Source organism: Quercus suber, unplaced genomic scaffold (assembly GCF_002906115.3).
Source record: "Quercus suber isolate HL8 unplaced genomic scaffold, Cork oak 2.0 scaffold_20, whole genome shotgun sequence".
NCBI classification, from domain to species: Eukaryota; Viridiplantae; Streptophyta; class Magnoliopsida; order Fagales; family Fagaceae; genus Quercus; species Quercus suber.
The window spans coordinates 392467-464555 of NW_027069485.1; the positions used below are offsets into that span (position 1 = coordinate 392467).

Sequence of the window (72089 nt, forward strand, 5' to 3'; positions counted from 1 at the left end):
TATATCTTTTATTTTTACTTTATTTTTTCTCATCTTATGTTATTCAACATTTAAATTCAATCACATCTCCCACATCATTAAATTATTTATATTTTCTCTCCTTTTTATTTTAAAAAATTAAACATGGAATATTTTATTTAATTCAAATAAATAAATTTATCCTTAAAAAATTGCACTCATTTTTTTTTTACATTTACACTTTGTCCAACCTTTCTTCTTCCCTTTATCTTTTCATCTCCCCACTACGTTCTACCTTAATATCACTCTTCATATCCCCATATCTTCCATATCATTAAATTATTTATATTTTCTCTCATTTTTATTTTAAAAAAATTAATATTTTAATATTTTGCCTAAATTTAATAAATAAAAGTGCCCACATAAGGTGGAGTAATACTAGGGACACACTTATTCTCAAACCCAATATATCAAAGGAAAAGTGTAATACAAAACAAATGCCAATTGGGAAACACTAAATTAAAAAATAATAATAATGAGGATATCAAACCAAATATAACACAAAGAAACTAATAGTTATGGATATACTAACTTAAAGGTAGCAAGGTTCTCCAAAAAAAAAAAAAAAAAACTACAATGCATATTTAATGCAATAAAATAAACATCAAATTTTGGAAAACAATAGCTTGCCAATTGGGTTGGGGGGGGGGGGGGGGAGAGATGGTAAAGAAAAAAAAACAATACAAAGTAATAAAGATAGATAATGAAAAAAAAATCAAATGTCAATTAGTAACTATTAATTGGAAAACAAAGAGGTTGTAAGGAGAAGTAAAAAAATAAAATAAATATGACCATACGAAGAACATTAAAAACTTTATAATGCAATAAAATCAAATGTTACATTCGCTTAAAAAATTAAATCAATAATCAATAATTAAACATAATCATAGTAATACATTTAAAATTAACACTAATCAAACTCTAATCTTGGAAAACATATTTCCATTCATAACTAAAAGGAGATGTTCTCTTGTAATAATAGAAATTACATAAAAAATAAAATTAGAGAATTTTAAAATTCTTTTTTTAAAATTTCATTTAACCTTATATATATATATATATATATAGACACACACACGGGAAATTATTGTGTACTTGGTGGGACTCACCATTCATGTAAAAATGGGTAGTACACATTTATGGTACTCCGGGAGTACCTAATAATTTTCCCATACACACACACACACACAATTACTTTTAAAAATCTAATAAAAGATGCTACATCTCATTTAACACCTCTATTATGCAATTCATCAACTAGTAAATATATGATAATAGTAAGAAACATTAAAAATGAGATTATGAAAAAAAAAAAAAAAAAAAAGTGATAAAACTAATTAGCTACTATCATAATGAAGTAGTAGTCTATGATTTTACACATCTAAAGAAGTGAAACATATAGAGTTTACTTAAAGTTATGTAAAGATTCACATTAAAAAAAAAAAGTATATGTAAATGTTTAAAAAAAATGTATATTCTATAAATAAACAAAAAGGTATATGTAAGATTTTTATTAACTTAAAAGAAAATGAAAAACCAATTAGTAATAATATTAATAATAATAATAATAATATAGGGGTAATTACATTCCTCTTCCTTAAGGTTTGAAAAAATGACACTCCACCCCAAACTTGAAAGGAAAAAAATATTTTCACCATTTACATTTGTTTGACCAAACTTTGTTAAATTAATATTAAAATAGTATGTACTAACCTGGCTGTGCTTAAGGGTAAGTTTTCAAAATTATCCTCAATCTTAGAATTAAAATCTCTTGTTTTAAAATTTTAAATTAGAGTGTATTTCAAAATATTAAGTAGTGACTTTTGCTTCTTCTTTTTTTCCCTTTTCTTTTCCCAATGAGTTAAGGAAAGATTTGTCGTTTCAAATATTGTGGTACTTTATAAATTTTGTATTTTAATCATAAATTTATGAGTAATGTTTTTACTAACCATGTTAAACATTTATAAACAGATTCTTAAAGAAATTTAAAATATTTTGTTATTAATATAAACAGAAGAGGAGAGTGTTATTACTTATTACGCCAAATATATTTAATGAGATCACCCTAAAAAAATTATCCCGCTCAACGCACGGGTCTGTGACTGGTCTTTGAATAATACCAGATAATAGATATTGATAGACGAAGTTGGAATATTCATGCGTGAAATGAAGTCTATTTCTGATCTGAACTTGATTGATGGCATTTTGTTCTTCCATACATTTTCCCCTTGGTGTGTCTTTTGCTTAAGGCTATGCTGTTATTTGAGAAGAAATTATTATATGCATGCCATAGCTTGCACCTTTGAACTCTGTCTAAAGGAAGTAAATAATCAGAATAGATTTTAGATTCCAATCTTACCAGACAAATAAACATTATATTCTAATAGCAAATGGTAAACTTGTATTAGGTAATTTTGTCAAATATTCATATACCAATACCACTTCCTGAAGGGAAAATGCATCATATAGTGAAGTGAACATTCAACTCCAGGTGCTCAGTGTTAATGTTTACTATTATACCTCTACATGTAAGAGCTAGAATTCAATGTAAAAGTTTTTGTACAGCCAGACATCAATTCAAGAGCTAGTTGAAATAAATAAACAACACTCAAAAGAATTTCCCAATCCCTTCTCCAATGGAAGTTTGTAATCTACCCCCACAAAGTTTAGTCACAAAACTGATTGTAGCTTAAGACTAAAATCTTACTCTATCTTTTTATTGGAGGTGAATTTTGAAAAATCCACCATTAGGTTACATTTTCTTCTTATATACTCCATACTTGCAAAATTTCTAGAAAATTGAAAAATAATAACTATGTCATCAATAATGTGTTTAAATTTCAAGATTTTGTAGTATAAAATTATGCATAAAATATAAACTTATAGATCATATAATAAATAATATCCAGTTGACATAATATTTGATATGTATATTAAGAGTGTAAAGAACATGCAATCTAACGGTTAGATTTTCAAAATATATAGTAATGTTTATTTTATTGAGTAATGTTCTACCCTTAGGCTACAACCAATTTTGTAGTTAAACTTTGTCATTCTCATAATAGATAACTAAACTGAGTATAAGGCAGGACCAAATGGAATATATATGCATAATTGGCCCCCTTGCATGCCAATGACTCTATCAAAGGACCTCTCTGGATCAAAGTTCTCAGGTTCCCTCCAATTTCAGGATATCATTCTAGGAACCCACATTCCCCAACTATGCATACTTGTAGACATAGACACAAGAAGATTGCCCAACAAGTGACCTTATGGGTGATTGCTAGTTTACTACCATTTGGACCTAATCAATTAACATCTACCAAGTGACCTTGTAAAATTTCTTCTTTCTTTTTCTTGTTACTAAATTTCAACAGTTACATCATCCACCAATTTTCAACATTCTCTCTTATTTTTAATTCTTTTTTTATTTCTTATTAATTTCTCAACTTATTGTTATACTTTCTCTAACTTTTCTCTTCCCTTTTATCTTTTCATCTCCCTACTACTATCTACCTTAATATCATTTTTTCTCTATCCATTTATCTACCTTTATTTTTTGTTTTTCTTATTCCCCTCCTCTTTTACAATTTTCTTTTCCATTCTATTCATCGTTGTTTCACACACAAAACGTTATTTTTTTTCTCTCTCATTTTTTTTTTTTTTCATATTTGGTGGATTTTATTATATTTTTCTTCCATTTCTACTTTAGGTTGATGAATTTTTGTATTATTTGGAACTCTACTTTGAATTAATGTGATTAAGTTTTGTATTGTTAAGTTGTTTTTTTTTTTTTTTTTTTCCTCTCTGATTTCATAGATATTATTTTGTAAACCAATAGGCCCATTCCTACGTGAACCAATTCTGGGTGCGGGTTCATAGCTTCTCTATCTTTTTTTTTTTTTCCTTATTCTTTAATTTTCTTGTCACAATATGCTATTTTGTCCAACATCATTATAACCTTGTGCTCCTGAGATAGTACAAAAGCAAAATTGACGTAGCACCAAAAATTTCAAAGAAATCAACCCCCCCCCCCCTCAAGCGCGAGAAATCAATATCTAAGGTTGGTTGAAATTAGCACAAGAATTTTTTGTTAGCTAAGCAAATAGTAAAGAATACTAAACTCTTTAGTTCTTTAAATAGAATTCCTAACTTATCTTCCAATTAAGGAAACTAGTTGTAGACCCACGCAATTTGTGTAAATAAATAATTATTTTGTATTGTAATATAATGTATAATTTTTTTGAAGATAATTTGTTCTCCCTAAAAATTAAACAATTTCTATTCAGTCCAATTAGATTAGATCTACTTCTGTCCAATTTGGTCCACTCAATCAATTTTAGTTCCCCTTTAGTCCATTTTAGACGAATTGGGCTTTAAATTGATTCTTTTTGTAGGTTTTTGTTTTAAGTTTAGCTAAAAAAATCATTTTTTCTTAATTTTTGGGTTGAAAAGTAAGAAATTTTATTATATTTGGGCTGAACTCTTTAGTTTTGAGATAAAAATACAAAGAAAATACTAAAATAGACATTAGAAATTAGAAATATGAGCCTTAAAAATGTAATAAAAATGATAATATTCAAAAGTCTTATTCGATCCACATTGGTTCTATTCGGTCAATTCTATCCTCTTTGGTCCTAGTCGGTTTTATTTAGTCCATTCTGTCCACTAAAGTTCTATTCGGTCCATTTAGTATTACTCAGTCCACTTCGGTCCAATTAGGTCCATTCAGGCCACATTGGCTCAATTCGGTCCACATTGATCCTATTCAATCCACTTTGGTTCTATTCAGTCTATTCAATCTACTTTGATTCTATTTGGTCCATTATGTCCACTTTGATCCACTTCAGTCCTATTCAGGCCATTCAGTCTACTTTGGTTCTATTAGGTCCATTTTATCCACTTTGGTCCTATTCAATCCACATTGGTCCAATTTGGTCCACTTTGTTTTTGTTGGGTCTGATTTGGTCCCATTCGGTCCATTTTGTCCACATCGGTCCTATTTGGTTCATTTGTTCTTATTAGGTCCACTTTGTTCCTATTTGGTCCTATTCTGTTCATTTGGCTCGCCTTGTTCCTATTTGGTCCATTTGGTCCTATTTTGTCCATTTGGTCCACTTTGTTTTATTTGGTCCAATTCAGTCCATTTGGACCACTTCGGTTCATTTTGGTCCACTCTGATCTATTTTTGTGCACTTATATAATAGGAAAAGACATGTTTGGGTTGAAAGCACCTAATCTAAATCCAATTTTATTAAAAAAAAAAATAAAATCTCAAACTCGTAATATCTAAAATCTTAAGCATAGCATTTATTATTGTTACACTTTTGTTGAGCCATATTAATATAGCATTTCAGTCTACTTCAGTACGACTAAATTTAAGTGAAAGTATTTCTAAACACAAAAGCTATAAATATACAAATGTAATCTTTAGGCAGTTATTCATTTGTTTTAACGTTGTTACTTTTAAATGAATTGCATGAGGTTAATTATATATTTAAGCAAAATAAATAAATAAATAAATATATGTATGTATGTATGTATGTATGTATAATTTCATTTTAATAAATTATTCAAATTATTCATTCTCTTAAAAGAAATTATCATGATAATTAAAACCCATATCAAACTTATACTAAATATGTATAATTTATTATCTAAATTTTATTGGAGAGAGAGAGAGAGAGAGAGAGAGAGAGAGAGAGAGAGAGAGAGAGAACTTGTGATGAGGAACTACAAAATACAACACCAAAGCATATGAATCCCAAAATAGAGNTAATCTCAAACTCGTAATATCTAAAATCTTAAGCATAGCATTTATTATTGTTACACTTTTGTTGAGCCATATTAATATAGCATTTCAGTCTACTTCAGTACGACTAAATTTAAGTGAAAGTATTTCTAAACACAAAAGCTATAAATATACAAATGTAATCTTTAGGCAGTTATTCATTTGTTTTAACGTTGTTACTTTTAAATGAATTGCATGAGGTTAATTATATATTTAAGCAAAATAAATAAATAAATAAATATATGTATGTATGTATGTATGTATGTATAATTTCATTTTAATAAATTATTCAAATTATTCATTCTCTTAAAAGAAATTATCATGATAATTAAAACCCATATCAAACTTATACTAAATATGTATAATTTATTATCTAAATTTTATTGGAGAGAGAGAGAGAGAGAGAGAGAGAGAGAGAGAGAGAGAGAGAGAGAACTTGTGATGAGGAACTACAAAATACAACACCAAAGCATATGAATCCCAAAATAGAGTTTTAAAAATCACGATAATTTATCAATATAAAGTAGAGTTGCAAGAAAGAATAAAAAATCAAGAGAAAGACAATAACCATTTTTTCAAGAGAGAATGTGAGAGAGAATAATAAGAAATTTATAGAAAATAATATGACAAGAAAAAAAGTAAAAATAAAAAATATAGTAATAAACACCAATTATCCAAGTCATGTTATACGTAATGTAAGAGTGCTCGTAGAATACCAAAAGGGGTTAGGTTAGCACATATGCTTGCTTAGAGTAAGCACAAAGAAAAATAAAATCTCTAGGAGCCAGCACCTCGAGTTGGTTGGAGTTGGCACCAATACACTACAACAAACTGAGGCTATAGCAGCGTTTTTAAACCGCGGCTATAGCCCCAAAAACCGCAGGCAAATGGTCTATCTCAACGCTTTTTTTTCCAGCGCTTTGTAACGCTACCTAAAGAGTGACAATAGGTCTAGTAAACCTACACCGACGATTTTAAAACCGCCAGTATAGGTCCCAGTGGTTCTAAAACCCTATCCTGGCACTTTTTTAGAAGTGTTGGGATGTCTTTCATCAACAATTTGAAACCCTATATGGACGACTGTCGTAGTAGGTGCACCTATAACAGTGGTTTTAAAACTGTCGCTATAGGACTTTTTATATTTTTCTCATTTAACATTTAATGGTGGTTTTCAATACCCTATACTAGTGGTTTTTTGCTTCTTAAAACTGCTATAATAGGCCAGGCCTATACCTATAGTCTAAAAAAACAGCCACTATAGGAAATTCAAGGAAATAGAAATACATCCTATACTAGCAGTTTTAAAACCGCTATAATAGGCCAGGCCTACGCCTGGGGTTTCAAAATCATCGCTATAGGGAATTTAAGGAAATAGAAATATATCCTATACCAACAGTTTTAAAACCGCCGTTATAGGTTTTTTTTTTTCAAGCACCTATATGTGACTATAGTGTTTTCCTGCATTTTGCTTTGACATCCTGTTTATAGGTAATCAAAATACATTACCAAATACCCAAAAAAAAAAAAAAAAAAGGATCCTCTTTAAACCAACCAACTATTTATGTTCACCATATAAGTTTATATATGCCAAAATAATACATTCTGCAAGTGTAGAATGTTATGCCCAAAATAATACATTCCAAATGTTTAGAATGTTATAATAAAGTTTCCAACCATCACACACACACACACACACACACATATATATATATATATATCATGGTTTGAATACTTTATTATGCATATCAAAGTTTCCAACTAGCTAGTACAAAATAAAACCCACAATTTGCATATTTCCTAATGCCTCTCCCCAGATGATAAATCCACATCACATGATAAACCCACAATCTACATCAAACATATTTTTATGCCTACAGTTCCTACAAGGACATGAGATCCTCCTATGGCATGTTGTACGAGCTGAAAAATTCACGAATTCGTTAATTCCATCAATATATTACTGGGAATTCCTTTTCGTGTCCATCCAACTCTTATCCATTGATATATAATGAATTATGAATTTCACCTACAACACCATTTTAGTATCGCACATACTAAGGGTTAAATATACCAACATCTCACATATAGTTTCAAATATAAAAGTCACAAAACAATCAACACTCCCAATATAAAATACACCACCATATATCACCATGCAAGCCACCCACTTGCTCCAAATCGACAACCCACCACAGCTGAAGTTTTGAATTTACTCAGAGGAAATAATAAAAATTGACAACGAATTGAACAATAATATCACAATATTCACAAAACAATCAATACTCCCAATATACAAAATACATCATCTTATATCACCATGCAAGCCACCGTTTGCTCCAAATCAACAGCCCACCACAGTAGAATATTCGACATATAATTATAGACTATTACGGTATTATAAAGTAGAATTTACTCACCGTTCAGCAATTCATAGGCCGCCTCTGTACAAGAAACCCAAACTTACCACAAGCTGATGCTTCTTGTGAAGAGCATAAGCTAATAATAATTTATGTTGACAATGCATTGAACAATAAAATTTTGCAACTCATTCTCGAATAAGCTCAATCTCATACTCACTAATAATCAGGGACCATTCATGTCATAATGTAGCTCAAAGCATAGCCAACTATCAATATTTGGAACTAGGATTGGCTATAATTCTTACTGTTAAGTATTAACTCCATAATGGAGTTTCAATATTTGGAATTAGGATCGGCTATAATTCTTACTGTTAAGTATTAACTCCATAATGGAGTTCTGAAATGTTGACTATCTCCCATTTACATTTACTTTGTATCTATGTAAATTATTAATAGCATGACAAAATTTAATATATTCATTTTAAAATAAAAAATCAGAAATTTATAAATTTTAGAACACAATTTCAGTTGATGTGGTACACATATTATGTACACAATGTGTCTAATATATCCGTACACAATATTTACTTGTTACGGCGGCTTACAAACCGCTACAATAGGTGTTAACATAACGCAATCGTATTGCGGCGGTCTAGAAACCACTATAATAGGGGATAAATTTTATTTTATTTTTTTCCTACATTTTAGCTGGAAAAAAAAAAAAAAGGTGTACTTTTTTTTTTCCAAGGTTAAAGGCTATAGCAGCGGTTTTAAAACCACCGTAATAGGTCTTCAATATGAAGAAGCCTATAGCAGCATTTTTAAAACCACCGTAATTGGAATTCAATATGAAGAAGCCTATTGCAACAATTTTAAAACTGCTGTAATAGGTGTTTGGTATGAAAAAGCCTAGAGCGATGGTTTTAAAACCACTATAATTAGTAATTTGAAATTTTAAAAAAAAAAATACAAAATAGAAATTTTAATTTCAACCCTATAGTAGCAATTGTAAATTGTCACAATAGCTGTACCTGTTGTAGCAATTTTTGAAAGCGCCGCCATAGGGTATCTATAGTAGTAGTTTAAAAAGCACTGAATCTAAATTGTCGTTATAGGTCCACCTATTGTGGCAATTTCTGAAGCCGCTGTAGTAGGTCTCCTGTAGTGGCGGTTTTGAAAATCACTGGGGGAAAAAACGCGACTGAAGAACCCTTTTTTTGTAGTGAATGGTTGGAGTTGGCACCAAGTCATTGGAGACAATTAAATAGAAATTTTGTTGATCAAAATAATCCCTCCTAAATAGGAGTACAATACTTTGCTTATAAAGACTACTAAATCGTAGTCTTATATGATACTAGTCGCTAACCAGTGTGATACATGGGAAAACTATTGAATGTAAAATACAAAAAAGATTGTCATGCACTTGAGAAGTTGTCAAATTAAACAATGTTAAAGACACTATATTTTAGACTTTGCTATGGTAGAAAATTGTGATTGGAAAAAGATGAATTTCATGTAAAAGCCCAAAACAAAGTACCGAAATACTACTTTCTCAAAAAAAAGTACCAAAATGCTTTATCTTAAAAAAATAAAAATTTTCTATATACTGCTAAATTCTCAGAGCAACAACAAACACATCATCACTTTTGAGGAATTATAACATCAAGAATATGGAATTAAACCACAACAAACTATTTCTACCATTTAGTCAAATCAATCATTAGTTATGCAACGTCAAGTGTGAAAACATGATATAATAACTCACCTATGAACATGTCCCTTGAAAAATAAATGGATGAGTCCGGAATTTGTTCCTTGAAATTAATAGTTATAAAATAAATAATTATATCTTTAGTTTTATGTTGACTTTCAGGTTGAAAAAAATGTTATGGGAAAATGTGTTATGAAGTTTGGGAGAGAAATGCAGAGATATTTAGTAGCCAATTGCCAATTATTTTGGACTATGGGATATTAGTTTTTTTGGATTTCTTTGTGATACGTTCACCTTCAAAAAATGGGCAATATTTATAAGATTTTAAGGCTTTGACGATCCCAGTTTATGAACTTTATCACAAATTAACCAAGCAAATAGCATAACATCCTAACTTTGTAGTAGCATTAATTACTGAAACCTGTAATGTATAAATATTGCAAAATATTCTATTTCATGTCTCTTGCAACCCTGAAGAGAAAAAGTCGGGGTTTTTCCTTCCAAGGGTGTCAGCCAAAAAATTTTAAATCAAATTAAAAGCTGCTAGGGTATAAACAAACTTCCCCCAAACTCAAAATACCTGGGTGTGCCTCTGTTCTTCTCGGCAAGTAGATCCAGGGATCTAAACCCAATCAAAGAGAAGTTAGAAAATAAACTCTCGGGTTGGAAGAGTAAAAACTTATCCTGGCAAGGTAGAGCAACCCTCATCATATTAGTTGCACAGGCCATTCCAGCCTATTGTATGACAGCCATTCAATTTCCTAGAGAGCTTTGCAAGTGCCTGGATGTTGTTGTTAGACGGTTCTGGTGGAACCCAAAATCTAATTCTGGCTCGTTCATGACACCCATTGCATGGTCGTCTTTATGTTGGCCTCTAAAGGAAGGAGGTTTGGGTTTTAGAAAATTCTTGGACTTTAATCAAGCTCTACTTTCCAAGTTACCCTGGTGGATTCTTTCAGAGAAAGATTGTCTATGTGTTAAAGTGCTCAGAGCAAAATACAAAGTTATGGGCAACTAGCTCAACCATAAGACCGTGGGGTCTCCCTCCAAGATATGGAGAAGTGTAGAAGATACGAAATCTCTGCTTGTTCGCAGTGCCTACTTGCTAATAGGAAATTGAAACACAGTCAGAATATGGGAGGACCCTTGGATTCCAGATCTTCCTAATTTCATTCCGAGTCCAAGGGAGGGGACCAGTCCAGAAATGGAACTTATTGTTTCACAACTAATCAACCAAGAAGGTTGGGATCTTACCAAAATAAGAAATAATTTTGATGAGACTACATCCCAGCTCATCCAAAAAATCCCCCTCTCACGGCTTGCTCCAAAAGATTGTTGGATTTGGATCTCCAATATCTCAGGGGAGTTTTCGGTCAAGTCTGCTTATTGGTTAAGTAGAAACATTAGCCCTAACATAAACCAAGACACGATTCTCGGCCTCATTTAGAAGTCAAAAATCCATGAAAGGCTCAAAATGCACCTGTGGCGTATTGCGGCAAATTGCTTACCTACTAAAGATTGTTTAGCCAGATTCTGTGATGTTGATGATATCCTTTGCCCTCTCTGCAAGGATGATGATGAGTCTAGCCTCCATCTATTTATCTGTTGCCCCTTTACGAAAGCTATGTGGTTTAATTCCCAGTGGGGACTAAGGTTAGAAAATCTGAACTTAAACTCTCCTTCTCATCTTATTGGGGTCCTCCTTAATCCTCCCGCTGAAGCTAACATTGTGGGAGTTAAAAGGGGTGAATTCTTATTGTTTGGGGCTGTTATGTGTGAAGCTATTTGGAGGGCTAGAAACCTAGCTATCTTTGAAGGCAAAGAAACTAATCCAATTGAGCTATGCTAGAAAGTTGATAAGTCTTTTGTTGAGCACAAAATGTCCTTAGCAACCCATTCGAGCTTCCACTTGCCAAAACCAGTTCAAAGATGGAAGAAACCACCTAGAGATTCAATCAAGATAAATGTTGATGCTGCTTTCAAAGATGATAAATCCTCCATTGCAGCGGTTGCTAGAGATTGGAGAGGTGAAGTGGTTTTTGCTTGTGCTAAGAGAGTATATTCCAACCTCCCTCTTCAGGCTGAAGCAGAAGCCATTAAATGGGCTTTAAGTTTAGCTAAAAGTATTAATTAGCTACTATGATGGTGGAGAGTGACTCCAAAGCATGTGTAGACACTCTAGCTCCATCTGGTAAACAAGTTCCCTGGAGAATTAGAGATATGTGCAATAAAATTCTCAACTTGTTGCCTCTTATTCCTGGCTGTTAGGTTGCTTGGATCCCTAGGGGGGCAAATAAAGCAGCTCATTCTCTAGCTAAGTGGTCATTTGTAAATAAAGTTTTTGGTTCTTTCAATGTAGGTTTCGGCCCTTCCTGTTTTGAGCTTATCATTAAGGAAGAGGCTCTTGCTCCCTCTTTGTAGTTCTGCCCTATTATATGACCACAAACAAATATCCAATATGATTCCTTAATCTCCTTCTCTTGGCTTATTCTAGAGAGGCAGCACTATGAAAGTCGAACACAGAAAAGCATTATAGAGAAAACAAAATTTAGTTGATGTAGAATATTAAAACCAGATATAAATTAAACTCTTAATTTTCTAATAAATCCTGAGGGGTGAAGGTACTACGTGAAGGAGAGAAAGGTGGGAGGTGAAGGTTGTGAAAGAGGGAGGGAGGCAGACTAGCAGAGGCAGATCATTGAAATGTGAAAGGGGAAGAGTCTTTTTTCTCTTTCTTTTTTTTTTTTTAGAAACTAGACTATCAGTGCCTGGACTTTATTCATAATAAAGAAATGAAAACTTCAATGGACATCAAAACAAGCTAGAGAGGTTATGTCCTCAGGTAATTCTTCTAACCAAACCTGAGTGCCCCTACAAGTTTTTGCTTTTTTGGCTAATGCATTAGCAACTACATTACAAATTCGTGGAACATGAGTGAACACAAATAGCTGAAAATCCAAAGCTTGAAAGCAAATATCTTCAACAACATGCCCATATAGTAAGACATCCAGAGGCCCCTCTCGTATTACTTGGATGACTGATAATGAGTCTAATTCAAAAATGACCTGTGTAAGGCCTATCTCCTTGGCAAACTGCACTGCTCTACAACACGCCAGAGCTTCCAATTCAAGCACTGTCTGAGCTAGATCAGGAACTGAAATGGTTAATGCACTGATAGCCTCCCCACGCCAGTCCCTAATCACGACGCCTAAGCCATCCAAATTTTCTAACTTAAACAGCACCGCGTCAAAGTTGGCCTTGAATATGTGAGCATCAGGTGGGCACCACTGCTGAAGAAGGTGGATCGGAGGTGACACGGGAGTAGCTGTGGTGGGATCTTAAGCTACTAGGAACTCCTGAACTAGGCTTCCTGCCATTTAGGTGATCTTATGCAAGGGCTGGGTGGGCTGCCCCACTCTTGAGGCATTGCAACTATTCCACAGTAGCCATGTGATGGTGATGAAAATTTCCTCCATGTAGTCATCGTTAGTCTGCATGAACTGCTCCAACAAATCCTGAAAGCTAGAGACCTATGCATCAGTAGCTTGCTGGGTCCAAATCAGAGAGCTCCACACCTCTACAAGCTTCGAACATGACCAAAATGTGTGGAGTTCGTCTTCCGGCTGGGTCTTGCACTCTTCGCACGTGTCTAGGGCAGTGATATGCCTGCATTGGAGGTTGACCATAGTTGGGAGAGACCTGTTATAGGCCCGCCAGGCGAAGTGTTTTATTTTATTGGGAACTCTTAACTGCTAGAGGTCTTTCCAAAACTTATTTTGTTGCGCTAGCGAGGAGGTACCTGCAAGGTTAGTTGAAGCATGGAAAACTAAAAGCTTATAAGCACTCTTAGTTGTGAAAGTACCAGAGGGTGTAAGGCCCCAAATGATCCAATCTTGTGGGAGTCTAATGCTCAGTGGGATACCACAAATAGTGGCCGATTCACACGGCAAAAACAAGCACTGGATTTCAGAGCATTTCCATTCTCCTGTCTCGGCATTGATGAGTGTATTCACTCTTGTATCCGGGTCAATAGTGGGCATAGGTGATACAACAGATCTGTGTGATTGAACCGGCAGCCATTTGTCTTCTCTGATTCCGACAGAGCTCCCATTCCTTATCCTCCATACCATCCCTTTTCGAATAACATCCCTAGCACTTAAAATGCTCTTCCATGCATAAGAACCCGTGGTAGACTCCTTAGCTTCCATGATCGAACAATTGGGAAAAAATCTAGCTTTGAAGACTCTATGGCACAGGAATCCAGATTATTTATCATACGCCAAACTTGCTTTGTCAACAAAGAATCATTGAATTTCTCAATGTCCTTAAAACTCATTCCTCCTTTCCCTTGTCTTCACAAAGCCTTTCCCATTTCACCCAATGCACCTTTTTATTGCTATCATTATACCCCCGCCAAAACTTTCTAATGAGCACTTCCAATTCCTTAATCAACCCCTTAGGGAGTTTGAAACAACTCATAGTGTATGTAGGGATGGCCTGAATGACAGATTTAATCAAAATTTCCCTACCCGCTTGAGAGAGGAGCTTCTCCTTCCACCCTTGTAACTTTCTCTACACCCTTTCTTTAATATAGGCAAAGCTATGTTTCTTTGCTCTACCCACCAATGCTGGTAATCCCAAATATTTCTCATATTGGCGAATAGCAGGCACGCCTAGAATATTTTGAATCCGGGTTTGCATATCTGGTTGTGTGTTGGTACTGAAAAAAATATTAGTCTTATCCTTGTTTATTTTTTGCCCTGAACCTTTTTCATAGACCGAGAGTAAGTCAAGAATTTTTTGGCACTCCTCTTCCTTTGCTCGACAAAACAGAACACTGTCATCAGCAAAAAATAAATGGGAAACTCAAGGGCCATTCCTGCATATAGAAACACCGCTAATATCCCCATTAGCTTTAGCCTTTTTTAACAGCCCCTATAATCCCATGGCACATAGTAAAAATAAATAGGGTGACCCTCTAGTTGGCTTGATGTTTCCCACTGGTTGGCCATTGAGCAAGACAGCATAAGAGACTGAATTCAAGCAAGACATAATAAGAGTCACTAATTTTTCAGAAAAACCAAATTTCTTCATTATTTTCTCCAAAAAGACCCATTCTACCCGGTTATGACTTACTCATATCAAGTTTTAGTGCCATAAACCCCAATTTACCTTGAGTTTTCCTCTTAAGATAGTGTAAAGTTTCAAATGCAACCAACACATTATCTGAAATTAATCTACTAGAGAGGAAATCACTTTGGGATTCAAAGACCAAGTTTGACAAAAAAAAATTCAACTGATTTACCAACACCTTAGGAATCAACTTGTAAACCACATTGCAAAGACTAATCGGTCGAAAGTCGGAGACTCTTTTTGGGTTATTTAATTTTGGAATAAGAGATATGAAAGTTGGATTTAGGGACTCATGAACCACACCAGAATTTAGCATTTAGAACCATAGTAGTTACATCCTTACCAAATATGTGCCAATAAGTCTTATAGAAAATAGGAGACATACTGTCGGGCCTCAGGGCGATAAGAGGTGCCATTTGTCTAAGAGCTTGATCCACCTCCTCTGCCTAAAAGTCACGATCAAGAGCTGCACACATCTCAGCTGTTACCGCCGGCTCAATCCCATTCAAAATAGCATCAAACCCATTCAGTTGGGAAGTAGTAAACATGTCCTGGAAATATCTTTCAATGATCTTACCCATCTCAACTTCATCCTCTATCCATAACCCAGCTTCATTTTCTAAACCTGTAATATAATTCCTCTTATTCCTTTGGCTAGCTCAGCAATGAAAATACCAAGTGTTCAGATCACCCTCCTTCAGCCATGCTGTTCTTGACCATTGCTTCCACATGCGTTCCTCCCTCTTTTTCAACTTATCAATGTCGCTTCTCAATTGGAAAACACGGTTTGGGTTTGTAATGTATCCACCCGATACCTCCACAGATTGCAACTCCTTTAGTTTCTTTGTTAGAGTGTTTCAGACATGGCCAAAAGTGGACCGATTCCACTCCTTCAATTTTTCTTGGCACATAAGTATTTTCTTGTTGAAACTCATGACCAAGGAAACCTCACTGCTATCACCCCATGAATCCCGAACCACACTTTCACATGACTCCTCTTTTATCCACATCACTTCAAATCTAAACGAACAACCTTTATGGTAGAAATGTTTGAACTCTGAATCCGTGCATAATAGTAAAGGCTTGTAATCGAAATGGTAGGCATCAAGGTGATGGACTCAGGTAGATGGAAAACGCAACATCCAGTTCACAGTGGCTACACCCCTATCCAACCGAATCCACACATTATGAGCTCCAAGCCTCTTGTTGCACCAAGTGAAAGGAAAACCACTGAAACCCAAGTCTTTTAACCGACAAAAATCTAAAGCATCTCTAAAGGATTGCATTTGTCTTTCCGGTCTGTCAAGCCAACCCTGCTTCTCTTTAGCCAACAAGATCTCATTAAAATCACCTAAACAAATCCAAGGGAGAGAGGATCGACTGCTAAGATCCTGAAGTAAAGACCAAGAGTTTTCCCGGCTGGCGGTATCAGGGTCACCATAGAAACCTGTAAACTGCCAGGCGTCATCAACTCCATGATCAATAAAAGCATCAATATGACACTCAAAATAATACTGAACATCCACCTGAAAATCTGTTTTCCACAAAAGTGCTAAGCCCCCTCCATTGTTAACCCGTGGGACTACAAAGGTATTTGTAAGTTGTGTCTTTCTGCCAATTCTCTCAATAGTACACTTCTCACTCTTTGTCTCCATCAAGAAAACCATTTTGGGATCTTTGTTGCCAACCATAGCAGCTAGTTCATCTTCTGTCTGTGGGTTCCCAAGCCCATGACAATTCTAACTAAAGCAACTCATTGGGCTGGGTGGGATTGGGAACCAGTCTCCACCTGTAAATTTTCCTTGTCTTGCTTTCCTTCTTCCAGCACTCTCTGTCTTTTAACCCTATGTACTTCTGCTGAACCCGATACAGAGTGTTTTACCAATAAGCTTACATTTGACAACTTCTCGTTATTAGGGATAGTATTACGTGCAAGCTTCTTAAAAGTTTTGAGGGGAGTGGGTTGAGGTAAAGGCCTTAACTTGTTTGTGCAATCTCCCAAAGGAGGCTTTACGTGAGCCACTTCTGCATGGCTAATATTAGTGTCCACCAACCCACTATAAATGGGTGGGGTCAAATGTCCCAAGGTAGGTTCCCTAGCATCATGTTTATCCACACATAGCCCCTGGAAGCTTTTAGCCAACAATTTTGTGCTTCCACTATTTGAAATACTGTTCACGGCCCTACCATTGTTTGAAAACACCTCACCCTTTTGGACCGGCTTGAATGGGACTGCATCCTCCATGATAACTTCCTGAAAAGATCTAAACTCTTCACTGATCACCGTCTCATGCCCTAAACCCAGTTCTTGTCTGTTCACTGTGTCTATGGATGGAGTTTTTTCCTTACTACCAGGTTTCCTCCACCACAATGCATTGCTACGAGCCCTCCCAGAAATAACCGCAACTAATTTTCTCGAAGATCGAATCGTTTCCGCCCTCATCCAGTCCCCAAATTGTTGCTCCTCCTTCTTCAGACTGCCCTTACCCCCGAGCCACAATTCGCACTCTCATTCGCCATGCGTTAAACGCCCACACCAATAGCAGAAGTTGGGAAGGCGTTCATACTTGAGTCCTACCCAACCCAACTGCTTCCCTTCAGACCAAAGCTTACGACATCTCAGTAGTGGCTTGGTGGTGTCAATGGATATACGGACCCTCAGAAACTCTCCTCCCTCCCCATCATCCTCTGGATCAGCTACATCAATAATCTTTCCAATGGAATTACCAATAGCTTCACCTGTAGCCTGGTTAAGACTTGTTGGTGGGAGATTATGCAACTGAACCCAAAAGTTAACCCTAGAAAACTCCAACGAAGGGACTTCCTCCACGTCAGTCGCTTGAACACTACTATATTTTTATCAAAGGTTCACGGCTCAAACTCAAGGATTCGAGCAAGATCCAGTGCATCTGAAAATTCGAACAGAAGAGTGTTGTCACCAAGATCTCGAAGTTTGAGTTCGCCAGTGGGCTTCCACAATGGTTTGAAAGTGGGGGCAACGGACTCTACATTCGGCGTCCATTTTGTGAAAAACCGACCTGCCAACCGGTGCACCACCTCCTCCACCGGTTTTGGCACCTCTGCCCCATATTCCTCCTCATCGTCCAATGTAAAACGGGACCATAGATTCTCTAAGCCAGCCATCCTTAAGAGACCTCGACTTCCAAAAACCTATAGCCCCAACATCTAAAGAAACCACACCAAACAAAGGAAACCACGAACAACGATCCGTCCTACCAGATTTTGGATACTGAGGGTACAAAAACCTAAACCTAGGAAAGGAACAATATACTACAGGCGGTGTGGGAAAACCCTAGCAGCCAAACAAAAAGTTAGGTTCTTCTTTTCTTAAAAATTGAACGTTCTAGGCTTTACCTCAGCCTCCTCCAAAAGAAAAGGAGAAAATCCCTCAAATTTAGGATGGGAATCCCTTGATTTTCATACTTTTATCTACTGTCAACTTCCAGCCCATTTTTAACATTCAAATAAATTGTTTCTGAATTGTGGGTAAACTTCAAACTTCAAATATTGAAACAATGCAGGATGTTTCCATATCAAGATTTTTCAATTTTGGCTTGAATGAATTTCTTTCTTCCCATAAAAATCATGCCCCAATTCATCTTATTAAATAAATAAATAAAAATTAGTGATGTGGCAAATTATGGAGGTTCTAAAGCTTATGTGACATAACCTAAAGAAGTCAATTATTGTTCAAACGTCTTCAGTTGTATAGTATAGTATATATATATATATATATATATATAGAATAGTTAAATGTAAGATCCAGAACATCACTAATATCATTCTGCGAAGGCAAATAAGCAATCATGTGAGAAAAATTAGAGGAAAACCAAGAACATTTTCTTTTTTTGACAGATGGAAAACTAAGAACATACATGGAGAGAGAAGGGGGGGGGGGGGGGGGGGGGGGGGGGGGGGGGGTGGGGNGTGGGAGATTATGCAACTGAACCCAAAAGTTAACCCTAGAAAACTCCAACGAAGGGACTTCCTCCACGTCAGTCGCTTGAACACTACTATATTTTTATCAAAGGTTCACGGCTCAAACTCAAGGATTCGAGCAAGATCCAGTGCATCTGAAAATTCGAACAGAAGAGTGTTGTCACCAAGATCTCGAAGTTTGAGTTCGCCAGTGGGCTTCCACAATGGTTTGAAAGTGGGGGCAACGGACTCTACATTCGGCGTCCATTTTGTGAAAAACCGACCTGCCAACCGGTGCACCACCTCCTCCACCGGTTTTGGCACCTCTGCCCCATATTCCTCCTCATCGTCCAATGTAAAACGGGACCATAGATTCTCTAAGCCAGCCATCCTTAAGAGACCTCGACTTCCAAAAACCTATAGCCCCAACATCTAAAGAAACCACACCAAACAAAGGAAACCACGAACAACGATCCGTCCTACCAGATTTTGGATACTGAGGGTACAAAAACCTAAACCTAGGAAAGGAACAATATACTACAGGCGGTGTGGGAAAACCCTAGCAGCCAAACAAAAAGTTAGGTTCTTCTTTTCTTAAAAATTGAACGTTCTAGGCTTTACCTCAGCCTCCTCCAAAAGAAAAGGAGAAAATCCCTCAAATTTAGGATGGGAATCCCTTGATTTTCATACTTTTATCTACTGTCAACTTCCAGCCCATTTTTAACATTCAAATAAATTGTTTCTGAATTGTGGGTAAACTTCAAACTTCAAATATTGAAACAATGCAGGATGTTTCCATATCAAGATTTTTCAATTTTGGCTTGAATGAATTTCTTTCTTCCCATAAAAATCATGCCCCAATTCATCTTATTAAATAAATAAATAAAAATTAGTGATGTGGCAAATTATGGAGGTTCTAAAGCTTATGTGACATAACCTAAAGAAGTCAATTATTGTTCAAACGTCTTCAGTTGTATAGTATAGTATATATATATATATATATATATATAGAATAGGTAAGAAACCCTAATTCTAATTGACTTAGAAAATCTCAATTATTAAATTACAAAAATACCATTGATTCTAGGAAATAAAATATATATAAAAAATCATAATCCTATTAACTACTAATATCTAAAATACAATTCACAATAAAACTAGCCTCTGAATAAGCGCATGTTTAAAGGCTCTTTTTATTTTTTATTTAGCTATAAAAATTAAAGTGATATATAAACAATTTTACACCATTTATGAATGAAGACAAATTGAATCTGCGAAGGGGAAAAAAAAATTGTTCAATTATTTGAACAAGCAAATAAAAATATATCATATTTGAATGGTTCTAGTGGAATTTGGGCATGAAATGATATGATGTTTTAGTGCAATGAAGTGGGAGAAGTTAGGAAATCATGGATTCATGATTATGTGTCTTGGTAGTTTTTTTTTTTTTTTTTTTTTTTTTAAACAAATAGCAAGAGTGCTATAATATGTGAAAGAGGGAGGAACCCAGATAGAATAAACTTTTTTTTTTAGCTAAAATTATTTAGGAGTTTTATTTAAAATCCACAACTTAAATGACTTTAGAAGCCCTTAGAATAGATACAATAGAGGGAGGGTTGTGAAATACCCAAAAAAGAGTGGGTTTGTGGCCAGTTTTTTGGTTTTTTGGTTTTTTTTTTTTAATAGCAAGAGTATTATAAAACGTGGAGGAACCAAGTTGGAATAAAATGTTTTTTTTTTTTTAATTTAACTAAAATTTAAGAGTTTTATTTAAAATCCACGGCTTAAATGACTTTAGAAGCCCCTTAAAATAGATTCAATGGGCTCTAAAACTAGATAAAACCAAATAAAAATTTATTTGCTCTACCGAATTTGGTGCATGCCAAATGAGGACAATACAACACAAAATTGAAGTGTAAAAAAAATAAAGATAAAGGAACTCGGAATCAAATACCTAGGCTTAATTAGAGCCTCGAAAATTCAGCACTTAAGATTGGAGTCAATACCAGACCATTGGAACAATTTTAATAGAAATTTTATTATCGAGTACCGCATTCTTGACCTAGCCAGTAATTCCTCCTTTTTTCTCTCGTGTATTTCTTTTTTCCTTTTGAACAAGAGAGGGAACTATAATCACCAAAGTAAAATAGTAAAGAAGAATAAATAAATAAATAAATTTCTTTTGGATGGGAACAAAAGAGTAGTTGCACTAAAAAAAATAAAAAGATTTGGCAAAATCAAAAACTGCCAAAGAGGCAATTCCCATAGCAAATATACGACTATACAGTATATAAACATGTATTAACCCAGCATATCATGTGCCCACAATTAACACCCCGGATTCCCTTTCTTGATAGATGTTGACATAATCTATATTATCTACATGGCTACTTTGAAGCCTCCCTTAATGATTATCAACCGAATCCAAATCCTTCATTGGCTTCATGAATTGCAAGCAGTAGTCTCTCCTCTAAGTGTTGTTTAGAGGGATACTCTGGTAGATCCAATTGGTTGAAACTGCATAAATCAAGAGTAAAAATCAAGAACATTTATACCAATAACAATGTTAGTAGCAACAGAGTATTAACAAAGATCATAAATTGAAGTTAAGTGATCAAAGACAAGAAATATTTAAGGAAAAATATATATACCAAGTATGAGCTGAAGGCAAGTGATCAGGGCTGCCATATGCTTTGTGTATCTGAAACTTTTGTGAGCCTGAAATTCCTTGAAGTGCACTGAAACCTTCTAAAGGCGGGGGGGGGGGTGTGTGGGGAGGGGGAAGAGTTGCACATAGCCTACCTCAAGCATCCACTTAAGGTTTTTAAAGTAATCAGGATCAATGGCTTCAATGTCATGATAAGTAACTTTTGCCCCCAATATATGCTTGTAGAAAGATCTAGTGAAATGGACATCCAATAGTTGCCCATCAAAAAGTGCTTTTCCAACCTGAAAAGGTAAGAAGGCATAAGCAAAAACCATACAACCAGCATCTCAGCCCAATATGCACAACAAAATAACATACTCACCACTCGTCCAACAAATTTGAAATATGAAAGATGTTCTGTTTGGAAAACAGAGTTAGGGTTTGGCTGAAATGTTGATTCATTGCCCACTGTTGTAAAAAGCAGTGCTCCCTTGTCAAAAATAACCCTGGATAGCAATTGGTACCACTCCCTTGTAAGTCCACCTGCATCGATACCTTCCTCTCCTTGAAAGTGAACTGTCAACCTTCCCTTCAGATCCTGAGTGGATCTCATACGCAGCTGATTATATGAATCTTCAAGAATGTAAGCTCTCCTTACAGAAATTCTTAAAGGACTGTGATGATGATCATGTTGATGTTTGATTTTTGATCTGAAGTGAGCACGCTTGTTGTCAAAATCAATGAATCTAGGAACCTTCAGCATGAGGGAGAACGATTTCTCCAGCAACCCAGGGTTTTGCCGAAGGAAAGCATTTAGCAACTTCCTATGCTTCTCTGAAAACTTCACAAAAGCAACGTTTTTGTCATCAACTTTCAAAGCATGGCCTGAGGTTTTCTGTTGGCCAGCAGAAGTGCTAGCATCCTCAACCTCTGAAACTGCTGCAATACTAAATTCATGACTAGAGCCTGGCTGCACTGGATGTAACTTCTCACACACCACAAAGAAAGATTCTATGTATGGTAAGATGTTCTGAGAACCCGCAGGAAGCGGCGTCATTACACCAGAGGGTTTAGAGGTGGATGCTTTAGATGAAGTTAGCAAATCAGGCACTGAATCTGAATAAGTCTCTATTTTACTTATGCAAGTGCTCAGATCCAGCCATAGAGGCTCCAAAGCTGAATTAATGTCCCATACCTGAGAAAGAGCAGCTGTATACTCCTTTTCAGGAAGAATTTTTGGATCATTCTCTTTCTCTTTCAGTGATGCAACAAGAGAGCTTAATGCCTGCAGAACCCTTAAGATTGCAGATCCATCAGAAGATGATGTACTGAGGAGTGCATCCAAAGTTTCACCAAACGTGCCTAACTCAGACATAGCAGATCTAGCCAAACCTTGAACAGCTACTGCTAGCTCAGTAATAAAAAGACGACAATGAGTTGGAGCATTTGCCACCAATTTCTTCATTACCTCCGCCACTAGAGCATATGCATTATCTGACAACCTGGGGACATGATTTGTCAGAGTAAGTGTATATACTAGTCAATGTGAAAAGCCAAAATGAAATCCACTCTGAACACAAATATTCAAACCAAATCGGTAGACATGTCACAATGAACTTAATAGAAGCAACAGTGCAAGTGTGTGTCAGTCCTGTATCAAATACATGCTGAGTGTTCCATGGCCATCTCTAACCACAATAATGTCTGCACAGCAGATGCATTAGGTACAACTCATGAGTGAGACACAGCCTAACCACCCCCTTCCCCCCAACAAAAAATTAAAAAACACACATATATATCAATGAATGGACGGAAGTGAAAAAATTTCAAAAGTGTACACCAAAACATGGCCAACAAGAGAAATCCAGCTATCCAGGTTTTAGTAGTCAAAAGTATAACAGTTCATAGGATACAATGGCAGAGAAAATGCAATTTATATATGCCAAAAGCCACATCATACCCCTCTCGAGCAAGCAATGCGCATAGAAGTCGAAGTTCTGCTTGCGGCAGGCTAAGCAGTACAGTTCGAGAATCAACTTCCTTAGGTGCATCAGAAGTGGTGGGTTTGGAAGAATCAACATCTTTTGACGATGTGGAAACCCCGGAAGAAATTTGGCCAGGTTCTCTATTCATCCCAACATCTGATGTGGAACTTTCTGGACCAGATGGTTGTTCAGAAGCAGATGCCCCAGATTTGTCAGATATATCTGACTTACCTTGAGCATTATCAATGATAACCTCCAATAAGTGAAGAAGCTGAAAAGAAGAACATACAATCATGTCAACCTTATGAACAAAGATTAAATGAACCAATATAAGAAAACCAAATACTGCATTGTGCAAAGCATCACCTGTTCAAGATGCGCTATACTCCTCAAATAAAGGGGTTGACTCAAGAGGCTCAAAAGCAACGAAAGGGATATATATCCTTCTTGATTCTCACTCCTATCCATTTCATCTTTTTCAACAACCATCACAGCTTTACCCCGTCCCTGATCAGCATTTTCTGGCTCTAGTAAAGCAGGGTGAGGCAGCCTAAATTGAAGCAAAATCTTTGCCACAGATGGGTGATTCCGAGCCAAATATGTAAGAGTTTCAAGAATTCGCCGAGATACCAAGGGGGGAACACCTACAAGAACAAATACATGGTAAGCTGGTGACTAGTTGCCTACTACTACATGTCAAAATCACTGACATCAGAACAAATGTCTTTTTATGCATGTCAAAATCACTGAGCTGCAACAAAAGAGTTTTAAAAATCCATCAAAAGTCTTCTATTTTTTCTTTTTTTTAGGATAATTCGATAGTTGGAGCCTAGAGGGGGATTTAAACCCTGGATGCCTCGGTTGGAAACACCAGCTACAAGGCTCTTGGCAACCATCAATAGTCATTTTAACTATTTCTAACCTCTCTCCTGTCCATTTTAAAACTCAAAAAACAAAGATTTACATTTTTCATACTACTACTCGGACTGCGAAGAAACATAGATTAACACTAGATAGAACCTGATCAACACTGAGTAGCTTCAACATCCTTCAAAGCACCAGGAGCTCAAATTACAATGTATAAGTCAATCAACAGATAATCTAAGACCATGATCCACACATTCTTGAACAAGCTTGACTCAATAACGATCATGTGGACAACCAAAACTTTCACATGGATAGATTAAATAAGAAGTCTTACCGTCAAAAGACTGAGGACGTGAATACATCACATTACTCTGGCAAGCATAAAGCCGAAAAGAAGGCTCAGCAGCACTCAAGTTGTTTACATGCTTTCTTGTATCAAGCATTAACATGTCCATAAGAATCTTCACCAGAGAAGTTCTGGTTTCATAATGAGCGCATAAATTCAAAAGAAGCCTCTGCAGCTGACCTTTGTACAGCGGCTGCAAAATTATGTCCATTTAATGGAATGATCATGTTACTCAAAAAAAATATGCATTGATCATGAAGGACATGGACATATCAAAGTTTATACCTGAACTACACGAAGCAGCCTAATCATGGCATGCAAGGCATCTGTGTCAACCAGAGGAGCTCCATCAGCTTCAACTAGCTTGACTCCAACCAACCTACGGGCAACACTCCCCCCAGCTCTTCCAAGTCCAGATCCTATACCTTCATCTCTTCTTGAAGGCTCACCTCTGCGATTCCTGTACATACCAAAGATGGTGCGACTATATCGGTTTGCAAATCGTTCACGTAACATATTTGCCTCCGCAACAAGAGCAGGCGTGAGATTTGCAAGGATAGCATCAGATGAAGTTAATAGAACCTGATGGAGAAACATATGAAAACTGTAAAGAGACTCACTTTCAATTCTACATTTGTTTCGCTAATTACTAAATAATCGTAGAAAACACACTCCAAGGACAAAGTACCTCTTCCCGCAAATCTGAAGGAAATGTTGCAATTATTGAGACCGTGTCCATTTCAACAGGTTGACCTTCCAGCTCCTGAGATTGATGTAGCCTTTGTGCTTGCTGCTGTGCTAGAACTTCAGCTCGGATATCAGGGGGAAGGGCTGCAAGGAATTCTGGATCAATATCTCCAGCATTCTGTGGTTCAGCATTCGAGGGCTGAGCAACTTGACCCTGTTGTGCAGAAAGAACTTCAGCACGCAACTCCTCTGGAAGAGCATCCAGGAATGCAGGATCAATTGCCCCAGGACCAGCATCACTATTGATTTGCTGTTCTGCAGCTGGACCATCCTGATCTGCTTCTCGGCTAGAACCTTCTGAAACTTCAGTTACACTATGAAGAGATGCATCTCTCCCACCAACAGCAGTTGAATTCCCAAAAGACACAACTGTCCTTCTTGCACGAGCTGCCTGTGCATCACCCAACGGCATTCTATCTGCAGAATTTTGCCTTTCTCCTCCATCATCATGGCCATCAGCACTTCCAATTTCAACATCTAGGCTTCGAAGGCTCTCGCCTATTGTCGCCCCACTTCCACTACTTGCTTGGCTCACAGCTTCAACATCTCGTACAGCTGCGTCATTGTGTTCAAACTGCATTTCAACAGATTGTGATTGTGCACTGGACACATCTGTTCCTTGTAGAGACTCACTAGCAGTAGGCCTTTCATTAGCATTGCCAGAGCTATCGATTACTGCAGTTGGACGTGATGCATTACCACATTCATTGTTTACATTGCTTTCAAGAGCAGTTTCAGGCCTTGCACCTGCTTCTGATTCCTGTAACTGATCACCTTCGCCTTTACTTTGAGGCTCCTCTGCTGTTGTGTTCTGTTGAGAAGGCTGCTCAGGTGTCGGTCGCCTCAATTGGGAAACAAGCAGCTCCTCAAGGCCTTGTGGCACTACACCTGCATTTGAACCACTGGTTTGCTGACTATCATCTATCCACAAGTTCAAACGGTGTCCATGGCGCCCATTCCTCAGGGATCGGAAAATAGAATCCAACCGTGACGAGGTGCTATCCAAGTTCCTATCTGAAAAGACCATGTCACGGGCATTATCTGCAACAGTGGGTTCCAGCATCAGAGGTAAAGAACTTTAAATATTAACATAGATGAAAGAATTAAGCCACAACCAAATGTAAGAATCCAAGGTCTAAAAAACCATCCATGGAAGGAGCTTACCAGATTGCCGAGGAGCAGCTGAGTGTACTGAGGATGAAGGTCCCAGTAGAAGAGGATGTCTTGATGGGGTAACATTGTCACCAGTTCTGCCCAAAAGACTGTAGATGGATGTAGTACGCCCTTCACGTCTAGAACCAAAAACTTCAACTGGCATCACATGGAGAGTTTCATTGGGGAAACTGTCTCTACCAAAAACCTCAATATGATCTAAAACATTTATTCCATTTATGCCCTCCTCCAGCCTAAGTATTACTCCATCCTCATCATCCTCATCATCCTCTTCTTCTTCCTCCATTATTTCCTCATCAAAATCATCATCATCAATCTCATGATCATCTTGATCCGTGTCAGGATGGGGCAGATGGTGGACTTCATCTTCCTCCAGATCATTATGCTCCTCATCATCCTCATCGTCATCTTCATCAACTTCATCCCCTTCCTCCCCAGACATCTCCTCATCGTCATCTTCATCAAGATTCTCTTGTCCATGAGGCTGGACTTCAAATTGTAATTCAACAGTATCAATGCCATTGTCAAGACCCCTTGCATCATCAGAATTTTCATGCATATAGTCGTCCCCAGTAGCAGGACCAAAACTTCCATCAAGATCTTGGTCATGTTCCATGTCATCTGTAACAGCCTCAGAGCCCCCATAAGTTTGGACAGCATTATAAGGCTCAACATTGTCAGCTGGCTCAGAATCATGATTGAATTGAGATGCTGTTTCCATAGACTGAGACGTGTCACCAGTATTATCCGTTCTTCCGGGTTGAGTAAGATCAGAAGGTTTTGTTGAGTTATCACCCTTCATATCAGCAGCATGGATGTGTTCCTTGGTTACCAACTCCAGAGCTTTAATTAGACCCGTAACAACTTTAGGCGAGTCAGCATGGTCCAGGTCCAACACTTGGAGAGTACAAGTCAATGACCTAACCAGACCAACATCTATAAATGTGGCAGAAGCTTCTGCTAGAATGTATGAACCAGTAGGTGTACGAGCGCCCAGTACATCATTAAGCAGATCGACAAAAGCAGGGATATTATTTCCTGGTGGGCTAGAACCATTACATGAATCAACAAACTCATTAAATATACAATTGATCTCTGTTAAAACCCTCCTCCTTGCCTCTGCGGAGCGGACACAAGATGCAACCAAAAACTGGCTAGCCCTGGTTGCTAGTTTATGCCTCCAGTCGCCATCTATTTTCTTGTCCTTTTTTGAACTCCGAGAATATAAAAGAAACTTGTGAAGAATGTGATGAAATACTCCACCCATGTGTACACCAGCAGGACCCTTTTGTTGAGCACCCCTGCAACTACTAATTTCAGCATCTCTCCGAAGAAGAATGTGCACAGATGAAGCATACATCAGCAGAATCTCAGTCAAAAACTTCAATATAAATACAATCTTCGCAAGTGATGCAGAAGCTTCATCACCATTGGCTTCATTCTCTTCAGACGTGGTGGCAATGGCTTTTCCTTTTCCCTTAATCGCAGTGACATCAATGTCCATGTCAGTTGATGATGGGGTATCAATAACATCCACACCCACATCATCTTTCAGGGGAGGAATAAAAGTACAAACAGAATCTAAAAGAAGCTCAATCACATTTATAAAGCTCTGAGGAGATTTCCGATGAACTTTGACACTCTTTGAATTCAGATCATTACTTTTTCCATGCTCTGTCCCAGAAGCAACTGAATTGACATTGCCCAAAGAAACTTTCCCTTCAGTATTTTGTATTTTTTCTTTCTCCAATGATTTTTCTTTCTCTTTGAACTTATCCTTGTCACGATCTTTCAGCAAGACAACATAGGGCCTTTCCCCAACCATCTCAACTTGGCACACAGACTGAGCAGCCTGCATAAAGACTACTGGGTCCCGTGAAATAACAGAGTTTAAATTTGACAGGAAGTTACGGGGAGTGACTCTTCCATTTGAATGCCTATTAGTGGCAGCCACAAAACTGTGCTTTATCTCAGATTCCATTGCCTGCTGGAGAGTTTGAGGATCTTCAAGAACATGACGGATAATAGAAGCAGCCAAATTGTCAAACCCAGGAAAAAGGCTACTTGTTGGCAAAGAAAGCAGTAAACTTAATCCCCCAGCATCAAAAAAACTAACAGCAACAGAATGAGTTCTGGTAAGAGTAGAACATAGTTGGAGAACAGCATGCATCGTCTCAGAGGGAAGCTGGTTCTTGATGCAACTACAAGCAATCTCAATAAGCCTCTTCTGCTCGTGTATATCTGTATGCTTTGGAACTAATCCCAATGCAGACTGCAATCTGGCTTGCTTATCCTCATCAATGCTGATAGATGCCTGCTGACTATTAACATCGTCACGCTTCAACTGCTCTACAATTTCAGAATTCAATTTTTGATCCACCTGCAAGAGCCGGTCAACCGCAAGAAAAGCAGTTGTTACCCACATAGGAACCTGGCATTTCTCCTTTCCAACCAATCCAGAACACCACTGCGAAAGTAGATCTGAGGCAACTGCAACCAGACCATTCTTTGTAGCAACTTCTCGTGACACTTCATCTTCATTAAGAATTAGTGCAAGAACATGAAAAAGAGCAGATAGCATGGTGCTATTTCCACTTTCAGCAATCAAACTACAATCCCTAACTCGGTCAACAATGAAGGAGATGACATTAGACCTGTATTGTCCATCATTTTGGGAGCATATCATCACAAGCAGGTCTCGAACTGGAAAAGCAAGAGAGTCCTTCATCTGCAGAAGCTTAGTACAAGTAGATAACAACTCCTCAACAGGAGGAAGTTGGACCATCTCTTCTTCAAGCTGCTGGGTATTGTCGTTGGCAATTGCTTCCTTTGTGTCTGATTCAGAGTTCCCAAGGGACATGGCAAGTGCACGAGCAAGTTCATCATCTTCTTGAGTTTCCTCTGGATGGGAGAACAACCACTCCATTGCTAACTCCACACTGTTTGATCCAACTTGCCTCAGAGCTTCTTCAGCACGAGACCTGGAAAAACCCATCTCAACAATTGTTGAAATAGTAGTTTCATTAGGAGGGGGCCCCGTCAAACGAGTACCAGTGCTATTGACATTTTTCACTTCAATCCCAGAATAGACATGTCTAATTATAGTAATAATAGATGTAATGAAATCATAACTGCAGTCAACAAACTGAGTGTTAGTCCAAACAGGAAGCACTGCCTTCAGCACCATGGACTGAAGAACCTTTACAAAAGTCTCTGCATCCCGTGGGAAGGGCACATTACTAGTTGTTAGAGGATGAGCAAGCAAGTGTTTTGTAAAAGGAGCTAATATGAAAGATGAGGTCACCAAGTGGTCCATAAGTTTCCCATAGCTAGCTAGAGGACCATAAATCCATGAATGATCTGTATCTTCATTTTCATCCTGCTTTACAATCCCATCATCAGTTTCCATGGGAGATGCAGGAGTCCTGTTGACGGCAAACAGCAATTGACTGGTGGCTTCAAATGTCGTCAAAACTGATTGAATAACTCCGTGCCCATACAAGCAATTCAGCAGAACAGGATTACAGGAATCTGGCCTGTCCAGTAGAAAGCCATCGATAAAATCAATAACCTTACCGAAGTACCGACACTTTGTTGATATGGACGCCTCAGTTCCAGACGGAACTACATGACCATCAAAATTCATGTGATCCAGTGCAATGGATGCAAAAGTAGAAGCCACTGATTTTGAAGAGGGGGAAATATTCAAAACATCATCCCGTCGACGAGAAGGAAGCAACATTACCTTCCCCAACTCTTGAAACAAATGTGTAATGTGAAAAGAAAGTGACCTCACCATGTCGCAGCAAGAAGTATAATAGGATCTCTGCTTATCAGATTCCTTTCTACCAACATCTCCAGCAGCATCTGAATGATGGAATTGATTACTGGCTCCAAATCGCAAGTTTGAAGGACTATCAGTGCGTCTTTGTTGAGAGCTGGTAGGACGACCAAGATCACGATATATGTTTAAAAGGTCAAAAAACTGGGATTCAATACTCCATCCAGACGTCCTCCTCCGCAGTAATGGATCAAGTATCTGCCTGAAAGAGTTGAATCTTTGCTCTTCTGTTCCATTTGTACTTGTTTCTGACTGTTGTGACTCAGAGGAAGAACCAACACCATCATCCTCTACCTCAGGCTTGACATCTTCAAGAAGAGAGATCTGCCACAGAACTTCTCGATGTACACGCCCAATATCTTCCAGGACATCCTTACTACCATTTCCGAATTCTGTAAGCAATGCACTTGCCCAACGGTTGTCTTTTGAGGCAGCAAGAAACAAAAGGAACTCAACAAGGAAAAGTGAAGAAAATATTCCACTATCCTGTGCCATTTTTGGATCCAGCAAAAAGGACCCTGAAGCCACTCCAAATCCAGTCAAAGCATTCTTCAGATGGTCTCTAAGAGAGGAACAGAAAGCACGTGCTAGTGGAGCAGAGTGATTTTGAGTAAAACCTTTGAAAACCATGGTGCTATGCAAAGCAATAGACATCCCATCAAATGACTGTGCAATACTAGGCCTTAGAAGAAGCTTCAGTAAAGCTTCAATTCCCGACTTCTCCACAAATAACCGACATGTTTCAGAGTTTTCCATAGTCCTGTGAACCATTACCATCAAATGAAAGATGCACAGCTGGATGAACTGCTCATCATTGATCCCTTCTGTGGCTGAATCAACTTTTTCAACCAAACAGCAATGGCCTTCACTGCCTTTGTCTTCAGGATCCATTTCCATTTCAGTGCCCCCACCTAATTTCCCCAAAGACCCTGAACAGTTACTGTCCCCAAAAGAAGCAATCTTATTAACAATTTCTATGATAATATCAACACCAGTGCTTCTCAGAGAAGATACGTGGCGTAAAAGCTCTTCCACAGCATTTGCCAAAGGAACAATAGCATCATTCATTGCCGTAACATATTTCTTACTGGTGAAAATGTCAACAAGAAACCGTAATGCTGAAGCTTCCTTCACTGCCTCTAAGCCTTTGGCATTAAGGCAAATGGCACCAAGACCATTAGGAACACATGTTAGAGCCTTTGACGAAGGCAGTATACCAGCTCCCACCGATGATAAAAAGGCAGCTGGAAGACCCAACTCATCCAGAGCAGGAAAACATGTTGGGTCTTTGTGGATTATCTCACTCATAACAGTCACAGCTGAATAATAAATGTCACCTCCAAATTTATCTACATTGCCAAATATCAGTGACAGTGTAGCAGGTAAAGAACTTTCATGGGAATGTTGGGATCTAGTAGTGTTGCCAGGGGCATAGGTGGCAGACCCAAGTGCCTTCAGTGAAACCTTAATAAGCCTTTTCTGGGAGTACAACTGATCATCACTGTGTCTTGAGCTCTCACCAATGATCATTGAATTATCACTAGCCCCAGCTAAACCAATAACCCTATGTACTTCTATCTGCAGTCTTTGAGCCAAAAGCTCAACTCCACCCAACTCTTTAAACAGGGAAACAGCTGAACTACTGTAATCCATGAGCTTTTGTAGAGTTTTAACAGCATAACAGACAAGATGCATATGGGTAGGATCAGAATCCTCCAAAAGAGGTAAGAATGTAGGAACCATGCCTGACCCCCTAATGTTACTCCCGGAACTCGAGGATGAAACAACATGGAGCAAATAGAAGTGAAGAAGTGCTTCAACAAAGGCAAGTGAGGATGGATCATTGGAGGTCTTCAGCGATAAAACAGCCCTCTGAAGCACATTCAGAAGTATCATGCGATTCCCCCCAGCAAAACTGATACTAGATCCACTCAAAATCCGTGCCCGCTCATGAGATGATGTGTATGCGGCTAACTGAGCTCCCAAGGCAAGCATTGCAAGTGTCCTAATGGTTCCAGAAACAGATTCTTCAGACCGCACAATCCTGATTAACTCATTTGTATACTCTGGCTCATTAGCAAAAAATGACACAAGTTCGTCATGAGCATCATTAGACTGAACAAGCACAACAAATGCAAGAAGGCAAATCCGGCTGTACAGCCTGCATATTCTGGGTGAACGGAAAGCATGAGCATATCTAATTCTTGTTAGCAAAGGAAACCGGAGCTCAGGAGGTACATTGTACTGTTCAATGCACTGTTTCAACAGTAACAGATCATCCTCCTTCCGTAAATGCAGATCCGGTATCTGTATAACTCTCAAAGAAGTACTTTGATTGCCTCTATTTTCCTCAGCGCTTTGAGCATTAAGCCCATGCATTTCAAAATAAAGGGTAGAGCCTATCCGGCAATGAGACTTGTCAGAGTCATTTTCCACATCAGATGGGAACAAGCAAAGCCCTTCCTCCTGGGTTCTCTCATTTGCCATTACACAAGAATACAAACCTAAGCCCTCCTCCTTGCTTCCCCACCCCTGTGCTAGAGACAGTAGATAGCTGTTCACTGAGCCACAACCAATCAACTTCCCACCTCCATGCAGCTTGGAGGGATTAATTTTCACGAGTGCAGATAGAGTTTCTAGTGTAGCTATAAGAATCTCAGGATCTGTTGATGCAAGTAGGAGTTTGAAATTCTGAAGAGGGAGAAACGTTATAATATATATTAGAAAAGAACCAGTTGAAATAAAAGAGATAATATAATATAATAGCACCTAAAGCTAACAAGGCTCGTGATAAAAGATCCAGGTACATAGTTTCATGTCCAACTTTACTCAGTAAAACACGACTTGTGACACAAAATCAACATACCTCTAAGCCATCAAATGAACTCTTGTTATGGCAATTCTCTAAAATTGTTTGCATTACTCGTAGAATTTGTAAAACTGCATGTTTAGGAAATGGGCTATCATCTTCTAAAATTTTATCTGACATGAGGAGGTCATTCCTAGAAGAAAGGTATGTCTTGAAATATGTATCAAAATGCAGAAACAGCGGCCTCCAATGGTGAAAGTTCCCCTGTATTAAAAGCAACAAATAAAAAAAAGGAATTTAAAAATTAAAATTTTGAAAATAAAAACAAAACAAAACAGAACTGCATACAGCCAAAATAGCATGCTATTACCTTACTGTACTCCCAACGAAAACCAGAAAGAGGTATTGCTATATCTTGTAATGGACACTGGATCACCTTATCAATAAAGGCTTTGATTTTTGGCGGCTGCATGTTATGATAAAGAGTCAATGTTTTTAGCACAATAAAGGTAGAATAATAATAAGATTTTTTTTTTTTTTTTTTTTTGGGGGGGACAAGTAAAATTTCATTGATTAAACAGAAAGAGTGCCCACCCATGTACACAAGAAATATATAAGTACACAGAAATTAAACATGAAAAAACTACAACAATCAAACAAATCAGGCAAAGTAGAAAAATAATATTAGACTAAAACATTCATCCACTTAAAGAAAGTCTTGATCATGAAACCCTCAAAAGTCTGAGCATCCCTCTCCCGCCAAATACCCCACATGAGAAAATAGGGGATCATGCTCCATATTGGACTGCACCTGCTAACCTTGCCCAACCAACTAGCTAAGAGCTCCACAGCACCTCTTGGCATAACCCAGAAAACCACATTCCACAACCCTCTAGCAACAGTGCAATGGAGAAGAAGATGATTCCTAGTTTCCCCATCCCCCTTACACATGCAATACCAGTCTAACACAACTAATCGCTACCTCCAGTTGAATAAGAACAAGGGAAAAATTAAAGGGAAGCTTCATGTTGACTCAGCCCCCCTTCATGAAATTAATCGATTTATATAATATTTCCTATGATAAGCTAGCAGTAGTTGCTAGCGCAAAGGGGTCAAATCTTCTCCACATTCCTGAGCCCCTGACACCATGCAAGGGGTGCAGTTTACATTCCACAGCCAAAAAATGCGCACACACACAGATTGCATACATTACTGCAATGACACCACATAGGTAAACTCAACACATACAGTAATGTCCATTTTAAATACTTTGGAAGTTTACAACTTTTTGACAACATAAAAATCAATAGCAGCAGAATAAACAATTATTCAAAATAGAAGGTTAACGAGGACCTATAAAACACACAAACATGAAAAAACAATAAGTCAAAACACATGGAGGACTATAAAATAAACAAACAACAATTTATCATAGGGACTTGGCAACAAACTAAGTACTCAATTTAAAAAGGAGAGAAAATTCAGTGACACTATCTGAAAATTGCTGTTAAAATCTCAAAATTAAGAAGTAATATTCAGACTCATTAAAACAGTAACCAAATTCAAAAGGCAGAATTAATCTAAAGAAGCTGGATTTATAGATATGTAGGTACCTGTAGATAAATCACGATCCAAATTATAATGTAAGCACTTTTTTGTTTAAAAGAGATAAATTGTATTAGAAAAAAAAAAATCAACAAGCATACCGGGAGTATACTAGCTGAAAATTACACAAGAACTCTAAAATTACAAAGATCATTAAGCTCAAATAGTTTATTCTAATGTAAGCTCGCTTTTAAATACGGAAAAACATATTTTAATGTTTTAGTTGCAGATTACCTTCCATTTCTACCATCTCATCACTCAGATGAATGATCTAGGTATCAAGTGACTAGAACCTAGGTTATCACTGAGATCTGACCTTTTCTACCCCACTGTTTGCATTACAAGCAAAGTTGCATGAACACACCCATATGGTATTTAAGTATCAAGTAGGCCTAGTATAAGCACCCATTGATGATTTAAAACCATGTAAAATTAGACAAAAACATTTTTGAACAATTTTAACGTATACGTAACAATTAGGTAAACAGTCCAAAAGTGCAACTATGTCATCAAAATTGCTACCTTTGGTAAGCACATTGTCCTTTAATTACTCACCATGTCATCCTCGTTTAAATTTCAATTTGCACTTTTTCTCCCATAAACAAATTTATTTATGGATCATAATCCCAACTTCACTAAACAAGCATTATGTGCAGAAAACGCTTGCAAAATGCTAATACAGACCACATATTCATTAAATAAAAAATTAAAATTTCATTTGGTGGTTCCAATTAGTAAGAAAATCAACACAAGCTATCATAATGTTTAAACTAATTCAGCATATTGATCCTATTATTCATACTATTGGTATTACATAATTCACAATTTGACTTACAATTGCATACATGTACAAATACATGGAGTTACAATTTATAAATGTTTCTCAACTTCTTATGCCAAAAGCCTTGTAGCTCAACTAGCACCTCTTGGTGTTTCTAACAAAGACGTTTAGGGGTGAAATCCCCCCCCCCCCACCCCCAAACAATTGATATATCAAAAAAATTAAAAATAAGAACTTCTATTGCTTGCATACTTTTTTCTACTACACCCCACATGCACAATTCTACAAAAAATACAGGCCCAAAAGCCAAACCCTCAGGGAATAAAAATAAGAGCTACAATGACAATCATGCTGTGCACTGACCCAAGTGGAAACAAAAGCTAAAAAAATTATGAAACAACTTGCACCATATACAAGAAAGGAGATTCAAACGGCACTAAATAATGCTTACCAGGGCATAAAATATAAATAAAATTGATCAGTCACACAAAAATTAAAAAAAAAAATTATTGGTAATTATACACACACCCAGTAGTCTTGAACCCCATGACCTCACCCTCCACCTTACTCTTAAAAACAAAAGGAGGAGGTGCCAGTTGAGCTATATTAGTAACAAAATTACGAAGCAAACCTCTCAGTCAGATAAAAACTACAGCCTAGTAGAAGAAGAAAAAATGTTTCAAATAACCGGCCAAATGCCCAAATGGTGGCATTTTTGAAAAAGTGAAGTTTAAAGTCGAATCTTAAAAATATATATATATATATATATTTTTTTTTTTTTTTTCTGTAGAAAATATATATATATATATATATTTTTTTTTTTTTTTCTGTAGCTCTTGATCTTCGTGTATTTGTTTCATTGTTCAAAGTGTTCACCATCGTGAACATGATGTTCAATTTTTTCAATAAAAGTTTTATTACCTATCAAAAAATAAATAAATAAAAAATAAAATAAAAAAGCTTAATTTTTTTTATATAAAAGAAGAGCCCTTTGGACTCGTCTCTAGCCAGTAAAACCTACTATACCCCACCCGCCAGAACCCGTTGCCAGGTAATTCAAGGGCATTCACTCCTGACTGGTTAAGGAGTTTATGCTCATGCCCCAAGAGCATTGAAAAAGAGATAAGCTTTACCAAACGAGCACCAATACCATCAGCCAAACAATGATTAAAAAGCCTAACCAATTAAAAAAAAAAAACCAAAAAAAAAAAACCCTATATATCACATATATCAAATCTAAAGCAGTCAAAATGTACAGGTCAAACAAGAAAAACCCTAACAATTCTGACAAAACCCTATATTCACAAGCAGCTGCTGTTTATATCACACTCTCTCTCTCTCTCTCTGTGTATACATAAACATGTCAATATAGAAATTGATACATATATATGGTTGAATAGCGAAAACTCACGGTTTCGGAGTCGAGTTTAACGGAGGGAACGAAGGAGCCCTCGCCGGACAAAAGTTGCCGCAGCCGCGACGGCAAGGTCGATCTTATCGATGCCATCTCACTTCTCCAGACTGGTCTACTTTACTGTTTTTCAAAAACACAAAAACAAACAAAAAAAATCAGAAACAAAAAAAGAAAAAGAAACAGAAAAAAAATCAAAAGATTGAACTAACACTCAAAACCCTATATTTCAACCAAAACAAGCAAAACACAAAACGCTGCGTTTCGATTCTCCAAAATAGATACACATAGATCGGATTTATACAGAGAAATAGAAGTTAGAGAGAGTACCTGAGAAAGGAGAGAGAAGAGAGCGACGGATGAATTCACATCCGAGAAGAAGAAGAAGAAAAGAGAGAGAGATTTTAGAGAGAGAAAGAGAGAGAGGCGAACCCCAAAGCGAAGAGAGAGAGAGAGGGGTTTGAGGGTCTCGCTCGCAGAGTTTTTATTTTGTGTGTGTGTGTGTTTTTTTATATATAAACTAAACAAAATGTTGTTGTTGTCGTTGAGGGTGGTATAGAATTGAATTTTGCTTTTGCGTCGGGTTGGTTTAGTTTTGGTAAAAAAAAAAAAAAAAAAGAGTAATTTGAAAGGGCCTTGGAAAAGAAGAAAGAAAAGTGAGAGAGCGTATATATATATATATATATATAAGCGTAGTGAGAAGCTGACACACACAAACAAACAGTCCTTTCGTTTCGAGTCTTCGACTACCGGAGGGCCTGACTTGACAAATGCGGTTTTGCATGCGGTGCCCCCCTTTACTTTTAACTATTTACCATTTTCTTTGTTTTAGGCTTTTACCTTTTTCTTTTTCTTTTGTACTTTAAAAATAAATTTTACTTTTTATTTTTTTATAATTTTAGAAAATATTTTCCTCATACAATTATATTTCTTAAACATATTTTTTTTTAAAATTTAAGAGAGAAAATTGGTTTTTTTATGACTTTTTATTATCATGATTGTTATGTGTATATATAAAATTTGTTTATTTGAAAATATATTAAATTTATAAATTATTACATTTATCAAGAAATAACTATTATAATCATTTTAGGGAGAGTTGTTATTTCTTTTTTTTAACTATTCATAAATAATTTTTTCCCTATAACAAAAATATAATCAAACTACAGAATAGTTAACACAATAGGAATAATTATTATATTATGTTACCTAGGTTGTAAATGAACAAAGTTGTTCATAAATGGCTTAGGCTTGCCTCGATAAAAAACTTGTTCATATTTGTTTGTTTATAAGCAAGTCAAGATTAACCTGTAGTTTTAGGCTTGTTTAATAAACGAGCCGAGCCCAAGTAAAAAATTTGTTCATAAACAAGCTCGTGAACATAAGAATTCGATACAAAACAAGTTGAACTTAGGCTTATTTATGGGTTTGGTAAAAAAATTGATATGAGCTTGACAAATAAACTCATATCTTTCTACAACTTAAATTAATTAGGAGTTGAAAAAGCTCATCCAAACTAAATAGACTAGAACAAGCTTGATATGGACTTGATAGTATAGTTGTGTTGAATTTTAAGCTCAAAAACATAATATTGAGCTGACTTTAAGCTTGATATTGAGCTCGAGTTTGGCTTGATTAGTGAATCAAGCTAAGCACTAGTCAAGCCAAACTCGAGCCGAGCTCAAGCTTTTATACTTTATAACGAGATCAAACTTGAATATTATTTGTAAGCTTGATTCAAACTCAAGTCTTTTTTTTTTTTAGAATCAATACCTCGAAATATTATTAGAAAACTAGAAATCTGAAACTACAAATGGAATCACATCTGAAGGACCATGCTCCATCCAGACTAATAACAAGAAAAAAAAAATCTTACTCTCTTGGCTAAGGCATGAGCCACACAATTACCCTGCCTCCTAATATGAGAGAAAGAGAAGGTTCGAAGCGAACCGACAATAGACATGATGTCTTTCACATATTGACCGATTGAAGGATGACCCACCTCAGCTACTTTCAAAGCCTTGTAAACTACCTCTGAGCCTCCTTCAAAGACTGATTGCGATATACCCAATTCCATAATGAACAGAACTGCCCTTCTTGCAGCTAAGACCTCCACCAAATCTACCAAGTCGAGGTAGGGAATTTTCTCTGAAAGTGCAACTAACACTTCTCCCTTAGCATTGCAAACAACCACTCTGATCCCTGCCTCTTCCGAGTCTTCAAACATTGCTCCATCATAATTGGTTTTATACGACTCGCCCAAAGGGGGACTCCATTTCTCCTTAATTGTTGGAGGCTTGACCACTTTCATCGGGAATTTCAACTGGAAATCCGAGAGGTATTGCGCTGCTACACTGAAAATTTTTCTCTTGTCCAAACTGGGTTCTTTGAGTCGTATTTTGTTCCTTCAATTCCATATGAACCACGCCACTACCGTGAACAATTCCAACCTCTGTTTCTACATCCCAACCAAATTAATCAGCTCCTAAACCTCTCTGATGCTCAGGTACTTTGCTCTAACCAAGTTGAAACAGGGGAATCATACTTTTTGTAATTCTTCACAACTCTAGATAGCATGAAAGGTAGTCTCTTGTGCTGAAAGGCAGGTGCTACATCATGTGTCTTCAAGGATTTTCCTCTTTTCAAGTTCACTTTTGTAGGTAGTGCATTAGAGCAGACCCGCCAAAGAAATGTTTTTATTTTATTTGGAACCCGGATCTTCCAAATACACTTCCAAAAAGATTTTTGGAGTGAACCATCTAAGGCCAATGCCGCTAAACTATTTTCCTCCTCACACAACTGTTTATATCCTGATTTGACCGAATACTCTCCATTGGAACCACCAGGCCATATTAATACATCTCCCTGGTTTGTTAGGCACAAAGAGATAGCCATGATACGTTGGGCTTCAAAAGTAAAGAAATGATGATGCAGCAGAGTTTGATCCCAAGTACCTGTAACAGGGGATGTGAGAGCTGAAACTTTAGCCCCTTCTAACTCAGGTACCCATGGGGAAATAACTTTTGAAGACCCCCCACCTGAAAGCCAATTGTCACAGTAAATATCAATGCTCTTCCCATCTCTAATCCTCCACTGCATTCCTTTTAAGATTACCTTACTTGCTTTCATAATACTTTGCCAAGCATAGGACCCGGTTGAGGTTGTAGCTTCCAAAACTGAACCCCTTGGAAAATATTTGTCCTTGAAGACACGATAGAAGAGAGAATTCTGGTCCTTTAACAGCCTCTATACCTGTTTAGCCAACATAGCATCATTGAATTTTTCCAAGTCTTTGAACCCCATGCCTCCCTCCAGCTTTGGTTTTCTAAGAGTTTCCCATTTTTTCCAATGGATCTTTCTTTGCTCCCCCTTATGCCCCCAATAGAATTTTCGAATCATAGTCTCAATCTCATTGCAAAGACTCACCAGTAATTTGAAGCAACTCATGGTGAAGGTCGGAATTGCTTGCACCTCCGCCTTTAATAGAACTTCTCTACTTGCTTGTGACGAGTTTTTCTCTCCAACCTTGTAGTTTATTCCATACCCTTTCCTTTATGTATCTTAAGCTCGCTTTTTTATTCCTTCCAACCACCACTGGCAAGCCAAGGTACTTTCCATATTCTTTAACCTCCGGTACCCCCAAGAAGTCTGAAATCTCCTTCCTTATCCCTTCACTTGCTGCCTTGCTAAAAAACATGGAAGTTGTCTCCCAGTTAAGCTTTTGACCTGAAGCACATTCATATAAGGAGAGAATGGCTTGGATTTCTCGTAAGTCAGACATAGTAGCTCGACAAAACACCAAGCTATCATCTGCAAAAAATAGATGTGAGATTTTTGGGTCATTTTTACATAAGGAGAAACCCCTAATTTTGTCATTATGAGCTGCCCTTTGGAGCAACCTGTTTAACCCTTTCGAGCATAGCATAAAAACGTAGGGTGACAAAGGGTCGCCTTGTCTAATCCCTCTTGAAGGTTTAATATCTCCTTTAGGCTCACCATTCACCAAAATCAAATAAGACACCGTGCTAATGCACTCAAAAATAAGAGACCTCCATTTTTCACAAAAGCCCATTTTCTTCATAATCTTTATCAAAAACTTTCATTCAACTCTATAATACACCTTGCTCATACCTAACTTTATAGCCATAAAACTGGTCTTCTTAGATTTTTAAGATTTCATATGATGTAGAGTTTCAAATGCCACCAAAATATTATCAGAAATAACTTTACTAAACTGAAAGGTAGTTTGAGATTTCGAAATAACACAAGGTAATATTTTCTTAAGTCTATTTGCTAGAACTTTAGAAATAATCTTGTAAAGAGTATTACAAAGTGCTATAGGATGGAATTCAAAAACTTTTACCGAGCTTTTTACCTTCAGAATGAGTGTAATGAAGGTTTGATTGATGGGAGGAGAAATAGTACCAGAATTGAGGCAAGTTAGGACTGCTTCTGTGACATCCTCCCCTACGGTTGGCCAAAATTGTTGGAAAAATAATGGAGGCATCCCATCCAGACCGGGGGCTTTTAGTGGATCCATCTATTTCATAACTAATTCCACTTCAATTCTTTGAAAAGGGGTAGCAAGTTCATTGTTCATCTCATCTGTAATCACTAATGGAGTGGCTTCTAGAGCTTCCTTGATCTGATCTGGAGAGGATGAGGAAAATAAATGGTTATAGAATTCAATCAGTATATTTGCTATTTCCCCTTCTTCCTCACACCTTCCCCCCACCAAATTTTCTAACACCTCAATTCTGTTACGCCAGTATTTATGAGTAGCTTGACTATGGAAAAATTTAGTATTTCCATCCCCTTCGTATAGCCATAAAGTGCGTGATCTTTGCCACCACATTTTTCCTCCCTGGAAAGAAATTCATTTATCTCCCTCTTTAGCTGAAACACCCTACTCATGGATTTCCCAACTATTGCTGCATCTTCTACCTTGTGTAGTTGTTCTTTTTTTTCCTTTAATTACCGAGTAATGTTTCTAATAGCCACCCTACTCCACCATTTCAATTTTGATTGGCAGCGCCCAATCTTACCTTCAACCCGAGCCATGGCATGCCCATTAGCTTCAAGTAACCATGCTTCTTCAACTGTTTCCTAACACCCCTCTTCCTCCAACCACATGTGTTCAAAACGCCATGGTTTTTGTCAGACTTTTGGTATCCCATTAAGGCAGATAAGGATTGGTTTATGGTCCGACATACCACACTCCAAGTGCATCACCTTAGTGGCAGGAAATTTTTCTATCCACTCCATGGTTGCTACCACTCTATTTAACATTTCCCAAATAGTGAAGCCATCCAGATGGCCATTACACCATGTTAATTTTCCTCCCATAAAATCAAGATCTCTAAATCCACACTCATCAAGAACATCTCTAAATTCGACCATTTGTCTTTCAGACCTTAGTCTTCCTCCTTTTTTCTCATGACTTCGAATAATCTCGTTAAAATCACCTGCACACAACCAAGGAATCGAATTCCTATTCTTTAGTCTCTGAAGGCAGGTCCATGATAGATGATGATTCTATGTTTCTGGCTCCCCAAAAAAACCTGTAAACCTCCATTCATCCTCCTTCCCTTTGTTCAAAATGCCATCGATATGGTTTGGAGAAAGGGCGCCTAAAGAGAAATCGACATCCTTTTTCCAAAAAATAACAATTCCTCCTCCTCTCGTGTCACGACATACTTCAATCATACCACCAAATTTCAACTTAGCACGTATCTCTTCTAGTCTTGCTTGGCGGGGCTGACAATCAGCCTCTGCCACTGGTAAATTTGTTTTGCTATTGGAAGGAGCCAACCTACTTTTCTTCTGAACCTCACACCCATCCACTTCCATGAAAGATCGTTTAATGCAATGATCAATCCCTTCTTTACCTCCATCATTCAAGTCTTGTGCATGTCTTGTTATTCTAGTCAATGTTTTGGTTGAAGTCTGCCCTCTTCGTGCACTGCCAGAGTTTTTTACAGTCACCTCGGGTTGGTATGTTTACTAATAATATTAGGGTTTTCACTTAAGTTGACTACGTGACCAGCACCCTTCTCAGATACGACCTTATAGTCACTTGCATTTATTTCCTCCTTATCCTTATTAGGAAAGTCCGAAGCTGTCTCTGTATGATTATCAGTATCTCCACTTTTTGCATTCCTTAAAATTTTGAACTTATTTAATTCTCTGTCAATCTCCAAAATCTGATTGTCAAATAAATCCCCTTTAATTCCGTGATTGCCTCCCTTAGCCATTTTAGTACTTAATGACCCTGGTGCATTTAATGATTCTACAATTTGATCCACCGTGTCTGCTGTAACCGTTTCCTCATACTGCCCCTCCTTTGTAACGTTTGCCCGGTTTCCCTTCACCGGCGATGAATGCTTTCCAATCACTGGTTTGGACGACTTTGGCATCTTCACTTTCCTATCCTCATAGAACCCCGGCACAACCACCACTGACTTATGACTCGCCGGAATAAAGGTTGCTCTAATCTACACTCCATACACTCGATCACTTTCTTTTAGTGTTCCTTCACTCTCTATCCACCTATCGCAGTCTTTATCAAAGTGATCCAAACATCTGCACTAGTAGCATATATTAGGGAGATGTTCATATTTGCATGTCACCCAATGCTCTTCACCGTCCTCAATGGATAGGACTCGTCCTCTACAAAGGGGTAGAAAGATATCCACTCGCATGCACACTCGAAAAAAACTGCCTCTATCAACCTCCACATTGCTCAAATTGCGATCCACTATCCCCATTGTATCGCATAAATCCTCAGCTACACCTCTGTTCAAGAAGCCAACGGGAATGTTATGTACTTGCACCCAAAGCGACATTGTGTTTAAGGACATTTCATGTATTGGAACTGCATTATCCAGTTTTTGGAGAACGACCAAATGCCTATCAAAACTCCATGGTTCACTTGCCAAAAAATTTTCGACCTCCTCCAGATTATCAAACACAAATAGCAGAGTGTGATCCCCTGCATTACGGACCTTAAACCCTTTTCTTGATCACCATAGAGGACTAAAGGTTCTGATCACCGCATTAGTGTTCAAAGCTCTCTTAGTTAGGAATTTTGCCACAACCGTATACTCGTGGGAGGCTCTATCCTTCTTCATAGCTAGTTTACCTCCTTCCTTATCATTTAGCGACAAGTTACGTCAATTGTTCATAAGATTCTCCATCCTAGCTACCAGTGTTTCCTAAACCCCGAACAAAAACAAACCCCACTAGCCATACTGGTAACTCTGTTACCTTAGGGAACAATGCCTTACCAGAAGGAACAACCACTTCTACTGACAAAGAGATGAGAGTTCAGCGTCTCCCTCCTCTAGTGATAGAGAAACGAACAAGGCAAGAGAAACCTTAATTGATTCAAACTCAAGTCAAGCTTGAACATTCTATAATGTGATCAAGCTTTTATACTTTATAACAAGATCAAGCTTTAATATTATTTGTAAGCTTGATTCAAACTCAAGACAAGCGAACATTCTACCTCAAGTCAAGTTTGAACATTCTCCTTTTGTTGTTGAGTAGAGCTTGAACATTCACTACTCAACAAAAACTGGTCTCATTTACGAGCTTACATATTACAATCTACAAAACATGCCCTAAGTCTAATAATATTTATATAAAATAAAAGTGATTTATTTTTTGAAAGCTATAATAAAAGTGATTTCGAGTAAAGATTGTATAAATATGTAATTCCTTGTAAAAGAGACGTTGCACTGATCACAATATATAACCTAAATAAGTTGTAAACAAAATTGTGAAATTTATTGTATTTATAGTATATATAGTTGTCCCCCCACCCCTCTTTGAGATCTAAGATTATAAGACTTATCAAAAACTCAAAAAAAATGGGGGAATTTAGACCTAGGATTTTATTTTAGAGATTAAATTCTATAAGGACGTGGTGTAAAACCCATGTTTTATCCCTCCAATCCCAACATGCCACATCATCTTATCACATATTTTAGAATAAACACAATCACACTCAATCAATTCTAATACTCATATATAAATTCAACCAAATTGGGAATCTATCAAGATGTTATTAGGTGTGGTACGATGTATTGAATTTTAAGTAAAATGTTGATGTGATAATCACTTATTGGATGGTGTAAAATATGGGTTTTACACCCCATCCTTATAAAATTTAATCTCTTTATTTTAATTCTAACCCAAACCTAATGTTCAAAATATATAAACCTTAAAAGTTCCTCTTTCCATATATAAAATTGAATATTTACAAACCTCCCAAATAAATGTAATTGAATGTATGACCAATTAAATTTGAATATCTCTCCAGGGAAAAAAAATGACTATGTGCAGCAAATCCATTAATTATGTGCAAGACTATTGCACACAGATTTAAAATAAAAAAGGATCATTTGTTTAAAGAATTTTTTAGAGAGAGAGAGAGAGAAAAAAAAAAGTGAGTGGAGAGATCCAATACAAGTAGTTTTTTTTTGTGTGTGTGTGTGTGTGTCAATGTTAAACCTTTTGTCAGAGAGTCAATGTTAATCTTCTATCACATTTTCACCATCATCTCAAAAAGAATGACTTTCTTTTACCTTTTTAATTTTATTTTTTATGGAATGCTCTCTTTTACATGGAAAATATATAATATATATTTGTTACATAAATAACAAATTCTCCTCCCCACTTATTGGCAAAACACGCGATTTGCGTTTCTGATTTTACTGCCTAGATTGAAGAGACACCTTACTTTCTTGAGCAAGCTCTTATCCATGATGTAACAAACTTCTCTAATCCTTAATAAAAGTTTTTCGGTCTTTCTTATAAAATAAAAAATCAAAAAAAAAATTCTCAATTCTTTCAATGTCACATTTTTGGTACTTTTCCTCATTTAAAGTTTTATTTCTTCAAACATATAGAAAGAAGATTAGAAAAACATATTAAAGACCAAGAACTTGTGTTTGAATTTAAATTAAACCCTAAATCATAATACTTTTGATACAGCTTCGAACACAAAGAACACATACACCAAAGCAACACATGATCAAAACCCTAAGAAAGTTAGTCTAGTTCTTTTTTCTTTTTTCTTTTTTTAAATTGTCATTTATTATAACTTTTTTTTTTAATTATCATTTTAGTTAATGATGAACAAATCTCTTTCTCTCTCTCTCTCTCTCTCTGTGAAATAAATGTGAATAAATTTATTAAGACTTCAAAGGTATATATCCAAAAAAATATCCATACAACTCAATAATATGAAAGAATGGTGAGTAGATTTGGTCAAAAACCATAAGATAAAAAACGAAGTGAGTTAACAACAAAATTAAAGTCAAGAGGCTTGTAGTTTAACTGGTTGGTGTCTTCTAAGACATCGATAAAATCTAAGATTCAAAGCCCCTATTTCCTGTTGTACTTGTCAAAATCAAATAAATAAAGGATGCAGAGAGAGAGAGAGAGAGAGAGAGAGAGAGAGAGAGAGAGAGAGAGAGAGAGAGAGAGAGAGAGAGAGAGATTTTAGTTATAGTGATCTACTTCAAGTGTATCTTATTAAAACTTCACTTTAAAAATAATCCAAATTTAAAAGGTGCCAAACAAACATAAGTAAAAATAACTTAACATCAGAAGAATTAAGAATTTAGGATTTGAGTTGAAATCAAACTCAAACTAAGGGCCTTTAATATAATTTTCCATTACTATTTGATATACTGTCAAAAGGAAGAGATATTAGAAAACAAAAAAAAAAAATGTTGAGTATTGACATTAAAATAATTAAAAAATTAATTTTTTTATTTAATATATTTTTTTCTTGAAATAAGTGACAACATTTTTTGTAAATAAACATAAAAATGTGATGAACTAAGACAAAATGACCATATTGACATTATTATAAAACTTGGAGAGTGTAATTTACAAGTTCTTTTAAAGTGAAAAGTGCACTGTCAACTTTAAAATATTTTGTCCGCTTGTAAAATAACCCCTCACTCAAGTGCATAAAAAATTAACCGATCAATTCGCAAAATACTCCCTACCCCACCCACCCACCCACCGCCGCATCCCTCCATGACCCAATCTGTTGCTCTCGGTAGCCAATCTCTCTTGCAACCCTCCCCTGTTGTAGGTTCTTCCATTCACATAACCCAATCACATGAAAAATGTTTTCCAAATGTGTAATCAAACTCCGTAATATAATTTTTAAATAATATTTTCAATTAGAAATTTTTTATTTTTTAGAAAATAAAATGCACCCTAAAAATACACACACAAACTCATGATCAAAATCTCAATAAAATCTGTTAGTTTAACCTATTTTCTCAAATTATTGTCAATCTTAAGGTTGAATGTTCCCATTAAATTCACAAAACAATCTAATCAACCAAAGTCTAATACATACAATTTCAAATTCTTTTTTCCTGTTTTATTTTTCTTTTTGTATCCAAATCTTATTAGAAAAAACATAGAGCTTGTAAAGAAGCCTGCATGGTGTCTTTGCTAAATATTGTCACTTGCAAATAGACCATATATGATTGAATTGGTTTTTTAAAAGGGGTTTTGTATGAATTTTAAAAACTTTAACATAATATATCTGGTGATTAATTGTGAGTAGTAGAGAAAAATTAACTGATTTATATGAAAGTGATAAACTTTCGATCACAATTTACCATATAAAATAATTATGAAAAATAATATGGTAAATATTACGGTTATAGAAATAGCGTGGTAAGATGATCAAGTCGGCCTTTTTACCAGGCCAATAGCAGCAGTTTAAAAATTTGAAATGGAAAAAAAAAAAAAAAAAGAGAAGAGTCAATGTCATGGACCCAGGGGAAGGGTAGGATTCAGAAGCTTAAAAGAAAGGTAAACTACCGAATATTCTATGAAGGCACCACCAGCCCACTAGCCCAGCATGGTCTTGGAGAGCTTTTATCTATATTTTTTATTCCTTTTTACAATATTTCATTATTTTGCGTGTATTGTTCTGTTCCCAAGGCCCCGCAAATGGAAAGGTCTAACCTTTTTTTTCTTTTTTGTTAAAAGAAAAGTTATAACTTCTCTAATGTAAAAGTCCACTAGAATATGTATATAAAGTATAGACTTTAAATTCCGTATTTAAGTCGTCAAACTCAACTAACGAGGCATTTCTATTGGATAATCTGTGCCTTTTCTTTTAAAAAAAAAATTGATAGTAACTATTCGAGATGAGATCTAAAGCATTTAAATTAAGACATTTTTATTATTTTTATTTTTGATAAAGTTTTAACTTATAGCGTTCGTTTTTAATAATATATCTTTATCATCAATTGAACTAATGAAAATATATTAAAAACTAATTAAAACCTATTAAACGTTTTTATTGGATGCATTAATATGGACAATTTTTTTATAAAATTTTTTGTTTGAAGGAGAGTCACAAGCTACAACTCTTGGTAATGGATAAACCTGATTTGAGATGTGATAATTAATTTATTCATTAATATGGTTTTTTTGTCACTCTTTAGTTGGTATCATGATCTGTAAGTTTGAAATAAGGTGATGTTTATTAATTAATTAACTACAAGGGAGAAGATTTGGCCCATTTGGGCATTTGCGATCCTCGCTTGTCCTATGGCCTAGCGAAATAGACAGGTCAGATAGGGATATGGGATCAAACCTGTTACAAGAACAAGCCCAATGGGCAAAATAGCATGAGAACCAACATTTACTTCCACGTTAACAAAAGATGCAGGCCAATTATCAAAAAGATTGTAACAAAAGCTCTACCTCCATCTGTTCCAAATAGACTGGTGTAGAGTTTCACCATATATAAGGACTTTTGGGAGAGTTAGAACTTAGAACTTAGAACTTATTAATTATTTGTTCAATAACTAATAATTGTTACTCAAAAAGGAGAAGAAAAAAAGAAAAAAAAAACTAGTAACTAATTGTTGATAAACGGTTATTAAGAAATGAGAAATGATACGTCTACGACATTTTTGTAATAAATTTTATATGGCAGGTAGTTATTGACCATTATTGATGGATAAAAAAGTAATTTAAGTAGTTGATTCAAATTAAAACCAATAACAATTTACCACATAAGATTTGTTGAGAAAATGTTGTGAAAATGTTGTGAGCGTAATACTTCTCTTAAGAAATTCAATCAAAGAAAGGGTCCGAGTAAAATTCAACATCAAAGAAAGGGTGTGAGTAGACCCCCTAAACATACACAACAAACTGCAACCCATATCAAGTAAGTGAGGACTTGACCAAGAGACCTCAAAGAAACTTGGGCCTCACAATGAAAGTTAGTCCTCCAGTTCAAAAATCAACCAAAAAATAATAAAAGAAAGAGCAGCTGTCCTCGGTGGGCCAAATTTACTTCAATCATTGACAATTTAGAGAGGTCATTGTTTTCCTATCGAAAAAAGAAAGGTCACTGTTTTCATTAAAACTTTTTCAACATTTTATAAATGAAACAATTCTCACAATATGAGTGAATTATGCATACTTTATAATGTATTTAATAAGAGATGCAGGAAGGAACCATTCCATGTCTATTTTCTTTTCCTTTTCCCTTTTTTTTTTCTTCTTTCTACACGTTCTAACAAAATGATTGCAAAGTGCAAACACCTCTATAATATCCCATTTCACGGTTAATGACAAAAATTAAGTCACATCCATCCAAATATTGAACAACTGAAGGAACTTGAAGTATTTATTATATCAGTGGGATGGAAATTTTATCTAAAAAATTTCAAGACAAATAGATTGAAACATCATGTTCATTTACTAAAACCTAGATTTGTGGCCTTGTCTGAACCACATATATTATTCCATCTTTTACCACCCCTTCAATGTCCTGAGGACGACCATAAAGGCCTTCTATGATTTTTCCTGCCTCTGCAATTTTTGAGAAAAGTGAGACTTGGAAAGCTTTATCAACTACCAACCGATCCTTGGAGTAGTCTAACACAACTTCCTCCTCTTTATCCATTACTATGCTGCAATAAGTTCTTAGACACATTAGAATGCATCATTAAAGGAAGAGAATCAAAGAAACAATATTTTCACACCCCAAATCAGATTGTATTTATGAGAAAGTCTGCAGTTTTGTAACAACTCCTAACATGCCATCATGTTGTTGCATGGACAAAGTTGTCTTGTTATTTCATTTATTTATTGTATATATGCAACATCTAAAATAACAAAATTGAGCCTTTGTGTGTTGTGATATGGTGTGACATTTTACAATACACTGCCAAGAATTTAACGGTGAAGGATCTGCAATTCTGCATGTAGTTAAACTAGTTGTGATAACATTCAAATACCTGGGGGTGCACATCTGAATTACTAAATTGGTATCCACCTAGGGGGCCATCTAGGCTAATATAAATGCAATGTGATCATAACCATGATACTCCCTCTATCCTATATTGTTAATCCTATTTAGAAATCCAATATTGTTAGGCAACATCATTTAATGAACTGTGTTTCAAATAAAGATGTATAAGTTTCCAAAATAAGTTTCCTTAATTTAGACTCTAGCGAGAATATTGACTTTTTAAAATAAAGGGTAAGTTGGGAAAGTTATCAATATTATGCTTACTGACTTTTCAAAGAGGAACATATTTTGGGATATCCCAAAATAGAATAGAGGACCAACAATATGCGATGGAGGGAGTACTGGATAGCAAAACCACTTCACCATACCAATTTGGAGGATAATGCAAATGCATTGAGATCCTAACCATCATATTGGATAGTGGAAACACTTCATCATACCAAATTGGGGATGACTTAGCCAGTTCCATTTAGAAATTTTTTTTGAGTTGTCCAACCCTCAAGATAGGTTCAACAAGTACGTCTCATTCTAATACTAACACAGCCAGTCCATGACTCAAGGAGATGAAGTTTTCATCTCATTGTTATAATGGTCTCTTAAATCCAACTTCATTACTAACCTGTCATAAAGCCCAGCACCTGCATATCCTTCCAGGTCCTCACCATTCGAGTCTGATCTGAATATAACAGACTGCTTACTATATAACCCTGTTAACTTGCTTGGGTAGCCAATGACCTGAAAGTCAGATTCATATAATGTCCATCTTATAAATAAATTTGATAGGCTTGCAGTAATTGAGACTATAGTCAATTTCAGAAATGAAGAGTTTGTGCAGGCAAATGGAGCATAGAGATGGGAATAAGGGAAGGTTGACTGTACAATAGGAGACATTAGATTGGTCTTCTTGGTAATGAAGCTCATGGCGCGTCCAGGATATGCACCCACCAAAGTCTCTCCCAGGCCCTTCACAATCTGTTTTGCAGCAACAAAGAAGGATGAAATAAATGCCAATCGATTGGTTTAAGATCTAAAAGGCAAGGCATACCTCAGTATAAATCTCTGAGGTGTCTCCTGATAAGGGGTTCTTTGTGTGTATCACAAAAGCATAATCGGCACATATAATTTCTTGAACCAATACAGCCATGCAAAGATTTCCATGATCCAACTTGGCTTTCTTGCAACTAACATATGCTCTTTCATTCCACTTTGAAGCCCAAACCTACAGTGTACATGAGAAAAAAGCTGTTTATGTGGAAAGAGTTTCCTGTCACAGACACTTCTAGTACTAGCAACAAATGGTAATCTCGCATGAAATGCAATCTTATGATACAATCTTATCTAATAAGGAATTTGCACATTTATATTTGATCATTTGACAAAAGGGGCTTGCAATTTCTGTTTTTATAGAAGTAACAGTCTATTATTGATAACTTTAAAGGGAAATTTTTTGACTAAAAAAGACTCTATTTGGTGCTTAAAAAAAAGATTCTATATCTGCCATTGGAAAAAAAATCACTTCACTTTTGCATTACAATCAATAAGACAGAACTATCTGCATTTTTCAAGATTGTGAGAAACTCCTCTAGTGACCTAACATATCTTTTACTTTGGGGGCTTGAACACCTAGAATTTTTTTGAATTCCATGTCTCTTTAACCTAAAATTCTTAGATTCTAAATAGCCTCAAATTTTCAATAGTTTTAATAAGTAATGTACTATGACAAATGCATCATGCTAAAGATTTAGACCTTATACATGCACATAGGCCGGAAGCAGTCATGTGACTCCATCCTAAAACACATTGTGATATATCTATTCATATTTGGTCACTGCCAGTTCATATAAATTTCTCAAAAGTCATGACTTACTTCAAAGCATTTTTTTCACATTATGTCTAGAAAACTTCTGTTGTTACATCTTTGTAATAGAACATTATACTTTATGTTTCTAAATGAACTAGTCGAAAACCTGTGCAATGCACGGGAAAACTTTACCTAAAAGTATATTAGTCTCAAGCTTTGTATAAAAAGTATAATTAAATTATATTGATCTCAAACTGAAACAATATATACTATAGAAAACTTAAAAAAATAAAGTTTGGTGTGTATCTAACTAAAAGTTTCTGCCATCCTCTTCAGTTTCTACTATGAGATACCAAAATTATTTTTGCATCATAGATTTTATGTCAAATATTTGTGGCTAAAATCGTATAAATTGTTCAGATTTTCAGAAAGGACAAATGCTATTAGAATCTATTACCACATTATCTCAATTGTTTGTCAAAATCTGAACTTATGATCATCTTTATGCTTATAATGGACCTACCACTTTCATGCATTTGTGTAAAAAAAAAAAAAAAAAAAACCCTGCAATTCGAAGGAACACAAATAGTTTGATCCAACTTGTTATGAATTTCTCAATCGGTTGTAGGAGCATATCAAAAGTCGTTAGCAAATTGGTTTTCATACCTAGTACCATAGCATCACAGATGAATCAAAATTTAATATGAATATAGTTAAATGCAATATGACCATTGGTGACTATGCCATATCACATAGGATTTGACTTTTTCTTTAACACAAAAAATTCTTAAGGTACTTTCGAAGTATAGTAAAATAATGTTCTCTCCTCTCACATTCATGATGGACCTCACTATGAATTTAAAGAGTGGACCCTATCATAAATAAGATAAGGGAGAACTATTCATCGTGCTCTAGGAGTACTTAAGAATTACTCCTATAACACAGTAAGAGAAGTACTCGTTATCTTAGTAGAGAATCCTTTTGATGTGTAGCCCATCGGTAATACTGAATATTATCTTCAATTTGGGGAATCCAAAAGAGAGAGAGAGAGAGAGAGAGAGAGAGAGAGAGAGAGAGAGAGAGAGAAGAGAGTGGTGGGATTGTTGAGGTTAGACTATACATTTCCTTTTTATTTTTAAATTTTTAGAGTGATTGTATATCTTCCTTGACCATACATATCCATTTGTTTACACAAAATGGCTGAATTAAGACTTGAAAAATGAGTAGTAACGTTGGTTTGGTTAGATAGGATCAGTGAATCCGAACTACAAACCGTTGTTTGTAAAGAAGTTGAAAAGTGTGTGTAGTCTAAAAGGAAGCTTGTACGAAGGAAGAGAGCTTCTAAGTGAGTCAGGGTCTTGGCTTTCAAGTTTTCATCTATGCACGGGGGAGGAGAAAGAGAGTTTGTAATTGGGTTTGGGTCTAGCCTTTCATCTACACATGGAAAATGATCAAGCTTATGTCATAATATGCAAGGGAATAAAAGGGCTTAGGCTTTTTATAAGGTTTGGTTTAATTTTCAACAACAGCCCATCTTTTAGATAATAGTAAAAAGAAGTTAACGTGATTTTTTTGGGTAAAAGTAAAAACAACTTAATGAGAAGAGGTTAAAAAGTCTAAATACAATATTAGAGCACCACATGGCAGGAGCTCATGCACTCTCACGTGAGGCCTCTACTTTTATATATATATATATATATTGATTTACTTTTCCAATAGCTATAACAGACTTCACAGCTAACAAAGTAGCAATCCTCCTTTGATTCTGGAGTATGTTTAAAATGTCACCAGAAAGAATTTGTCTAATATGTCCACTGATGAGATCACATAAAAACATGATATGTAAAATTCTTGGGCGTGAATAAATTTTTTGTATGGAGCATTAAGTAAACAAGCCATTAACTTCTGAAACTGGGAAGTAGAATGTCAGGGACATGAAATTGCAACGATGAAATTGCCTGTCATCATTCTTTTTTAATAATTTGATACATAAAGCTAAAAATAAAATAGAGCCACTGGATCTGTAAATACACATGATTGATATTTTAGCAAAAAAAAGGGAAATAGAAAACACATGATTGATAAATTATGCTCAAAATATTGTGAAAGTCTGCTAAAAATAAAATAGAGCCAAAAGATCAGTAAAAAGCACATGATTGGTATATTATGTTTTTATATAGTGAGAGTATTCTGAACACTGATACCTTCTTTATTGCTTGCCAAGCATGATGCCACCTCTCCTCGCCTTCATCACCAGGCCATGGCATTCTTGAACTTCTCATTTTGCTCTTAAGTTCATAGGTCTTCCAAGAATTTCAAAAAGAGTGGAGCATATACAATTAAGTTTAGAAAATGAGCGAATATGCTTTCTTCATAAAATGCTGATATACAAGTTTATTTCAGAAGCAAATTTATCATAATTATAAACTCCACACATTCATATGACTGAGGTTAAGATGGATGCCTGTTGCCTAGGAGACAGTGTTGCATTTCACTTAGTTATGAGGACTATATTCCCAAGGCAATTAGAACATAAAATGCATGAAAAAGGTCAACAGAGGAAATAAAGCCAAGTTGTACTTCATCTAAATCATAGTGATTAAGCTATAAGATATGGATTTATCTAATCAATAACTTGAATTTCAAAATAAGTATCTATTACAGATTCATAAAGCAGCATTATTCAAAGAGTACCATAGCCAACAAGCAACCATAAAACAGTGGAAAGAGATATGACAAAGCATAATAATTACCAAAGATAAAGGAGCATTCATTTGTAGAACAGATTCCCGTACTGCTTGAAGTTTCGAAAGGTCACTGTGATTTACAAATTTCATGAACTGAGCAATCTTATTTGCTATATCCTGAAAGTAAACAAACACAAAAGGAATAATTTATGGGAACCAAATGGAAAAGATACATCTTGAAAAAAAGAACTTTTAAAAGAATTGGATCTGTAAATATTCACAATCAAAACTAGTTTTTATAAGAAGATTGAGAAGCCATAAAGACCAGCAGTAGTCTTCTTGGACCTCAACAGAAAATTTGAAGATTGAAAAAAAGTGTCGGAGTTTTATTGTTTTTATAATTGCTATTATAAAATGAGCTATACCTTATTGACATCTTCTGATAGAACAGTCTCAAAGGCTCCAAATGGTAGGGCAACTGACATTGGAATTTTAATCCATGATGGCACCCTTCCTCTCAAAAATTTAGTATTGCAAGATTTTGCACCAACCTTCAAAATAGAATATTTTCAAGACCATTAAAAACTAATCCTATTTTACTCATCTAGATTTCCATTAGAACTCACAAAAATCAATGCGCACGACAACATACTTTGTTAGTCCATTGAATACAAAATTAGTCTAATCATTCAGTGATACCAAATGTAATCAATAAAACAAGAAGTTGCTAGAGTAAAGAGAAACTAGTAATATGCTTCATTTTCAGTTATAAAATAAAAATAATAAAATGAACACACTGATCACGGCATATAATAATTGAAAAGGTATGAGCATTCTTTCCTATGATGCTTCTGCAATATCAATCATTGACCAAACTTGAAGTGAAGCCTTCTTATCAGCTTACAATCAAATAAGCACATAGCTAATTAGATAGGCCATACAAATCTGCTACAGGCATACAGGAAAAGAGTAGATTAAAAAAAAAAAAAAACAAAGCAGTTTGTAAGCTGCCATGAGCATACCATCTCGCTAGTGAACTCCTCAACTGAAACAGCATATTTACCACAGAAAGGCTTCTTTTTAAGGGAGATTCCTCGAGGAATGGAGAAAGAAACAAAAGAATTTTGAGATACATTGAAGCTACTGATGTCACTGCAAGTATACAAGAAACCATGGATTTGGAAGGTAAGGAGGCATAATACATTAATCAAGTAACAACATAAAGGACTTACCTGATAACTAAATTTGTTGACTTCAGACGTATTGATACTGCTTTGCCTTCTTTCAATTTGAGATCTCTAAGAATATTCTGATCAAAGCATGTGGCAAAACATACCTGTATCATGCAACTCTAGTAAGGTGTTACAAAATGGTGTCTGTAGCGAGGCATTTAGATGAGCTTTGCATCTCATATTATATGAAAGCATTTAAAATTTGATTATATGGAAATTTACATTAAAAAATGTGAGAAGTGATGAAAAGATTGTATGCCTTGGAATTTCTTGCTCTAATAGCAACATGAGACAGAACATCTGGCATATCAGGGGTCAGCACAGCAACAACCCCATCTGGAATCTCCTCATTCCCTGTTACTCTGGTCGCAATTATAATGGTTGGTCTTCTATAAACTTTGCTCTGAGTAGTAATTAACTCATTAACAGAAACTATAAAACCACATACTTCCACAGGGCTGATAACCTGCCAACTGTTAGACACAAACTTTAGCACATTGTTTAATTTTAAACCCTACAACAATGAAGCTACACAAAAGAAACCAATAAACTATGATCAGAAGATAAACATTTTGCAGTGGGATCTGGGTACAAGGGTTTATTCAGAGCATATAATGGATGACTAAAAACAAATCATTACCAGCCCACATTTGCAAATTTTCTAACAATGGGGTCAAAATGCTTGATGAGAGAAGACAGAATAGTGGCTGATCCTGCCCTTACTAACTCCTCCGTGAAAATATCTATCTGACAACAGAAATTGTTAGAAGTAAACAAAAGTGTCCTGATCACAAAGACAAGAAGAAAAAGGTCTAATACAATAATTTAGGCATGAAACAAAAACCTTCCATATCAGTTTTATAGTTCAACATATAGTTGGCAAAGTTGTATAACATACCGCCCATTTCTCAACACCTAGCATATTACCAAGGTATTCTGCACTAGGCTGGATCTTTTTCTGGTAATTCTGAGACCTTTCAGAAAGAACTAGTTGTAGTCGATCAAGGACAGCCTTTGTTTGTAATGCCCACTGACCATCATTAGTGTAAAGTTCACACACTCGGTACCAATCCTTTAAAAGAAACAGAACGCCAAATATTTTGAGAGAGGAGTTCCATTAAGCATTAAAACTTCCCCACCAAAAAAAAAAAAAAAAAAAAAAAAAAACTTCAAAATGGATAGCTGAGTCAATTTTTTATTTTTGAGATTTGTAACTGTTTCAACATTCGAGCCAATATAAGCAAAATGCTACTCTATTATAAAATTTTCTTTCCCTCGTGTAAATATTATTTGAATTGCTCGAAGATTAACAGTTAAGAGGCTGCTTCAAGATTCACTTAAAAAAACACTAAACTCAATCTTATTTCATAGCTCGTTAATTTTCAAGCACTGGCCACATACAGGCTATAAATTTGGACTTATAAATCTGCCAAGCACTGGCCATGCGTCACAAATTAACAGATTTCGGGAACCAATCTCAAGGCCAGTCAATCTCAAGGAGATCGCGTACGCAAAGAACTGCGCAAAGCTCTCACCTCTAAAACTCTCTCTGATAATCCCAGTCCTCTCCTTCGCTTCCTCTCTCTACACACTTGCTCTCTCCCTCCGCTACTCTCTCTACCACTTCCACCTCCTCCGCAACCACCACTTGGCGGTGCCAGTGATAAGTGTAGGCAATTTGACGTGGGGTGGCAATTGGAAGGCACCAATGGTCGAGTTCATTGCTCGCTTCTTAATTGATGCAGTTCTTTGCGTTTTTAACACATATGTTAAATTTTGTATCATTTAGATATAATTTACTATATGATTTATAAACCTTTTTTATGCGTAATTTTAGACTACAAAAACTTGCAATTTAAACAATTGATTGATGATATAGCTATTAATCTTTGATTTTCAAAAAAATTTGTAAGTATTAAGGATATAAGAAGAAAATGTAATTTAATGGTGGATTTTCAAAATTCACGTCAAATAAAAATATATTGAGTGAAGTTGTAACCTTAGGCTACAATTAAGGTTGTAACCAAACTTTGTCATTTCAATTTTCTTCTTGTGTATATGTCTATTTGATAATTCAATAGTTCAAGTTGGGGGTTTTGAATCTTAAATGTCTTAATTGGAAATATTAAAAAGTGTCAATTGAATTATAAATTTTTTAGTTTGTTATTATATATTTAATTGTCTCAATTTTGTCCATCAATTTTTAATATCAAATCAATTATGGATGGAAGGATGAAATATAATATACTGATCAATCTAAAGTTTTAAACATTGCAGAATAAAATTTAAATGATCAAATTTATTTTTATTTATAATTTGATACTTACAACAATAAGGGAGGAAAATGTGAATCTTAATAGGTAATATCACAGAACATATCCAAATTAAAATAAAAAATGTAATTTACTATTTAGTCTAATCAACGGGGTGTAAAACTTTTGTTATAACATGGAAGACATCAAATGGAATTAGATTGGCATGGAACTTATAAATATTGACATTTATTTTTAGAGACTTATTTAAAGATGAACACAAATAATTTCAAATATTTACATATGTTATCTGAAAAAAATATTGTTTTAAAAAATACTCATCTTAAAGCTACATTTTCAACCACTTTTGAGTTTTGATACGTTTCAATGGTGTTTTTTTTTTTTTTTTTTTTTTTTTTCNTCAAAAAAAGATTTCCTATGATTTTATATCTCAATAAGCAAAGTATATGCTACACCTTAATCCATACTGATGTCGACAGAAAAGGTCAATGAAGCGTTGACATTGACATGTTACGGAAAGATATACCTTAGTGCAGTAGATAAAATCTTCATTGTTGACTGTTGACAGACATAAACTTTCAAGCACTAAGGACATGAAGAACATTGGCTCCTGCTCATTCATAACAAAGTGAAGCATAAAAATTTTGTTGCATAAAAAAGGCAAATATTAATTTATCCAACAATAAATGTAGAGGTTGCAAAAAGGCTAATACTGGTGGATGTGCGAAGTTTAGATCCTTGAATCCCCTTTCCATACTTGTTCTAACAGCTGAAGCTAAAGCAAGATCAAGGAAAAGTAAATCTTTTAATCTTCCATGAGAAGTGAGCAGAAGGGAACGAAGCTCAATGCGAGATTCCAGTAACTTCTGAAAAAATAATGTCAGACCTTAAATCTTCCTTACAATTCAGACACATAAACTTTAAAAAGTTTTTTAGAAAAAAGATGACCTCCATAAGTGGTCCAATATTTTCATCACCAACATGTGCTTTGACAAAATTCAGGCAGTCCTAAAATTTGACAACAAAGATGAATAAAAGTTACTCCTCATTTACACATTGGATTTAATAGAATATTCACACACGTGCAGACCATGTACAAACAATATGTAGATAGATACACACAAGAATAACAGTCACACAAAGAAAATCTTCTATACATTAGTTGACTAGAAATTTAAAAAAAGACAATCACCTGCAACTTTAGTGACAAACCACCAACAGAATCCACTGGACCCTGAAACACCAGAGGATGAGGTTGTGGGTTGAACGCTTGATGGGTGTGTAACTTTCCATTTTTAAAAAATAAAGCTAAGGTACTGTCCATGAAACTCATCAAACAGCACATAATGTAATTACCTTGACAGAGGAACCCAAACAAGTTTCAATTGCGGATTCAAGGTCAACACCTGAATGAACAGCCTGCAACATGCGATGCAAGTAATAAGAAGTTTACTAACATATGTAGAAAGAAATCTAGAATAAAGAGTCGATAGAAAATTTCCGGTAATACGATTGACTCAATGTATGTCAAATTAAGCACGACCCACATACAACATGGAACCTCCTAACTTAGAGTCATTCAATAGTTTGACTTGAAAGTGGGTTAAGTTAAATCAATTAGGTAAGATAAATATAAAATAAAAACAATATCTCTCAATTATGAAATTGTTCATGTTATGGTTAAATTCTTTCCAATAATTCAATCGAAGCTCCAAAATTGAATTTACAAAAAAAAAAGACTTCCATTGGACCATTCTTCTAGTCATTGAACACGATAAAACAATTTAGCTACCTATTTTTTCTACAAATTCCTTCTTTCTTTCTTTTTTTTTTTTCTTTTCTTTTTTTTCCTTCTAAACTTTAGGAATCGCTAAGTCTCATTTTTTATAAGTGAATAGTCTCTAGTTCTCATGTGAAAAATTTATTTAAAATGTCCCTTCACTGCTAAATTTTATTTCCAATTTTGTCTAATTTTTAAGTGGAATAAATTCCCAAAGTTGTTTACTAAATTCTTAGAATTTTTTAAGAAGAAACTAGCATGGGAACAGAAACCCTAAACCCTAGAGCATAAAATTAATAGACAGCAGTGAAGGACATCATGAATTTGTAATATAATGGGCTCCCCTCAGGTTGTATAGCACCGCATCCATATGAAAAACTTGGTCTGCCATATAATTCATGACAACAGGCAAGCTTGCTAGATGCTATTTGCGTATTAAAGTCATCATCACAACTCAACTTAACATTCTATGAACATGCCTTAAATAGCTATGATTGCTCTATTTGAAAATTTGGTCAAGAACTTCCTCTTAAATCAATACAAACAATTGTTAATTAAACTCAGATAGACAATATCATGAAAATGTTAGTTCATTGTCCAAACTGTGTTGCATACCTTTAATGTCCTCAAGTACGCTGTAAGATCACGGATGAGTCCCTCCTTAGCATCAGTCCTGAAGTGAGGTTCTGACACAATTGGACGGTCATAGCTTGCAAGCTTTTCTTTGCTGAGACCATTTGCGTTTAATGTTTGCCAATAAACATCAATTCTAAAACCACTTCTCACATAATTTAAGAGTGCCTGTTTTGAAAAAAGAAAAAGAAAAAGGAATTCAAAGATCACTTTGCAAATAATCATCACACCTACGCCAACAAGTTCGGGTCTTAGCTTGGATGTTCATTGACTTGGTGCCAACTTATGTCATCCATTTGACTCTTTTGGTTGCCTATGATGTCATCTATTATCAGATATTTTCACTTGGTACAGAATATTGATAAATCAGTATGTTTACCTAACTTATTTAGACAGAACATATAAAAAAGATATAAATTATATAACACATCTAAAGAACATTTGATATTTTTCAATCAAATGCAAGACCCACTACCTGGTCTCTTGATGAATCAATGTATGGTCAGGTATGGGCTTTCTATGACAGAAATCTATGAATTATATACCTCACAAATGATCGCATCATCTGGGCTACTATTATTGTGTAACTTTTGGTGCCATTCCTCCATCATTCCAGTCTTGCAGTCATTATTTCTCTGATGGTGAAAAAACACAGATACATTAGTTAAATGCCAATGCAACATAAGCCATTTATGCAGCAATCACAACAGAATATACCTGAAGCACAAGTATTTCATCACGGATTCTCTGCCCAACATCACCCTGACCTCCACGACCAACACATGTCATTACAAGTCTCACAATTTCCCGATCATTTGGCTGGTTCAAATACATTCTCTGTAGTAAATTGGTAAACTTTTCTTGAGCTTCACTGATTTCACTGTGGATATATTGAATAAAAATGATGTATAAATCAGTTTGTTGTCAAGCAGCGGAAATATTAGGTCTCTGTCTCACCAAACTCAAAAGTTGGGTAAAATACAAATCAGATATGAAGAAAAGAGAAGGGTCCTAATGAAAGATACCACATACAACAATAAGTAAACATATACCAAGCTGTGATGTGGGCATAATTTGGAACTTTATCTAGATGTGCTAAATTTAAAGTGTTTTTATCAATTAAATCTCATTAATTGATGGTGTTAACTCAACTGACCTTAGAAATAATATTTCTTTTATTAAAAACATTCACTTTAAGTAGAAAACAAGCCCTTAAAGTTGAGAAAAGCAATCAAGGATGCTCATGGTGGTACATAACCTGTTGGAACCCCCCCCCCCCCTCTCTCTCTCCAAAAACAAAAACAGAGCGAAAGCAGGGGCTTGTTGGGGCTGAAAGTCCACCTTTTGATTAGGGGATCTAGAGATCCATCTAGGCTCCACCAATAGCTAGAATAAAGATTTATAATTCCCATGTTAAAGTCGCATTGTACCAGGACCATACACTAATAGATGAACAACCCAATCTAACCTTGTCTTCCCAAATGTACACCACTTAGAACATTTTTCAGGAAAACATCTTATGAAATTACATAGACTTAGGGCAGTAACATGGGCATCAAGGTTAAAAATAACGATATATTTTTTATTTTTTTAATTTGCAACATGTGTTTGTCCCCAAAACATGCTTGAGAGATACTCAGATTTAATGTGCTCAACAAGACCAAACATGCGCGCTGCATAGATGAAGTTCATTTTAAATTCGAAGCATGCTGACAAGAATTTCCAAGTGTGCAAGATTTACCTTCAAGGAAAGGGATGTGGAGGCAACCTAAATGGGAGTGGGAAAAAAGTCTATAACTGAAAAATCTAGCAATTAGTTATCTTCCACTATCATTTTAGTTGCATGCAAAGGTTAATTTCCTTTTGGTATTTAGAAGAAATGAAAACTCAAGAAAAAATAATTAATATGGTAATTCTTCCTTGATAGAGGTCAGACCAATGGCAAGTGCCTTCTACTAAAAGTGACAAGTTGCAGATTCAAGACAAGAAATCAGCCTCTCCAAAAAAATAAAAATGGGGTAAGGTTGCGTACCTTCTCCTTTCCCAAACCCCACGAAAAAGGGAGCTTTGGTCATTGGGTACAACCATTTTTAACTCCTTCCTTGATATAATATGATCAAGTTCTAATGACACCAACCTCAAAAATATGATGGTATGGATAGAAATTGACACTTGTATACTCTACATGATATGATGAATATATGAATCCTAGCTATGGGCCACCAGAAGAAAGTGCTCACCTAATAGTGCTTTTAAATTATAGATTCCACCCAACTAAAATTCCAAATCTCGAATGTTTAGTGTTCAAGTAATAGGTTGTTTGTACAAAGTGATGAAAAAAAGAATTATAACTACAAATAGGTAATCCTCAATCAAGGGAAAAGCGTGCTTTACAATACAAAATAATCTTATCAAACAAAAGCTAGGGAAGCATATAACTATTACCGAGGCTTAACATTATAATTTTTGTTCCATGTGAGATGCCTGCATGCCATGAATCTAAACCAGACTAATATACCAATAAGCCCAAGTTCTCCTTCAGCTTTACAAAGCTCCATCAACTCTGTTGCAATGTTGAACCTGCGTCAGGTAAGTCTATAAGCTAGCATATTTTTGGACGAAATTACTGAATATGGGGCAAGATAAAAGTTCTGTTTGCTTTATTGCACTGTCATAACAATTGTCATATTACACATTCCATGCCACATAGGTGGAAGAACAAAGGGGAAGCTAAGAAATAGTTCAATAAAATAACAAATAAATTACCAATTGTCCCAAAAGTTTAAGTTATTAAGAAATGATGAATTTAATCATTTAATCATAATTTTAACACTCCCCTTCACATGTGGGTCCAAAGTCCCTCTTAATAAGTGGGCTCCAACAAGTGGGATTTTTAACATTTTAAATAGGAGGTAGAGTGGAGGCAAGGAATGAACTTAGGATCTTTTGCTCTGATACCATGATAAATTATCGATTGTCCTAAAAACTTATGCTGTTAGAAAATGATGAATTTAATTACTTAACCATAATTCTAACAATAACCATCAGTATACATGTGCAAATAAATATATTCATATTCATTGTAAGACCTTAGGTTCATATCTTAACCTGTGCATCAATGACCTCTCAGCCTCTTTTTCTCTTCTAGATATTTCATCGAGTAACCATCTGACAATTCCATTACCATCCCCATCAATCTGCATTTAAGGAAATTCAGTCTCAAAGACAAACTCTGAAACAAACACAAACTATTCTACAATAAAAGACTGCAAAATTTAGAGTTCCACAACAATGTTTGGCAGATAAAATAGTATTTAACAATGAAACAAAGGAACCTTAACATATGAAATTAGATCAGCATGACAAATAATGAGCAGCTCCAGCCATAGCTAGATTTTTTTAAATGCCATGCCACCTCTAAAATATCCAAAAGGGAAAGAAACAGACCAATTACTGAGGAAAATATTTGTTTACTCATATGTCAAAAGAAAAGATCTTATATATATATATATATATACCAATCCTTCAATCCTCCTAAATTGATAATTTCAAAATATAGCTTCATTGCTCAGTAAATTGGCTAGAGATATACTCCTAAAGCCAAGGGCACCAAGGAAGATAAATTTATTTTTCTCACTTCTGTGCTCATTTACTTTTAATGAGCTTGTAGAAGGTTGGTAATCAATCTTAATACATCAACCAGTGGTTTGTAGCGTGTGAATACCATGCATTGTTTTTTTTTTTAGGGGGGTCGGGGGTCATATAACAAAAAGTGAGATCTGGTCTAAACAAGTGCAAGAAATTCGGCCATAACAGAAACCTCAAATGAAGACAAGCTTTTGATATTATCAGTATTCATTCAGTACACGATAGTCCTATATTTACTAGGCATGATTTTCAAAATTCTAGTTTCCTAAGCTGCATAAGTTGATTCCATGTATAAACCCATTCCCCCATGGCATATAATAATAATAGTGAGAGAAAAGAATAAGTAATCCCTAGAAAAAAAGAGAATTACCTTCCCACTAGCTTTCATTGGTTTCAGGCTGACAAAGAAATTTTTCCCATTATTTTTGATCCAAGATCCACCAGTCCATATCACAAATTGGATACCCACAAAAGTCCTTTTCTGCAAATTAACATCCACAACCTTTTTTTTTTTTTTTTTTAAGGGAAAGGTGGGGAAGACAAAAGAGTTGGTCAGTACAATGCATTAACTTAAAGAACAACAACACAGACAAGCCTTTGTCCAAAATTTTGAGGTTGGTCACATGTATCATTCTCTGCCATTCTATCCTATCCAAAAATTATACACGTTACATCCTTAATTAGCATGTTCTATTTTATTAGTTCTACTAGTGTTAATTAATTTAAACACAAGTGACAGAAACTACGCAAAGTAAATTCATGCAAAATTCCTTGGCATAGATGACCTGAAAGAATCCTTTTCCAGTTGATGTCTCTGTAAAATAAGTTTGACATGCTCCAGAAACCATCTTTGATTTTTCAGGTAACATATCTTGTGGGGGGCCTGCAATCAGTAAGAGAAGCACACTGTGAGATGAAGTAACCTTCATACATAGACTGTGTTGAATAGTTTTCATGTCCTTGCAATTTTATTGACTCATTATTCATATATTACTAACTTGGGAGACAAACTCACCAACCATTCCTCAGGGGACAACTTTGATACGCCCCAGTGAAGCACTGCAGAACCTTTCATGTTTGTAGCAACCAAAATGTGATAGTCACCCCAAACAACTTTTAGAAGGACCTGTATATGCTCATGAATTGACAAGTCAAAGAAAAATTTCTTTTTCAAAAGTCATAGCGATTGTTGAACTGGCTTATATAAATATTTAATGGACTGTATTCCAGCAAAACAGGTGAAACTGCAATCTAGTATATTAGGAAATTAACCATTTCAATCCAATAATATCAGATATTCTTCATGATGGTTTAATTTCTCTGCTAAGTTAGTTCAGAAGCTCAGTGGTTGACCTTTCAACAACACATTGACTAAGAAAGATTGCTCTATTATAATGTTAGCAATATCATTTAGTCTAATCAACAGCCATCAATACCTAATCCAATGGTCATTGGACTAAAGAATCTAGAATCTAGAATCAATATTGGCCAAAGCAAATATTTCTCAACAAAATTGATTGAACGAATTGGATATAAATCATGACATAACTAACATAATCCACTTATAAAAATGTGGTAACATTTGATATGATATAAGGACATGGAGTTTCCATCACAGCATTTGTTCTTTTTAACATAAAACAAATTCGTGTCGTGAGAAAACTAACCGCAATTTCATAGTTCCCAACATGATAACTTTGCCGTGAGACCACAATATCTCCTCCCATGGATTTCTCTATAAGATCCAACAAAGCTGACGACTGCACCCTCACATGTCCCTTATTTTTTTTTTTTTTTTTTTTTTTTTTTTTCACCAAATGACTCCATTTTGAGTTAAACTAGTTGCTAACCCATGCAATGCATGAGAAAATTTTGCATAAATGTATAATGTATCATGTATAGGATTCAAAGCTGAAATTATCAAAGCATAATAAAAATATTTGATCACACAACAAAGAAATATGTGGCTACCGTCAAAAGACTAATCCATGGCTATATAGTTGACAAATTTAGTTATAGCAAAAAATGAACCCAAAAATTCAAATGTTTAGGGCTCATTTGAACGTGTGTTTAAACAACAGTTTTCATTTTTTTTGGAAATATGTGTGGATGAAAAAGTATGTGAAAATACATGTAATGTTGTTTAAAAATAGAAAACATGTGTTTAAACAAGTCTAACAAACAACCCCTAAAATTTTCAAAAAGCCAAAAAAATTAAAGAATCTAACCCGTTTGATACATGTATTTAAAAACCGAAAATTTTTGTTTGAAAACATTTGTGGAAATAAGTGTGAGTGAAAAAATGTGTAAAAATACGTATAATGTTATTTAAAAACTGAAAATGGCTGTTTGAAAACACAAACCAAACACCCCTTACTGAGCCTAAAAATTATTGAAACAAAACAAAACAGATATATGTCTATGTGATTACACAACAAAGAAATATAGAGAAAGATGAGTTACCTTCAAAAGAATAATTTGTGGATATAGTTGTTGAAATCTGTTAGACAATTTTAGATCTTGCACAAAAAAAAAAAAAAAAAAAGGTGAGAAATCAAAGAATCAAATGTTAAAATTTTCAAAAGTCCAAAAATAATAACGATAAATTAGATGATTCAAAGCCTAGAAATTATTGAAACAAAACAAAAGAATATATGACTTCACAATAGAGAAATATAACAAAAAGATTGGTTACTCTCGGTGAAAATAGCTATAGCAATAGTGGAGCCACTGGTATTGTGGCAGCGAGAGAACAATATCGAAGATGTGTTTGTTTTCTTGGTTAAAAAAAAAAAGATGATCCTAAACCAAATTCCCAAACAACACTATAATATTTAGAAATTAGATGTACATAGACAAACAATTAACCCTATACTAAAAAAAATTAAGAAATTTATTTCAGGGGCAAGTGGAAAAAAAAAAAATCTAACAAAAATATTTGCCAAGTAGGAAAAAATTCTAACCAAAAAACAAAAATCAACAATCCAAACCCAATAAATTGGAAAATTTTAATTGTAAATTAGCATACCTTTAACCTTGATTCAATTTATTTTTGGCAGGAGGCCCAATCTCTAGAACAAAAGTACTACATGCTGCAAACGGAGGAAAAAATGGAAGAGAAAGGCAAAAAGAAAGCAGAAATTAATCAGGAAGATTAAATCTAAACAAAACTGAATGGAAGAAAAAAAAAAAATTAAGAATAGTACCTTCGTTGTTGCAAGGAAGGATTAACACAAATACGGGAGGGAGAAGGAACTGTAGGCGTTACAACTTTAACTCAATATCAAAAGTAAATAACAGGGTTTAGGTGTTGTTTTCACTTTTTAATAGGATTAGTAGTGTTTTAGTAGGATAGGTAACAGAGTTGCAAAGATAGAAATGGTTTAAACGCGTGATTAGTAGTGTTTTAGTAGGTTATGTATTTTTTTAACTGATTTTTTTATTTTTGTTTTTTATTATTATTTAAATAATGTTGTGGAAAATTGTGGAGAGGTCAGAGGCTTTGGTTTTATATATACTAGTTACTAACCCGTGTTATGCACGGGGACCTATCTATTTGTGAATAATCTATGGCTATAACCATTGAAAGGAATAAAAAGATTTAGAGCCTATAAATTATAGAAAATATATGTGTGTGTGTGTGTGTGTGTGTGTGTGATTACACAATAGAGAAATATAAGAAAAAGATGTGCTACCATCAAAAAAATAATTCAAATGTTAAAACTTATGAAAGACCAAAAAATATTAAAGAATCATAATATTTACTTTCTATAAATTTTTGAAACAAAACAAAATGTATATGATTACACAATAGAGAAATAAATTTTTTTTTATTACCTTCAAAAGAATAATGCATGATATAATTATTGAAATTTGCTAGACATGTTCAAATACTGCAAAAATTAACATAAATTCAGATGTTAAAACTTCTAAAATGCCAAAAAAGATATATAATTAAAGAATAATTTATTGAAGCAATTAAAAAAAAAATATGACTATTCAAAAGAGAAATATAAGAAAAAGAAAAAAAAAGTACATAAACCCATGAAGCAATAAGGAAGCAATAAGTTTTAAATTTTAATGGGTCTAAATAAAATAAATAAAAAAAGAGTTTGCTGCAAACCTGTTTGTTATGTTAGTTTATCGCTTTACGTGAAGAGAACTACATTAACCCAAACCTGTTGTAACCATCTTAGGCTTCTTAGCATCTTTGGTGACGTGTCTGCCCATGAGATGTTCTCTATAGGTTCCTATGGTGCTATTATGACATAGAGGCAATCTCCTTGAAAGAAAAAAAAATAAAACAACATAGGGTTTCAAAAAGAAAAGAGGCGGCTACAAATAGTTTGAGAACTATTGAGTGTTTACAATTTGGTGTTTTCTCCTTAATTTAAAAAGAAATCGGTTTGTAAATTTTAAGAAAATAAATTAATTCTTAAATGAAATCTTGCAAATTTGGAGATAAATTACTAACATTTGAGTTTGAGTTTAAATTGGATTTGTTAGAGAAATAGAATTTTACTCATTGTTAAGTTTATTTTAAAAAAATAATTTATAAAAATTTATAAAATTTTATAATTTTATTTAAATATTGTACTGACGTGAAAAATTGTGAGAGGTTCAAAGACTTAGGTTATATGTGTATATATATATATATATATATATATAGATTAGTATTATACTTGTGTGATGCACGATTTAATTAAGAAATTTTTTTTTTTTTTTTTTTTAAATTAATGCTGATATGAACAATCAGTGTGAAACCAAAATTCTAATCCCCTGGAACGCTAGAACTCATAAATCGTAAATGAAGTAGGTCTCTTATTGTTAATTAAATAAATCACTTAGAAATTATAGATAAATTAATAATAAAAGGATTAGATGAATAATTTGGATTGTATTCAAATTGAAATTTTCATCAACTTAGAAATTATAGGAGAAGAAGATAAGAACAAATATATATATATATATATTTAAAAATCTAACAAAATTTCTACAATTTGGTAAAGTCACGTGGCACAACTATGGTTTTTAAGCCAAACTTTTATTATATAGTATATGATAAGATATATAGACTATGCGTTTTTTTCTACATTTTCCTCCCATGACACTTTTCAACTTTCAACAAAACATTAATGTCTTTCTCCCAAAAAAAAAAAAAAAAACATGAACGACGTACCATCTAGATTTTGCTTGACCAAGAAAGATAACAATTCTTTATAAACTATAAGGCCAAAAATGCAATGACCAATATGTAGAAATGGATTCAAGTGATTCAAATTCTATTATATAAATATATAATATTTTGAAATATGTTTTTACTTTGGGGGCTTAAAATTTGAAATAAATATGTGCTATCAATTTTTTATTAAAAAAAATGCTATCAAAATATACCATATGTCCAATATTATGTTATCTATAATTTTGTTTTGCTTTGTTTTTTTGTTTTTTTTTGTTTTTTTTGTTTTTTTTTGTTGGACATGACCCATTTTATTATTAGAGAACTCTTTGATGATGGTGCTATATGAATGAGGTGCAAGTGCAAAATCTGCTTTTGAGTTTTGGTCCAATGAACCTCACACTTTTTTTAGTTTTTTATGAATACATGCACGATAAAATCTCTTCCTTATCTTACAAGTTACACTTACAAGAGTAATTACTTGTCTCTTGCATAAGCTTAAGATGGAAACCTCGGTGTACAATTGAAAAATAAATCATGCAGGATTATAAGTTCTAGCTAATTTTGGCAGGCAATCTTAGAATATTTTTGCAAATACGAAGAGTTGATAGGAACAATAAATTTATTAGTTGCTAGTCTTGAAATTTTGAGTATACCATGTCTTGATGGATAACATTTTACAACTAAAAATGTTGCATAGGAAGCATTTGAAAATATACCTCCAGGCCTATATAAATCCAAGTGCAGCACCTATTCTGATCATTGGTCTAGTGAGTCATAGAGAAAGAGTTAATTAGAGAGTGTAGGTGATGGAGTTCCTTTCTGTTTTGAAAATTTTCTTCTTCATTATGAATGCTCAATTTATTGGAAACATTTTTGGTTATAAAGAGTTCTGTACCAAAGCTGATCAAAAGCTAAAATGAATGTCGTTGTTCTTGTTAGAATATCAAGAGAGTTTTTTCTAATTTGGATCTCTCCTAAGCAACAGGTAACCAATCAAGTTTTTAATGTTAATTTTTTTCAAGAATAGTTTTCAATTCATCTGGTAAAAATGTTAGTTATAATTCTACTTAGATATTGATTTTATTTTTTATTCTTTCATCAACTGAAGGTTGTGCTTTTCTTGAATGTGGCAGGAGGTAAGATGTACTGTGAGTGCAAGCAACATGGAGAAATATATTCATTACAAGAGTAATTCCCTTTGCTTGGAAAAATAATTGAAATATTAATAAAAGTTTGAGACTTTCTTGTAATCTGTTGTGACTTTCATTTTGGGACATAATAATTATATTAACCTTGCATGGGTTTAACTAAATTAAGTAGCATATTTCATGTGGTTCAAATTGTGCAGACTGCAGACATTATCGCAATTGACAAAAAGATATAATATATTCATATTTTGAGAACTAATTACTCACATTATGTGAGTCACATATATGTTGAATATAAACCAATTTTCAGAAAACATATGGTCCCCCCGAAATGAATAGTTATGTCAATTTCATTTTTGAGATTTGTAACTGCTTCGAGCCGATATAAGCACAACGCTATTCTATTTAAAAATTTTCTTTCGCTCTTGTTTATAGAACTTAAAATTGCTCAAAGTTTTTGACAGTTAGAAACTCCTTCAAGATTCACAAAGAAAAACCAAAATCGATCTTATTTTGCAGCTCGTTAAATCAAATTGGGTTTGAGGAGTCCGTGACTTGATTTGGCTCCACTCAAATATAGAGTTTAAATTTGGACTCAACTCAGAATTCTCTGATGAAACGACAACTCTATATCCCATTAGAACTAAAAAATACCCGAAATGCAATTCCCCCAAGAATTTAATTTTAATTAAAAGAATAAAAGTGTGCGGAAAAAACATTTACAAGAAGTTTTAATAGTGTCATCTTTTGGTTGGAATGCCAAGACTCAAGAGTCAGCTACTTGGTTTGTGCTGTCTTGAGTATCATAGTTGTTAGAAATCAATACTAACTCTCTTATCTTTAGAGACTTCTAGAAACTTCTACAAACTCTTAGAATGTCTAGAACATTCTCTAGAACATTCTCTTGCATTCCGGGTTTCTCTATGAGATGTCTCTCTTTAGTTCTTTAGAGACTTCTATCTAGAAGTAAAACTTAACCACATGTTTATAGAATAGTCTAGAAGCTTAGTAAATAAAGTATTTAAAAAGAAAAAGCTAGAAGCTTCAAGTTGGTTTCCTAACCAACATACACCTAGCATAAATAGATGTGGTATGTGAAGTAGTGTGTGTGAGACGTGAGACTAGTGTGTAAGAAACTAGTGAGAGACTTGTAAAGTGTGAAGTAGAAATAAGAAAGAGCTATTGTGTAGTGTCAGTACATAAGTGTCTAGAGAGTTGGTGTGGTCTTG

General features: G+C 35.1%; 2 protein-coding genes across 3 annotated transcripts; both read right to left on the reverse strand.

The window, feature by feature from the left end:
- Positions 1 to 18734: 18734 nt before the first annotated feature.
- Positions 18735 to 37675, reverse strand: LOC112022766 (E3 ubiquitin-protein ligase UPL2). Its single transcript, XM_065762938.1, has 13 exons — positions 37495 to 37675; positions 37165 to 37287; positions 33738 to 33833; positions 33425 to 33631; positions 26709 to 33249; positions 25486 to 26585; positions 25083 to 25379; positions 24786 to 24990; positions 23951 to 24228; positions 23560 to 23855; positions 21982 to 23101; positions 21755 to 21901; positions 18735 to 18818 (listed from the first exon to the last, which is right to left on the reverse strand). The coding sequence occupies exons 2-13, from the start codon at positions 37258 to 37260 to the stop codon at positions 18735 to 18737; spliced, it is 10467 nt and encodes a 3488-aa protein (XP_065619010.1). The 5' UTR covers positions 37261 to 37287; positions 37495 to 37675.
- Positions 37676 to 49800: 12125 nt separating this feature from the next.
- Positions 49801 to 65493, reverse strand: LOC112022754 (alpha-glucan water dikinase 2). 2 transcript variants are annotated; one of them, XM_065762579.1, is made up of 24 exons: positions 65316 to 65493; positions 64901 to 65032; positions 63991 to 64079; positions 63328 to 63462; positions 61600 to 61762; positions 61428 to 61517; positions 60865 to 61050; positions 59826 to 59888; positions 59662 to 59703; positions 59418 to 59477; positions 59183 to 59332; positions 58996 to 59079; positions 57095 to 57268; positions 56837 to 56943; positions 56456 to 56669; positions 56197 to 56300; positions 55987 to 56116; positions 55390 to 55515; positions 55031 to 55141; positions 54482 to 54580; positions 51522 to 51695; positions 51356 to 51448; positions 51096 to 51211; positions 49801 to 50135 (listed from the first exon to the last, which is right to left on the reverse strand). In XM_065762579.1, exons 1-24 carry the CDS (start codon positions 65484 to 65486, stop codon positions 49931 to 49933), a joined length of 3018 nt encoding a protein of 1005 aa, XP_065618651.1. In that variant the 5' UTR covers positions 65487 to 65493; the 3' UTR covers positions 49801 to 49930. The 2 variants fall into 2 exon arrangements, with proteins under 2 accessions (XP_065618651.1, XP_065618645.1); XM_065762573.1 differs by having other exon boundaries at positions 59183 to 59335.
- Between the last annotated feature and the right edge of the window lie 6596 nt (positions 65494 to 72089).

Bases quoted from the DNA above. Each gene is read 5' to 3' on its own strand.
- LOC112022766 (XM_065762938.1), bottom strand. From the start codon at position 37,260: ATGGCATCGATAAGATCGACCTTGCCGTCGCGGCTGCGGCAACTTTTG. The intron at 33,250-33,424 runs GTATGTTGATTT...CTCCCTCTTCAG, and splicing joins GTTCATTTGATGGCTTAGAG to AATTTCAAACTCCTACTTGC. The intron at 24,229-24,785 runs GTAAGACTTCTT...TTGTTCTTGTAG, and splicing joins ACGTCCTCAGTCTTTTGACG to GTGTTCCCCCCTTGGTATCT.
- LOC112022754 (XM_065762573.1), bottom strand. From the start codon at position 65,486: ATGAAAACTATTCAACACAGTCTATGTATGAAGGTTACTTCATCTCAC. The intron at 61,051-61,427 runs GTATATAATTCA...TTTTCAAAACAG, and splicing joins ATGATGCGATCATTTGTGAG to GCACTCTTAAATTATGTGAG. The intron at 59,080-59,182 runs GTATTAGCCTTT...ATGAATGAGCAG, and splicing joins TAAACTTCGCACATCCACCA to GAGCCAATGTTCTTCATGTC.